The sequence below is a fragment of the Pinus tabuliformis genome, chromosome 9, assembly GCF_031772625.1.
Source record: "Pinus tabuliformis cultivar Carrire ecotype Pingquan chromosome 9, CPIR1, whole genome shotgun sequence".
Lineage (NCBI taxonomy): Eukaryota > Viridiplantae > Streptophyta > Pinopsida > Pinales > Pinaceae > Pinus > Pinus tabuliformis.
Window position 1 is genome coordinate 671,840,932 of NC_142307.1, and position 72,089 is coordinate 671,913,020.

The following is a 72,089-nucleotide window of genomic DNA, read 5'->3' on the forward strand; positions in this document are numbered from 1 at the left end:
GCCGGCCAGCCGTTCAGGAGGTGCGTCCGCCCAGTGCACACATTTCAAGGCAGAGAAAAGCACGTGGGGGTTTCTTTGCGTGGTATCTAGCCGACGGTTTTGTGTTTCTATGGTGTCGGCTCGTGGTATTGTTCCATGTTTTGGGGAGAAGCTTGCCTATATAAAGCAAAGGAGTTCATTTGGATTATGCATCATCTTGGTTGAATATCTTTTGGTGAGATCTAGTCTAGATCTATAAAGGCGAATCTTCTAATGGACTGTGATCTCTATGGCGCATGATCAGATCTGTGGATCTGAGTGTTTGGGTTGGTTATGAAGTCCTCATATCTTTTATATCTGAAAGGACGCAGGTTCAGTAAAGGGAAAGTGCGCCGGGACGCAGTACAGTAAAGGCTCAGGTGCGTCTCTGAGGCAAAGGACGCGGCGCGACTGTGTTATTGGGTGCGTCTCTGAACAAAAGACGCGGCGCGATAGTGTTTCTGGGTGCGCCGGTCGCAGCAAAGCATAGAGAAACAGTGCGTCGGCACGCAGAAAAGTGGAAGGTAGACTGCGTCCAGTCGCAGGTCACAGAAAGAAAATATGCGTCCCTGTCTTAAGATGATCTGTTGACTGTATATTTCTGTTCATAAGGTGTTCTGGGTTATTTCTGTAATTACTGATCTGATATCTGTAGTGGACTGTATCTGTTGTATACTTGTTGATCATTTGATTCTTCATGAAAAGAAGTAGGGGGTTGTAGCTCCCTTCCAGGAGAGACTGGAAAACGAGAGAGAGTTGTAGCTCTCTGCAGGTTGCAGCCTGCGTGCTGGTAAAGGACTGCACCAGTACAAAATCATTGTAAAAAGAATTTCTTGAAAGAAGATAGAGACATATTGCAGCAGGTGGTTTTCTCCCGCATTGGGTTTCCACCTTACATCTTGTGTTCTTTGGTGTGACTGTCTATTTTCTTTATTCATGCTCATTATTTTATGGTACTGATATGCAAGAATAATTCAAAAGATCAAATAAGGAAGATTTGGTAAATTGCTTGATAATACTGATTCACCCCCCCTCTCAGTATTATTTCCAACATATCACTAGTAGATGAAAAACTACCAGCAAGCTCGGAAAGTGCAATAGCTTCAGGATTATAACCTGTTTCTAGAGTTTGGTAATCAGGATGAACTACCAACGAAGACTCTCCTTCTTCAGGTGAACCTACTTTACTGTCACTAGGAGTTACGAGGACTTTCAAACCTTTGTAATGACCCGGGACGTCTTCAGGAGGTTGGTCTCGAAGTCTACGGGACTTCCTCAACAAATCGGCCACGGTTACAACCTCAGGAGACTGGCCCCGGAGTCTACGGGACTGTCTCGGTAATTCAGCCACAGTTAAAACTTTTAACTACTGCACATGCAAACAAAGTAAAATCTCAAAGCAAACCGCCTAAAGTCTCTAAAGAACCAAACAAATTCGAATCACACGCCTAAAGAATCTAGGGCATCAAACCATACACAAACAGTAACCTTCCGGACCGAAAACACTAGTTGGTGATGAAATCCAACATCACAAAATTCAGTACAGAAGTGGCGGGTGGAACAGTTACCCCGGCAACCTGCTTAATGAATAGACTGGCACAAGTTCCTCCACTTTAACCGTCTCGAGTGAAGTGAACCCCCCAGAAAATCCAAGTGAGTCTAGTCGACGTCTGCTCCAGGTACAGTGGGATCTTCCCTCCACCGTCACCTTGGGTAGAACCCTAAAGATAATGGTCACTAAGGTCACCAACAACAACAAATATACCTAGGGGAACAGTCTACGATCCGATAGCACGCAAGGGCAAAGTATCAAGCTCAATCCCCTTGCCGGCTCCTTGACAATAATCCAAGGTTTACCGACAAGTGACCCCAGGCTCCTCGACAATGGTCAATCCGAGGTTTATCATTTGTAGTACGTGCGTATCTGGCGTCGTTCCCAATGAAGGAGGATTGATCCCCTCACTGGTTCGGACACGATCTCGTGCTTCTCCTTTAAGAGGAGCTTTCCCAAAGCATAAATGTAACTATTGGATTTATCCTACCACAAGATAAGCTACTTGTTTGGTTTTGCTGTCTTGGAGAGTTAATTACTCTCCTACTCCAAGACACTAGCCTGATCTATATTGGTGTTTCAAAGCCCTAGTAAATAAAAAGTTACTAAGTTGATTTTACTTTAAGCGTTAATTTTTATGGCTTTTCTTTAGGACAAAAGGTAGTGGAGATGAAACTGATGGTGTGTAGACTCGACTCAAATCCACTAAAAAGATGCACCTAAGATGATTTAAACTACCTTTCCTTTTCAATGAATTCCCTAGCTAAGAGAGTTGGAGAATGCAAAATTGATATAAAGACAACTTTCTTGGCAATGAAAATCAAAGAAACAATCTCTTTATCTTTTCCAAAGCATACAACACATGACCACTAATTATTTCACGAAAACTTCCTTTCTCTTTTCAAAGACTTCAAATGCTACTAAAACAAACTTTCCTCAAAAGAGATTTTTGTATTTTTCCCTATTTTAACAAAGCATGTAAAACTACTTAACAAAAATCAACTTTAAAAAATCTATGAAAATCAAATCAATTTTACCTAAAAGCAAACTTAAGAGAAAGTTACCTAAAAGCAAATCTAATGAGGTAAAATCCTACAAAATATAATTCCAGGATGCTTTACTCAGTTACAATTCAACCAAGGACTAATTCATGCAGAATCATTAACCAGTCAAAAACAAAAATGAAAAGCTTTTGTTCTTTTTCTTAAGAATGAAATTCACAACGTTAACAAACAAGCTTTCTCGAAATTCCGCAAAGAGACAACACAAAGGTAGGTTTCTCACAAAAGTGGATTTTATGAAAGGTCCGACTCCTAAGAAGACTGAAAAGACCAGGGATATCCAAGGTTTTTACAACTTCTAAAGCCAAAGTCACTACAGGACCAATAAAAAAATCAAACCTAGGGCTAGAATCTCTATGAACTTCACTAAAACTCTTGATGTTAATGAAACAAGCTTAGATGAAGACTTCTGACAGATAACCAATGGATCTGGGCAGCAAAAACAAACTATAAACAAAATCTAATGGGTAAAAAGGAAAAAATGGAATTTTCTAAACTTTTGACAGGGGTACGCAGGCAGCCTGTTTGCACAGGTGCGGCCACGCTCTGTGTACAAAGAAGAAGTGCGTACAGGTACGCACTGTGCTTAACACAAAGGGTGCGTACTGCTCTCAAAACCAAGAAAAATAAAAACTAACTCAACCCTAAGCTATTCCACCCAAATTCATAGTCAATCAGTCAAAAACCAGAAAGAAATCGACTTTTCTCAAATCAAAGTATCAATCATAAGAGAAATCAATCAAATCCATGGATTCCCCAGCGGAGTCGCCATTTTGTCATGTGGAAAGAGTCAATTTTGCGGACAAAACCGACCTCCCTAGAAGCTAAGGCTTTCTAGTGACAAACAAAACAATCAAGCACTATCTTTCCCTAAATATGCGTTTAAAATACAAGTAACCAGGTGTTTAAAGCATACCTTTAGTCCAACGCTGTTTGTAGCAGCCAAGCCTCTCCGATCCAGATGAGTTCCTCCTTCTCCTTGAAGCCTGCATTCACTAACAAGAAAATGATTACATAGCACCTGAATAACTCATATAATAAAACATATTCATCATAAAGACCAAGGAGTATATGAAACAAATTATATATAACAACTTGTTGAGAAAAGTGAACTTAATTGTATTAATTGGAAACAAAAGAAACCATTACAACCAGTGCCTTAGTGTTGTGTAGGTCCCTCCCAGGGTCCAGCAAGAGTTCTCCTTTACTTTGATCAGCTCACCCACTTCCAAATGAAGCTAAGAAAGGATTGGAATCTCTCCTCTCAAGCTATAAAAGGGAGTCCTAATTTTAGCAGCATCTACCCTTAGGAATGTTCAGCTTTCAACCTCCCCTCCCTCTGGCCCAATGCCTGTATTTATAGTGCTTTGGAGGAAGTTAATTAGGTCCACCATAATTGGGATAAGCCCCTCTTTCAATGGGATAGCTCCCCTCTTGATGGGATAAGTTCCTCTTTCTTTGGGATGCATGAACCATCTGGAGGCACTCAATCCACGTCAAACCATCTTCTAGAATGCTCTAGATTCGACCACAAGTAACTTTTTTGAAGTAAAACTTGCGCCTTTTTACCTTTACAGGAGTATGCACCCACCCCTTTACAGACAGAGCATACAAGTACGCAGGTATTACAAACTTGAGGTGCGTACACACAGGTAAGGGTAAGAGAAACTGCGTAACCAGAGTTATATTGACTTTTAAGGACTTTCTCTCTTTCTTGGAGTTTGACATGAGGAGCAGAGGTATAAGACTTGCCAAGGAGGACAGTATGACAATTGATGGAGCCATACTGACTGCAAATAGTCATGGTGACAAATTTTAGTGTAACATACCTCAAGGGATAATTCCTTCTCCCATGAGAAGAGGATCCATCTCGCATCCATATTTCCAATATAAGGATCCCTTCTTTGCAAGCACAAACTAGTCACAGTTGATAGTTTTGGTAGAGTGTGAGTGTTATAGTTGCAAAGTGTTGATACTATTTTGGAGTAGACAAGCAAACTATTACTAGTTGTAGCTATCTAGTTATGTTGAGGGAGAAGTGTGTTTTGGTTTGGATTGAAGCCTAAAGGGAAGAGCCTTTAAACTATTATTGTTTGAAGACATCATGGAATGCTAGCAAAAGTGTGTGGGAACCTGGTCTTGTTAGAGGAATACTGCAGTGTCAAGATGAATGGGTGTAATCTCTCTTTGATATTAATATATGCAACTATCGATTGATTTCCTACATGTTTTGTAATATTACATATCCATGTCTTAATTATTCTTGACTTGTTAAGTAGGTTGAATTGCAATTTGTCTATTATTATGTTTGTGTGTTGTTGTTGTTCACTTGTTTCAGGAGCTTGAAGAAGGAAGCGAGAGATTACCGGAGCGAGCAAGTGAGGACATCATGAAGCATGATAAGTGACCAAGAGGTAGGCCCTATTGATTGATTCTAACCTAAGGAAATATTCCATAGAATGTATCTGTTGTGGCTAGACCCATTATCGAGCTAGAGGAATTCATTCGTGTCCACACTTATAATTTCACTTCACCACAGATAGTCATAGACAGAGGGCCCTAGTTCACATCTCATAATATCAAGGACTTGGTTTAAAAATATAAAATCCATCATAAGATGTCGGTTTATTCCAACTATGTCTGCCTTCACGTAGGTTGCTTATCCATCTGCTCTACCCTTCAGTACCTTCACTAAATGTTACAATTGGCTTCTGCACAACCCTAACAAGGGGCTGAATGCTTTCGCACTGCTAGGGCAGCGAACTGCGATATCTCCAAAACTAAGCTAAGCATCTTACTTATCTTATTAACAAATCTTAGTTAGCTTTGCGTAAACAGATGTTCTTACTAGCGTCTACTTAACCAATATAGTTATACACATTCGCGCATCATATAAGCATTAGAAGTGAAATTCATACCCACTATAACAAAGGCATAAATAGGAAATAAAGACGCAGAAGTTATAGAATACTTCTCTTTATTGATAATTCCATATGACTACAGACTCGACTAGCCCTGCGCACTAAGCTGCAAGGGTCTGTGCACTCAGCTGCGGACTTCTAGGCCTCTGCGCACTCAGCGGCAGAGCCTCTACCTACGCTACATCCCAAAACTTAAACTTCTACTTCAGAGCTATCTCTCATACATCTTTGATCATTGATTCCTTCGTGTCTCTAAACTACTTAGAGCTTTTCTCTATTTATACAATCCCATGGTCCGCGGACCATGGGTAGATCTTTTACAACCGACATTACATTATCAAAATAAGGGCGGACAACCCTATGACTCTTTAACATCTACATGCTCCGTGACCACAAAATGTGGAGTCTTTACATTTGGATTACAAAATTAGACCAAAATATGGGCTTTTAGCTCCAAAACTACCCTTGGGGGATCTCGCGCCCAACAAGCCCCCAACACAATCATCGTGACTCACCCTCGAGTCACTCTGCAGGTGTAGAGATCTTAGCACGAAGACCTCCTAGCTCTGTTTGGATCACCACAACTTCGACAACGCACTGAGCGGTCACATGCTGGACTTCTTCCACGCATTGTTTGGTGGTTGTTGTTGAACTGCTGCTCTAAATATTCTACTGATCTGCCTGCAGCTTCACGAGCTTTCCTTCAATGGAGGCTGTGATCACGTAAGCCTCATCTATCCATGGTTGTAGGTACGCTTTTAAGATTGCTTGTTTGTGCTGAGTGGCATCCACCTGTTCCTTGAGTGCCTTTGCCTCCTCCATCCGTGCAAGCTTCTGTGTAAGGGCAACCATCTGTGTAGTCCCTTTTACCTCGTGAAACCTCTGTTGGAGCTCGTGCGCCTCTGTCTCTAGGTGCTCTACGTTTGGGTCCTCTTGCAGGGTGGTTAGGACCTCGAATGGTTGTTCGAAAAACTGCATGTAGTCTGCCACTGCATTGTCAACCACCGCTATTGTTGTTGTGACAGTGGTGGTATGTTGTTCCCTGATCTCTGACGGAGTTGAAGGCTGAGCCTTCAACTATAGTTCTGCGATCTAGAGGTTCAGCTCTAGCTGAACCCTGGCCATCTCTGCTCGAGAGTCACGCAACCCTATGGCCAACTTACGAACATGCACCTCCACCAGTTCTTCTTCCTGAATGTCCAGCTCCGAGACCATCCAGTAGGGTTCCTCCACAACCTGAATTATCTACTTATTCTTCTTTACTGCTTCATTGCGCTGTAGGCCCAACTACTCAATGTTGATGCGCTGCTCACTCATTACCTGTAGAGCACGACTCTCCCCAGCTCGAAGTTCCAGCACGACTCTCCCCAGCTCGAAGTTCCATGATGACTCCATCCTGCAAGAGATAGAGCATCTCTCGAGGGGGCACAGCCATATTTAATCCTACCCCTTTGAGACTGCTGATCACTGGCCTGTCGGCCTCATTCTCTGTAGTGAGTGCTCCATCTCGTAGCACTATCGTGTTGGTCACCCATGTGCGTAACATGTCCTTGGCAGCTAAAGTGCCCATCGTGAGGCTGGTGGACACTATGCTAGCCTATGGAGTGCGAACCTACAACTCCTATAGTTCTGTTTGAAGAGCCCCCAATATGAGTTGCTACTATACTTCAAATTGTTGGAGGGCCTCTGTGGTGACATCCCTCACCGTTTCTCTGATGTCATGCAAATCCCCCTAAGTGAGGGTGATTGGGTCGAAGGATGTCTTGGATGCCTTGGGTAGACATCGTCTATGGGTCCGTTCCACCTTGTTTTGTCTCTGTCTCTGCTTCAGTCCTTGGCAAAGGTGACTTCTATCCCTCAGGCTCTTCTTCTCCTATTTTCTGCTCTTGTTCGGCCAATTTTGTAGTGTCATGCGCTGCATGGGCCTTAGTGCTATAGAAATATTTGGGCACATCAACCCCAAACTGATATGTCGATGATATTAGGGCTCATCAACCCCTAAAAGATTTGTTTTATACCCTAAAGAAGCTTAGTCATCTGAATGCCTCATTCCCCAAAAGTTCCATCTCAGAAATCATCCAGAAAGTGCCTAAACTAAACCATATCTAAAAGCACTGTGTTAGGGTGAGATGCATCTCACTTGCTACACTATCTAAGTGAGATGCATCGTAGTTTGGCCCTTTAGTAAGTGCGATGGGCGAGGTTGGACAAAATTCTGGGATAGTTTGTTAGTTGGTTGCTCATGGAATCTTCTAGAAACTTCTCCTGTGCCACTTGCCTCTCTAAATTCACCCAAGGACCAAGGGAACTAGGAAACCATCTCCAATTCCCCTCCCTTGTGGAATTAATTTCAACAAATGGAATGGAATTCATCATCCCCATTGATGACTCACCCTCTTGCAATCATCTATAAAAGGATCTCCCATCCAAGAGATCAGAAGGCTAAATTATTCTGAGTTGTAAGGAAGTGCTACTAGTTTTAGTATTGAGGTGCGAGCATTATGTCATTGTTGGTGTGTTCTTGTTGATTCATGAGGTGAAGAAGGCTTGAAGTTGGGAGGATGGCGCTAGATCAGACTTCTTATGGGTTGTAATTCTCCTTGATATTAATAAAGTTCTTCAAGATTTTTCCCAATTGATTTTGTTAACTGTAAATGCATTCATTTGTTTATCACATTTCTGATTCTATGATGTTTATGCTATGATGGATCATTATGCTTTGACAGGTCTTTGTTTATGTAGCTGTGCAGGTACTCTCCAAGTGTGTTAAGTACGGGGAGGAGTTACGGGATCGACCAAAGGAGAGAGAGATCAAGCAAGGATTAAAGTGAAAGTTATAGGTTTGTTGATCCAGACTTAAATAGGAACGCAACAAATTACTGAGATAACCAAATACACAAAGATGCAGCGGAAATAATACTTCATTTCATTAATGGAAAATACTGAAATATGCTTACAACCAGAAATGGAAATAAACTAGCTAGGGCGATGGTAGCTTATCTCTGAGAAGAGATGTGTGGCTACATGCCTCTGAACTATCTTACAATGAGGCTCAAAGGCCTATTTATTGTTGAGAAACAATGGAAAACCCTTCACATTCCAAAACCTAACCCTAGAAGATGAAACGCCAAATTGTGGGCCTTGTTTTTGGGTAAGTTGGTACATCAACTTCTCGGGGTCGCGAATTTGTCGTACTATCTCCGTTTGACGCGCATGATAGCCCGTTGGAAAGATCTCTCCGAGGACTACGACGAAAAAGACAATTTTTATTAGAAAAATTATTGGCGGTAGATTTCCCAAAAAACGTCGTTTAGGGCCTCAAAACGGCTCCGGAAGTTTAGGACCCAAAAAACTGCTAAAAATAGTAAATTGTGCTATAATTAAGGAAACTGAAAAAACTGAAAGAAGCACTAGAGGGGATCCAAGTGGAATTAGCGGGTGGCCACCAATATCCACCTGGATCATTCCTCCGCCCTTAGGAAGCAATGGTCCCCATTGCGTTGAGTTCCTCCATGAGATGAGGGAACTTCTGCTGCACTTGGTCCCTGGTGAGCCACTTGCCCTAGTGAAGGAGTTGTCCCGCTTTGACAACTCGATACAGTTGGATATTCTACTGGCGAGTGTGCTTGATTTGTGTGTCCATGATCCGATCAGTTGCAGCTTGTTCCATGCAAGCTGGATTTAACTCTGTGGGTGTGAGTTGTTCTGCAATGTCGGACGTGTCTAGTAATGGTGGAAAGTATGGTCGAAGGCGGTCGACATTGAACACCGGGTGCAGGCCAAGGAAAGGGGGAATGCTGAGCTCAAATGCATTGTCTCCCATAGCCTTGTTAATGGTGTAAGGGCCATATCAGAGTGGTCTGAGTTTCTGATAGACTCCGGTAAGGCGTTCCTTTTGTAAATGCAACCAGACTTTGTCACCCACCTGAAACTTGTGTGGCACCCGATGTTGATCATGTGTTTGCTTGTACTTAGCATTTGATTTCTCCAGAATTTCATGGACCTGCTGGCGAATATGTTGGATGTGCTCAATGAACCTATTTGCCTTATCTGTTTTGGACTAGACATGAGCAGAATCTACCCGAGTAGCTGCAAATGGCATGGCCACATCGATGGGACATAGTGGCTGGAATCCCAAGCCCACTTGAAAAGGGCTATGGCCAGTCGAGCTGTGGAGAGCCCGGTTGTAGCTGTGCTGAACATAGGGGAGGCTCTCGTCCCATGTGCGTGGATGCTTTGAGTTGTACATGCACAGAATGTGTATGATCATCCTGTTGACAACCTCTGTCTGGCCATCAGTTTGAGGATGGAAGGCTGTGGACTTAGTGAGTTTGGTGTCCAGCATCAACCAGAGACTGGACCAAAATGTACCGAGGAACCTGCTGTCCCGATCTGAGATGATAGACTGTGGGATCCCAAAGTGTACCCACACTCGTTCAAAGAAGAGTTTAGTAGTGGCTTCTGCTGTGATATTCTTCTTGCAGGCCGCCATAATGGCCATCTTTGAGAACCTGTCGACGACCACAAAAACACAGTAATTTCCATGCTTAGTGGAAGGAAGGCCTGACATGTAATCCAAGGAGATGGATTCCCAAGGCTGACTAGGGGTAGGTAGCGGGGTATAGAGGCCTTGCTTCTTGATGGTCAATTTAGCAATGGCGCAGGCAGTGCATGACCTGATGCACTTCCCGACATCCTGTCGAAGATTCGGCCAATAGAAATACTTCTGCAATACTGCCACCGCTTTTTCGACCCCAAAATGTCCAACAGCCCGACTGTAGTTTGCTTCCTAAATCATCTTGGAATGCTCACTTGAAGGAACACAAAGGTGACCCAGGTGGCATAACAGGCCATCCTGGAGGTGAAAATATGGAACATGCTGACCCTCCAAGAGGTTCTGGTATGTGTGGCCGAATTCCGGGTCGCTTTTGTAGAGTAGTGTCCAATCAGAAGTCTCGTGGCCACAAGAGTTGAGGATGGTGGTTAACGCCATGATCGGTGGTCGACTGAGGCAATCTGCAACATTATTGGTGCTGTCCTTCTTATACTTGGTATTCAAATGGAACTATTGCAGGTATGTGGACCACTTCTGATGGCGATCATTCTGCAATTTCCCTTGGGTCTGTATGAACTGCAGGGGTCAGTGGTCTGTGTGGATGACCGTTTCCTTCCCCAAAATGTAATGCTTCCATTGTCAACAGGCCTGCACAATGGAATACATCTCTTTATCATAAGTGGGATACTACCGGACTGTGTCTGAAAGTGTTTCCTTGTGATATGCCACTGGATGCTCGTGTTGAGTAAGGACTGCCCCAATAGCATAGTCAGAGGCATCTGTCTCGACCTCAAATGGTTGTTGTAAATCTGGTATAGCGAGCACTGGTGCTGTGCAGAGGCAATATTTTAACTCTATGAATGCCTTCTATTGAGATTCAGACCAAAAGAATTTTTCCTTCGCACCTCCCTTGGTGACTTGACTCAAAGGCCAAGTGATATGAGAAAACCCCAACACGAACCTGCGGTAGAAGTTGGCAAGACCTAGAAAGTTGCGGAGCTCTGTCAGAGTGGTCGAAGATGGCCAATCCCGAATGACTTTGATCTTGGCTAGATCCACATGCACCCCCTGTTCATCAATAATGTATCCTAGATACTGAACCTGGGTCATGCCAAAAGTTCATTTCTCCAAATTGGCACATAGCTTGTGTTGTTGCAGTGTTTGGAGAACCTGTCGGATGTGGTGGAGGTGTTCTTCCCAACTCTGGCTAAAGATCAAAATGTCATCCAAGTATACCACTACAAATGAGTTGGTGAATGGCCGCAAGATGTCATCCATTAGCCTCATGAAGGTTGCAGGAGCATTCGTCAACCCGAAAGGCATAACCAACCATTCGAAAAGGCCGTCTTTGGCTTTGAAGGCAGTCTTCCACACATCAGAGGGTTCGATTGGTACCTGGTGATATCCTGACTTCATATCAATCTTGCTGAAATATTTTGCCCCCTTTAGTTGGTCCAAGAGGTCATCAATCCGTGGGATCGAGTACCTATTACGGACAGTGATCTTGTTCAGCACCCAATAGTCAATACAAAGTCTCCAAGTCCCATCCTTCTTCTATACCAACACAATAGGGCTCCCGCAAGGCGATGAACTCGGACAGATGTGGCCTTTCTGCAGAAGCTCCTGAATCTGCCTCTTGATTTCATCGTTCTCCAGAACGAAGCGCCGATAAATTGGTCCATTGGGTAATGACGCACCTGGGGTTAGATCGATGGAGTGCTTGACCTGACAGTGCAGAGGAACCCCTACGGGGGAGGTGAAGATGTCCTCGTACTCCTCCACGACCTTGTCCATCTGTAGTTGTCATGTAGAGGGGCCCTGTCTGGAGGTTGTGGCCACCGTCTTCTTCTTTCCTTGAGGGCGTATCATCAGGAAGACAAATTTTCCAGTTTTGGAAATGAGCTTACTGCATTGTTTTGCAGTAATCAAAGAGATGGCAGTAGGCGGTGCTACCTCTCGTATCCTGTACGACTGATTTCCCAAAGTAATAATAACAGCACGAGGCCTTGATTCATACACAGCATGTCGCTTCCACAAGTATGGTTGTCCTAATAATACATCACAAACTTCAAGCGAAGCAATGTCACACAATACCTCATCTATGAAGGGATTGATGTTGTATGGAAGGCAACACTGTTGTCTCACGCGAAGATCCCGTCCTTGGTGTAGCCACCCGATGGTGTACGGTTGTGGATGTGTTGTGGTCGGTAAGCCCAACCACTTCATGACCTCTGCCAAAATGAGGTTCTTTTGGCTCTCGCTATCGACAATGAACTGTAGCAGGGAGCCCATTACCCACATTTGGGAGTGGAAGAGACGCTCCTCCTCCTCTGGATCTTCGGGTTCATTTTTCTGGATCTTGGCAGTAGCAACAGTGGTGTTGGGATCCGCATCAATGATCTGCTTCCCTTTGTCATTCCCCTTGTTGGGTTCTGACTCAGAGTCGGAACATGAATCTGATTCTGAAACCTTTAGTTCAACCACCAGTGACTGCTTGGCCCGACACTCACTTGTGTTGTGAGTGGAGCTCTTATGGAACTCACACCATTTTCCCGTGTCCTTTTTCGGCTTTGCGACACTATTCTTTGCTTGTAGCTTTGGCGGGTTGTCTTGGGCTGCCCCGCCTTGGCTTTGTCCCTTGTTCTGTGGTTTAGGGGCACCTTTCCCTTGCTTTGGATTTGTAGATCCAAAGTCTCGCCTCTTTTGTTTAAACTTCTGCTCGATCTTGACAACATATCGGTATGCTATACCGAGCGATGAGATGTTCAGGAATTCCATTTCTTCCTGGATGTACTTGTGCAGGCAGCCATGGTATTTGAGTACCAAATGCTGCTCTGAATCCTTGATACCCAACTTTGTACGAAGGGTATGGAAAAGATTGGTGAACTCTGGCACATCTTGATCCCTTCCCTGCCGCAGCGTGGTCCACTTTATGTATTCATCCTCATAGCTTCCAACAGGGTAGTATTGCTCCTTAATGGCATCCCGGAATGAATTCTAGGTGGGTGCGACCGAAAATAGCGAGCCTGTAGTTTCATCCTTCCGCTCGCAGTAGGTTTCCCACTAGTCCTTGACGTGGGGGGCTGCTTTGAGAAGAGCGAAAACAATCTTTTCCCGACTCGAAAATTCATGAACAGAAAAATAACCCTCTAGCAGATTTAACCATTTATCTATGGCATCTGCGTCTATCTGACCCTTGAATATGGGGATTTCAAAATTAACTTGTACCTTAAAGGGAGTGGTGTTTCCAGAGTAGCTGTTAGAAGCTGATGCGTCACTTTTGGGTAGCCGCTGAAGGATTTGGGCAAAGTTGTCCATCATCGTGTTCCATTGTCGCTCAAGGGCTTCTTTGAGCAAGATTTTGATAGGATCTACTGCTCCCTCATCTTTCTTCTCATCTGCCATGGGAGGCCGTCGAGATTTGCAAGGCTGCTCTTGCAAAGGTTCGACCAGCTCAAGCCCTAACTCCTTATATCCCGACCTCGTTGGGGACATGCAAAGAAAAACAGAGAAAAAAGTAGACCGCTCTGATACCACTGATCCAGACTTAAATAGGAATACAACAAATTACCGAGATAACCAAATACACAAAGATGCATTGGAAATAATACTTCATTTCATTAATGGAAAATACTGAAATATGCTTACAACCAGAAATGGAAATAAACCAGCTAGGGCGATGGTAGCTTATCTCTGAGAAGAGATGTGTGGCTACATGCCTCTGAACTGTCTTACAATGAGGCTCGAAGGCCTATTTATTGTTGAGAAACAATGGAAAACCCTTCACATTCCAAAACCTAACCCTAGAAGATGAAACGCCAAATTGTGGGCCCCGTTTTTGGGTAAGTTGGTACATCAACTTCCCGAGGTCGCGAATTGGTTGTACTATCTCCGTTTGACGAGCATGATAGCCCATTGGAAAGATCTCTCCGAGGAATACGACAGAAAATATGATTTTTATCAGAAAAATTTCTGGCGGTAGATTTCCCAAAAAACGTCGTTTAGGGCCTCAAAACGGCTCCGGAAGTTTAGGACCCAAAAAACTGCTAAAAATAGTAAACTGTGCTATAATTAAGGAAACTGAAAAAACTAAAAGAAGCACTAGAGGGGATCCAAGTGGAATTAGCGGGTGGCCACCAATATCCACCTAGATCATTGGTCTTTCATAATCTCTTTCTTATCTATCACTCATAGGAAAGATATTGAATTGCTTTGACTATTGTTTCTAGGTTAGCTACCAAACCTAGAGGGTTAGTCGCTCAACAAGACACTAATTTTCCTAGAAACACATAGCCTCTGCTTCCTCTATTTTGTGCTTCTCTTCTAGGTGTGTCATTCAAATATTTGTCTCTTCCTTCTTGCGTTATGTGGTGGAATTTTCCTGCAGACCAACATGTTGGTGCAACTATCTTTAGGCTGTCATAGACCCTGTGACAATTTGTTGCTTCGTGTAACCTGACATCATGCAGCTCCCAAATAATGTAGTTTATAGTCCCATGCCTCCTTTCAGCTGCCTAGAGCACTAAGACTGTGTTTTTGTTAGATAGTTAGATGGTCGAGCCACCTTTGTATGGCTTCAAATGACTGCCATTCACTTTTCTTAGGAAGGGATCTCCATTCAACTTAACCAGCTGGACCATGCCATCGTCGGTAATCTCCTTAATAACATATGGCCCCAGCCAATGCATTCTAAGTTTCCCTGGAAATTTATCAAACATACTATCATACAATAGCACCAACTCATTCACCTTAACGGTGCGCAGCTTAATTTGTCAGTCGTGCCATGCCTTTTCACGCTGCTTTTCGACCTGCTGGTGAAATCCAGCAAAAAATCATTCTTCTTCGAGCTCATCCAGTTGTGTGAGCCTCTCTTCCAGGGCTTCGTGATCCATCATACCTATGAGCGCTACTATGCATAGACTAGGCACGATGTATTCCATAGGCATTACGACTTCCACTCCATAGACAAGCCTAAAAGGTGTTTGTCCCGTCAACTTCTTGTATGTCGTCCGATAAGCCCATAATATTATAGGTATGCATAGGTCCCAATCATTTCACTGAGCATTTAATACCTTGGTTAGCACATTTTCAAGCACTTTGTTGAATGCTTCCACTATTCTGTTAGCCTGTGGGTGATAAGGTGTGCTTTTTTGGTGATACACCTGAAATTCCTCCATTAGTGCATTGATCGTCTCATTCAGAAAGTGCGTACCACAATCACTCATCAAGATCTTTGGATAGCCAAATCGCATCAATACATGTTCAAATAGGAACTTCACGGCAGTCTTGCCCGTGCAATCCTTCACCGACTGTGCTTCTACCCAACGAGTCAAGTACTCTGTCGCAGTGATAATGTACCTCGCACCTGTATTTCCTTGGGGTTGAATAGGTCCAACAAAATCTATTGCCCACTTTTCGAAGGGTTGCAACGTTACTTGTGGATTCAAAGGCATTTCATCCCTCTGTGATGGCCTACATGTCTGCCGACATACATCACATGCTTTGCAATATGCTTTTGAATCCTGATGAAGGGTTGGCCACCACAACCTAGCACGTAGAATCTTCTGCGCAATTTCTCTTCCTACATAATGTCTTCCCACAGTGCCCCCATGAGTGTCTATGAGGATGTTTCTTTGTTCAAACTTAGGTACATACCTTCGTAGTATTTCATCATTCCCCATCTTGTATATATGCCCTACAATGACAGAGAAGTCTTCTGCACGCACCACTAATTCCTTCTTTTACTAGAGAGAGTATCCTTCTGGCACAGTTCCAGTTGTTAGAAAGTGTATTATATCTTCAAAATGTCCATCCACAAAACACATAGCAAAGAGCTGCACGTCAGGTAATCCTTCCTCCAAACTAGTAGGTTCCTCCCCTATCTCAATGCGCGATAGGTGGTCGAGTCCTGCGTTCAATCGTCTAGGCTTCACAACAACTTCAAAATCATATTCCTCAAACAATAAGAGCCATCTGCAGATGCGCCCCCCCAACACAGGCTTATTAACCAGGTACTTTAGCGCAGAGTGGTTTGTATACATCTTGAAGTGTCCTCTTAGCAAGTAGTGTTGATACTTCTAGAGTGCATACAACATAGCTAGCCCTTCACGCTCAGTGGTGGAATAGTTCTTTTCCGCTTTGGATAATATGTGGCTTGCGAACGCGATAGGGTGATCTAAGCCTTCTCCTCCATCCTGTGTTAGGACTGCCCCCAGCGTTATACACGATGCATCGACATGTACATGAAACTCCTTATTCCAGTTTGGGAAGATGATAATTGGCACAGTAACCATCTTTTCTTTCAATATATCCAAGCTCTTCTTACAGTCATCGTTCCAACAAAATGTGACATCCTTCTTCAATAAATTTTCCATCGTCTTGGTGATTTGGGCATAACCTTTGATAAACTTTCTATAATATCTCATATGCCCCAGAGTAGTGCGCAGCTGTTTCACACTTCTCGGTGCTTCCAAGTTCAGAATCAACGGGATCTTCATAGGGTCTACCTATTGGAAATAATACTGAGAGGGGGGGTGAATCAGTATTATCAAGTTCTTTTAACAAATCTTCCTTATTTATACTTTGAATTATTTTTGCATATCAGTACCATAAAATAATGAGCATGAACAAGAAAAAACAGATAGTCACACCAAAGAACACCAGATGTAAGGTGAAAACCACCTGCTGCAATATGTCTCTATCTTCTTTCAAATTAGAAACTCCTTTTACAATGATTTTGTACTGGTGCAGTCCTTTACCAGTATGCAGGCTGCAACCTGTAGAGAGCTACAACTCTCTCTCGTTTTCCAGTCTCTCCTGGAAGGGAGCTACAACCCCCTACTTCTTTTCTTACAAGGACCACTTTTCATAAATTTTCAAACTGGATCCATAAGCATCAAATGATCATCAAGTACATGTAAATTACCCAGTCAACTGCAGTAACCAGATCAACAATAACAGAACTAACCCAGAACACCTTATCAACAGAAGATCTTAAGACAGATACGCAATTTTTCTTTCTGTGGCCTGCGTCACTACGCACTTCACCTTTTGCTTCCCTGCGTATACCCACAGAGAGCCTTCTGCTGCACCACATACCCACGCACAACTTCTTCAATCGCGCTGCGTACTGTTACTATAGGTACGCACCCAGAGACACTATCCCGCCACGTACTGTTACTGAAGCCATGCACTCAAAGATACTATCGCGCCGCGTACTTTTGCTGTGTGTACGCACCTGAACCTTTGTCGCGCTGCATACCCACGCAGTTCTCCTTCTTTTGCTCTGCGTACCCACACAGTACCCCTTCTTCTGCTCTACATACCCACGCAGCTCTCCTGTTTCTGCTCTGCGTACCCACGCACCTGTACCGTTAATCACCTGCGTACTTCTGATTAGGGCCGAATTGGCAGTCCACCAGTGTGGCACAGTTAGTCAGATGCCCAGATCTGATCATGCGCTCGAGAGATCACCCTTCACAGATTCGCTTTCAACTTCACTTACATATAGATCAAGCTTTTAAGACAATAACCCAATATTTCAGATCTTAAGATATTCAATTGCAAAAGATGCTTAGCCAAGTGATCTCCTTTGCTTTATATAGGCAAGCTCCTCCTAAAATCATGGATCAATACCATAGATAACCAATACAAGGGGCCCAAAAACATGGGGCTTAATAATAATAATAATATAAAACAATACCACGGGCCAAAACCATAGAATCAAGAGTGGCGGGCTAAATACCACGGGCCAAACATAGGAAACCCCATGTGAACGTGCTTCTCTGCCTTGAAGTAAGTGAAACTGGGGGTATGCACCTTCTAAACGGGTGACCTGCGTGTCTGGGCGGGGTCCCTTCACGGTGTACCTACGTGTACACATCTTCTGAACTGTTCTCCTGCGTACTTCTTAATTTTCAACATTTTGAGAGCCTGATCAGAGCATTGCCACTTGAGGGTGTTGCCATCAAGTACAACATCTGTAACATAGAGCCATATCAGAATCATAATGCCAACAATCTCCCCCTTTGGACTTGATGGCAACCTCAAAATCTTCAACTTCATTCTCCCCCTTTGACATCAAGGGCAAAGGGTTATGCTCCCCCTAAGAACATGCTCCCCCTGAATATGAACCAGATCTACAAAGAAGAACCATAATCCACCAGACACCATAAATGACCGTGAAAGAGATAGAGACATATTGCAGCTATATTCAGACCAGCTTCCATGATCTCCTTCTGTACATCCTCCATAATGCCAAAAATGCATTATATGCTCCCCCTGAACCTGTGCCGCAACCCAGCACATGTACGCATATACCCCAGATGAACCATGCGTACAACCATCAATCAGAAGAGTTTCAACAATAAGATGATGCATCAACAACCCTCAGCTTTTGCCTGAGGTATTCAAAAGTCTCCCTGGGCAATGGTTTGGTGAGAATATCAGCAACTTGTTCCTTAGAAGGAACATACTCCAACATGACCTTCTGTTCAAGCACTTGTTCCCAGAGAAAATGATACTTGATTGGTATGTGCTTGGTTTTTGAATGCATGACAGGATTCTTTGAGATGTTGATTGCACTTGTGTTATCACATAAGATGGGGATAGGTGGTGTACAAGTGATTTGAAAGTCCTGCAAAGTCTGCATCATCCAAAGGAGTTGAGTGCAACAAGATGCAGCAACAACATATTCCGCTTCGGCTGTAGACAAGGCAATCGAACTCTATTTCTTGCTGAACCAGGATACTAGTCTGGAACCCATAAAGAATGTACCACCACTTGTGCTTTTCCTGTCATCCACACTTCCGGCCCAATCTGCATCTGTATAAGCATGAAGTGTGAGATCTGTATCTCTAGGATACCATAAGCCATAATTTTTAGTCCCTTGAAGATATTTGAAAATTCTCTTCACTGCCTGAAGATGAGTCTCCTTCGGATTTTCCTGAAATCTTCCAACTATTCCAACTGCATGCATGATGTCTGGTCGGGTACCTGTCAGATAAAGTAAACTTCCAATCATAGATCTGTAGGTTGGTTGATGCACTGCTGCAGATTCATCATTTGCACTAAGGCTACATCCTGTGACCATGGGTGTACATACTGGTTTTGCATCTTCCATGCCATATTTCTTCAAAATCTGTTTGAGATACTTGGTTTGAGACAAAAAGATCCCTCCTTCTTTTTGTTGGATTTGCAAACCAAGAAAATATGTCAGTTATCCCAGCAAGGAAATTTTGAATTCTTTCTGCATCACCAAGGCAAAGCTTTGACTCATAGCTTCTTCATTGCTGCCAAAGATAATGTCATCTAAATACACAACAAGTATTAGCAATTTGTCATTTTCAACTTTTATATAAAGATTGCTATCTGCTGATCCTTTTGAAAAACCTTGTTGATGAAGATATTTGTCCAAACGATAGTACCAAGCCCTTGGAGCTTGTTTGAGACCATAGAGAGCCTTTTTCAATCTGCATACAAGATTTGGATCATTTCCAAGAATGAACCGATCTGGCTGCTCAATGTATACTTCTTCTTCCAAGTCTCCATTCAGAAAGGCTGATTTCACGTCCATTTGAAATACTTTGAAGTTTTGAAAGCTTGAGAGAGCAAGGAACATTCGGATGGCCTCAAGTATTGCAACAGGAGCAAAGGTTTCTTCAAAGTCTATTCCTTCTTGCTGCGCATACCCTTTACAAACCAGTCTGGCCTTGTTTCTAATTACTTCTCCATTTTCATTCAATTTATTTTTGAAGACCCATTTTGTTCTGATAACATTCTTATCCTTTGATCTAGGGACCAGCTCCCAAGTGTTGTTCTTTTAGATCTGCTCAAGTTCTTCATCCATTACTTTCACCCAACATTCATCTTTGCATGCCTCTTTCACATTTTGTGGTTCAGTAGAGGAGAGTAATGCCAAATAGCTTGAAGCTTCTGCAACTGTTCTTCTTGTTTGTACACCTGCTTCTTTCTGCGCCATAATTTGAGATTCTGGATGATTCTTCTGAACATATCTGGATGGAGTCTTTTCTTCTATTCTTGTCTGCTCCTCTGGTTCTTCTTGAGGTTCTTCTTCTTCATCATTCTGTCTTTGAGGGTAGCCTTCATCTTCTTCGATGTCTTCATGATGTACTTGCCTAGGAATGTATCCCTTCTCATCAACCACTACATCAATGCTGTCAACAATTCTGCCAAGTCTTTTATTGTAGCATTTGTATGCTTTGCTATGTGGAGAATAACCAAGAAGAATGCCTTCATCTGCTCTAGGTTCAAGTTTTCCAAGTTGCTCATCAGTATTCTTAATATAACATTTGCTCCCAAAGATTTTGAAGTGCTTTACCGAAGGAGTCTCACCACACCAGAGCTCATGAGGGGTTTGAGTGCTATTCACCCGGACATTTGTTTTGTTGAGAATAACAACCGCAGCATGTGCAGCTTCACCCCAGAAAGTTGCGGGAGTTCCCGATTCATCAAGCATAGCACGAGCCATTTGTTGGACTGTTCTGTTCATTCTTTCCACAACTCCATTTTGCTAAGGAGTTCTAGTTGTAGAGAATTCTCTTCTTATCCCATGTTCTTCACAGAAATCGAAAAATTCATTTGAGGTAAACTCCCCACCTCTGTCGGATCTGAGGCACTTAATTTTGTGTCCTGATTCATTTTCAACCAAGGCTTTGAAGGATTTGAATTTTTCGAGTGCTTCATCTTTGTGCTTCATAAGTCCTAACCAAAGAAACCTGGAGAAGTCGTCAATGAATAATATCAAGTATTCTTCTCCTCGAGGTGTCCTTTTCCTAAATGGACCACATGTATCTGTATGAACTAGCTCAAGAGGCATGCTAGCTGATCCTTCCTTCTCTGGAAAGTTAGTTCTGGTTTGCTTTCCAAACTGACATGATTTGCATATGGTGTTGTCTGGAATTTTGATATCTGGAAGATCGCGAACTGCCTGATATTTGCATGCTTTCCTTATTTGTGAAAAGCTTAGATGCCCCAACCTCCGATGCCATAACCAGTGTTCATCATCCTTGCTCAAATAGCATTGTTGTTGTCCTTCTTCAAATATGTATAGATTATTTGGAGTTCTTTTACCTTTGATAACTGTTTTACCTGTATCAAGATCACGAACAAGACATCCATTTGATCTGAATATCACCTCGGTTCTTTGATCACACATATGGCTGACACTTAGAAGATTATGTTTCAATCCATCAACATACAAAACATTTCCAGCTTTGACCTTTTATTTTAACTGAGCAGTGCCTTTTCCTTTTATAGTTGCAGGAGTATCATTTCCAAAAGAAACTTTCTTTCCTTTTTCTAGAGCAGAATATGATTCAAGTTTTTCTTTATCACCTGTCATATGCTTCGAACATCCACTGTCGATGTACCATAGATTTTCCTGTCCCTCTGCATAAAATGCTATCCCACATCTTTCTAGTTGTGGTTCCTTTATTCTCCATGTTTTGGTGCTTGAGGCTTGTTCCTTTGTCTGCTGAAACCTGCTCCTGCATTCAGAATCTTCATGACCAAAGTTATTGCAAATAGAACATTCAACTTCATTTTCAAGAACCGAAAAGTTGTTATAGGTCCTTTTTGTAATCCCGGTCATACTTCTTTGTTTCTGAGCTTCTCTAGTCATGATCGTTTTATATGCAACACATTGAGCTGCTTTGTGACCAAAGTTATGGCAAGAAAAGCATTGTCCATTGAAGAAACTTCTGCGGTTATCAAATCTACCGGCCAAATGCTTGTAATTTCTATTGTCATCCATTCTTGAACCAAATTGAGAAGATTTTACCTGTGGCTGGTTGTAGCTTTTGTTCACCCTTGAGACGGATTGCCCCTGATAGTCTCTGTTTGCAATTCGTCCCTGCTTTACCTGATGGTCTCCATTGTGCTTTTGCTCATTTCTTCTTGCTACATCAAGATAACTTTTTGAGGTGGATGCTTGAGAAGTTTCTCCATTATAGCCCAGACCTGTCTTGTTTAGTGGAGAACGCTGTACATTGATAATCTCATCCAAAGTTTCAAATCCTTTGACAAACTTTAGATTAATAGCTTTTGTTTTCTCAATCTCTTTTCTAAGACCAACAATTTCACCTTCTAATTTTTCAAGATGTTTTTCTTTTTCATCAATTTGAAATTGTAGAGTATCAATGATCATATAATTTTCTTCTATACATCTCTTGAGTCTAGTAATTTCTTCATAAAGGATATCCACATGTATAGCATCCATATAATCATCATCTTCAAATGCCATTAACAATTTATAGTCATTACCTCGTTCATCTTCATCACTATTTGATAGACCATCACTATCTTCATGAGTGTAGTAGCTTTTCTTATTTGCACTCTGTTTCTTGTTCCATCTAGCGGGTTCCTTTCCTTTATCCTTATAAGGACATTTTGCAGCATAATGACCTACTCTTCCACAAGCAAAGCATTTAAAAGGTAACTTACCTCTGAACCTTCCAGAACCCCTTTGAAGATTTCTCACAAAATTTGATTCTTCTTCTTCTTCTTCTGGCACGTGACTTGCTTCATAATAATCTCCTTTGCCTGAAGCCTTGAAAGCAGCTTCTCTTTTGTCTGAAGGACCTCCCTTTCTCATTTCATAAGAAGTTAGAATTCCGTGAAGCTGAGACATAGTAAGAATTCGTAGATTTTCCTTTTCTTCTATTGCAGACACTTTAGATTCAAACTTGGGGGACAATGATCTTAGAACTTTTTCAACCACAATAGCCTCTTTTATTTCTTCACCCAAATTTTTCATGCAATTAACAATCTCATCTACCCGAAGAAAATAGTTAGCCACACTTTCATCATTATACATCCTCAGATTCTCATACTGAATCCTGAGAGTTTGAAGTTTAGCACGCTTTACCTGTTCATCTCCTTCGTAGCTCAAGACAATCTTGTCCCATATTTCTTTTGTGGATTTATATTGCATAACCTTTATGAATTCTGTTTGAGATAAGCATCCCAGCAAAGTATTGACTGCTTTAGCATTTGTTACATATTTCTTCTTTTCGGCCGCATCTGTAGGAGTAGCTGAAGGAAAAGTGTAGCCTGTATCTATGATATCCCAAACTTCTGTACCAAGAGATTGAAAATAGGCAGTAACTCTTACCTTCCAATAATTGAAGTTTGTCCCATCAAAAATTGGTGGCCTGATTGATGCTTCCCTCTCGTAGTTGCTCATGATGAATGATCTTCCTTCAAGCGATCAAGCTTCTCTGAAGGACCTGCTCTGATACCAATTGTTGGAAATAATACTGAGAGGGGGGGTGAATCAGTATTATCAAGTTCTTTTAACAAATCTTCCTTATTTATACTTTGAATTATTTTTGCATATCAGTACCATAAAATAATGAGCATGAACAAGAAAAAACAGATAGTCACACCAAAGAACACCATATGTAAGGTGGAAACCCAATGTGGGTGAAAACCACCTGCTGCAATATGTCTCTATCTTCTTTCAAATTAGAAACTCCTTTTACAATGATTTTGTACTGGTGCAGTCCTTTACCAGTACGCAGGCTGCAACCTGCAGAGAGACCGGATCGAGGGACAAACGGAAGACACCAGTTAGTCCATCTATCTCTCTTCATTCTTAATTCATAAAGGAAGAATACTAAAATAGTTGTCTCTGTTTGTTGCTAAGGCACTGTCACACCTTAGGTGGATAGGATCGTCCTGCATAGGCATTTTTCCCCACAACAAATTGGCGACTCCGCTGGGGAGATTTGTTTAGTAATTTTATTTGTGTTTCTATCATTGTTTGTTTCATAGACTTGACAGCAACAATCGAACTGCATCTGCTATTCCCGGATGAAAAGTAGACAGTTGCTGCTTTGATCCAATCTCTGGACTTGTCTATGATCTGAACAATGGACTCAAAAATGATTTGATGATCCTTTGTGATAGATATTAGTACTCCCTCAAAGCATCCCTTTGATTACACCTTGCTTGTTGCTTTTACTTGGCCTGAAACAGTGAATTAAATAGCAATCTGTGACCCAGAACCTGTGGGAAACGAGAGTTTCTCCTTCAGCGCAGACCCAGTGAAGGGATTCTGCATTTCAACGCAGGTCCCGTGAAAGTTACCTGCGCTGAATGTCAAAACCCCTGTGTTGAGGTTGCGTTGAACCAGTTTGCTCTTGTGCAGTTAGGGTTCTCTACTCTGTTTTGCCTTGTTTTGATCTCTGATTTTTGCAGCCTGTAACCAGCATAGGTACCAGTCTGATAACTCCTTTTCTCTGCTTAGATTCCGCCTCCTTTTGTACAAAAAGACTGTGAGTGTTTTTATGTGTTTGTGGCGTCATTTACAGTCTTCCTTTGCATGAGTGAAATAATCATCCTATAGCCCTTGATTCAGATCTGTTGATTGTGATCTTAGGAGAGAGTTCATTGGCTGTTTGCAGTTGATTATACATTCATTCTTGCTATTGGTTTGAGTTTTTCTCTTTTAAAGTGTCGAAACAAAAGTTGATTTCAAAAATCGTTAAGTGTTGTAATCTCTTCTACCCTTTCTGATTTCGAAAAAGTAAACTTGTTTGTATTTGTCAGTTAAAAGCAAATTCAAAGTTGTGCAAAAAGCTTTCTTTTGTAGGCATCAACACTAAGAAAGCGGAAAACAAACACCTGCATTGTGCATTTGCATTTTGATAGTTTGCATGTTTGATTTAGGAAAAGTGCATTAGAGTGTGCTGATTTCTCTTTGAGAAAAGATGGTGTCTTTCTTTTCCCTTAGTAGCTAGGATTTTCAAAGTTGAAAAGATAAAAAGCTTGCTTATCATCTTTAGACTGCATTTAGGAATTTGTATCATACATCTCGTGGTGAACCTTGAAAGGCAAACTTTAAAAAGATCAACCTAAAATAAATTGAATGAACTTAACAACGCTTTGTAACATAATGCACAACATAGAGGTCTAGGCTAGAGACGTGTTTTGGCGTCGTAAAGCCTGGTGACTGTCGATCTCATGGATGGTGGGTGATTCCTCCTGAGGGACGACAGCGCCAGTACGGATTGTGCTCCCACGTACCGTCGCGTATATATTGGGAGACCCCTATAGGCATAAAACCTTTATCCTTAGGAAGCCGTGTCGGCCGCCCTACTGATCGCAATGCACTGAACACAGCATTCAGGAAGATCGACCGCCCGTACCCTAAAAAGTATTCTGCGGTTTTGTGAAAAGTTTGGCACACCCTCTACCTAGAACTCCAGAGCAGTTCCTTTTGGCCTTTTTCAGACTCTATAACGGAAAAAGTCCATCCGAGCATTTGTCACTTCGGGCTCGTTAAAACATCGAAGGAGACTAGAGTCATCTTTAGCTTTTTCTCGACTCTTTAAAAGTGAAAAAGCAAGTTGTGTCTAAGCGTCGTTAAAATTTTATTTTAAACGAAACAATCACCCTTTATTCCTGTGTTGATCTTTAGGTTGAAAAAATGGAGCACACCAACCAAGGAATTCCCCTTGGTGGAAATCCTAGTCCCTTATCCTCTTGGGGAGATGTTGGTGCGCCCCATATGGCCACATTGTCGCTTCCAGGATTGACAATTGGCCTGCCGGTCTGGCTCTTTTCAACCAATGTCGTTCAAACCACCACTATTCCTGAACAGTCGAGTCGATAGTTAGACCAGACCAAAGTTGCCCACCAGCCTTCTACTTCATCTAACTCTTCCTCTCCTCCTTCCTCTTCGCTTGACGGAACTGGTAAAACAAAAAACCAAGTTCCTAAGGAGAAGAAGGAAAAGAAGAATAAAGAGAAGAAGAAGAAGGAGCCAAAAACGACTGGGGGCAAACAAGTGTCGTCTGGAAAAAATCCACACACAGCACTGACAAGGCCTAAATCGCCATGTGTCATATGCAAGGGAGACCACTTCCACAGAGATTGTCCCTGCATCCCTCGGATACTAAGGGACTGGTCTCCCTGTTTGCACAGTTCGGTAGCATCGACCTCTGATAGCCATGTTGACTGCTTACTGTCAACTAGTGAAAGTGAAGCCACAGGACAGAGAGGGAAAGCTAGATTTCCCTGCAAGCTGTGTGAAGGCGACCACACCATCCACCGTTGTCCCTTCTTAGATGAGGCGAAACGAGTTTTGGAAGATCGCCTGATTTTACGAGCGCAACTTCCTCCTGGATATCGAAAACTCCTGCCAAGTCCTTCACTAGTTGAGAACCTGGCTGGCCCGCCCAGGTGGTCAGCCGAAGCACCTATCATTGAAGATGAACCGTCTGGATCCATGCCTGACGAAAGTCAAAAGGTTGAGACGGAAGTTGACTCGGTTTTGCCTTCAGAGGCTCTATCTTCGAATGATACCATCACAGAGGAGAATAAAGACGACACCGTCCAAATTCTCTTCATCAACACAGACTCCGACGAACAAGGGGGCAATTTGCCCATTCCTTTGTCGCAGGAAGGAAATTCGTCAGAGTCATACCCGTCCGTCTACTCGGTCCCACCACCAAGCAACCTAGTTGTCTCGTTCGATTGGAACCAACTAGGCAGACCCCGGTTGCCAGCCAGCATACCATTCAGGATTATCGTTCAAATATACAGAATGGTAATGGCTGGCACTATCATTGATGAGGGGGCATCTGTGAGTATCTTTTCCTCTATTGCTTGGAAAGCGCTTGGTTCGCCAGCGCTTTTGCCTAAAATGAGAAATCTATCAGGCTTTGATAAAGGAACCAGTCGACCTTTAGGGATTCTCCCCAATGTGCCCTTTACATTGAAAGGGAAGACCGTTCAAATGAACGTGATGGTCGTTCAAGGACCCTTGGATTATAACCTACTCCTTGGACGAGACTATATATATTGCATGGGAGCCGTCGTCTCCTCACTCTTTAGAGTAATGTGTTTTCCGCACGAAGGAAGAGTGGTCAAGCTCGTGGACCAACTTTCATTTCCCGGATCACGCATCGCAAATAGTCATATACCACCCCTAAATGGTCTATTCACGCAAGAAGTGTCTCAACCCACGGTCCGTCCTCCTGATGAGCACGAGTAATCCGGGAGGATATGATTGGAACCCAGGGGGCATGCGTCCTGGTCTGCTTCGGCAGGAAAACTTTAGGTATAGGGTAGGTTTCCGCAGGAGAATATGACTAGTCTGTACCCCGTCCGTCTAGGAAGAGGGTTATTCTAGAACAAGATTCTTTTTTCAAAGTTATGTGAGTTGGCGGGCTACGTCGCTCACCTTTGTCTATTTCGGTAGGCATTGCCGAGGAAGTGTTTTGTTTAAACTACTAACGAGACAATCTTTGGGTAACCTGAAAGAGGTAGGCCTCACTCGGTGAAACGAATGTTTTGACGGAAATGAAGTAGAGGTAACCTTGAAATCGTACACTATGCCTGGGGGCATGCAAACCTTTTGAAGTGCAAGCAAGGGACGACTATTTATTTTTTAAATTTTTAGGTCCTCCCTTTAAACCTGTAGGTCTAACCCTTTAAACTCGTAGGATTAGTCATCTCCGGACTTGCATAACGGAAGGATGCAGAGCAAAGCTTAGTGAGATGAAGCTCCATAAAAAATAGAATCTTGATGAGACACTCTTATCATATGACTGGGTAATCGAGCAGTTTTAGCACAAAGTTCATGCTCGTTAAAAAATAAACGCAAGATCCGAGCAGTTTTAGCACATAGTTCATGCTCGTTAAAAAATAAACATAAGACCGAGCAAATGTTTCCACCCGCGTTTAAGCTCGTTAAAAAATGAACTATCCCGGTAAATAACCACTGTGAATGTTATATCATCAGCCATTAAAGTCTTGGTCGTGTTTGCACCGTCACCTCCACTTTTCATTTGGCCAATCGTTCACCTCCATATGATTGTTTACCCATTTTGAGGAATAGCTGCGAAGAGTGATTTCACCTAGCCATCCTTGTGACACTGCCGTGATTGGAAAATTCCAACCTGTACCTGGAATCAGCTGCTAACCCTGTTTATCACTCGTTCCTCAAAAGACGAGTCTTCTTTAAGCTCTTTTCATCTGACTCATAAAATATGAAAAGATTGCCGAGTTTTGGCCTTCCAGCTCGTTAAAGCGACCGGAAGAGCTATCTCTCCTCTAGATTTTAATCTTTTTGGACCTGAGGGATTATTGCACAAAAAGATCGAGCGCTTGTTTTATTCGGCTCGTTAAAACTATCGAAAACTCATCCCTTCTGTATTGTCTTATACTTTTTCGGACTTAAGGGATTAGATGACGAAAAAGGACTTTTGGAGTTAACTTTATGTACCTTTTCAGACTCTCTAAAAATGAAAAGGACCGAGTTATCCTTGTCGTTAGACTCGTTAAAATCATTAAATAGCGACAAACTTGTCTTTAGACGAGAACGAGTTTCACTATCGCTAGGCTCGTTAAAACATAGCGATGGGCTTGCCCGAAGGGCAGGTTATAGAACAAGCATATGTTATCCTCCTCAAGCTTGACAAAAATAAAGAGGTACTGGTCAGCAATGACTGGGGAAAAATTGGGAGAAACTAAAGAAAACTTTGATGGTAGCAAGTCGCTCTTGAACATGACACTTTTCCTCCGTACCACAATCGGGTTGGGTTGTTTCATTCACCGGTCACATCCATGGTCTCGCCATACCATCCATCTTTGGGGTAATGCTACCAATCCATCGCATCAGTGTCGCCACATGTTCAAGAGAAGTCATTCAGAAAAGTCAACCGTGTCCCATCCACTGCCATACATTATCCTTCATCCTTTCATGACCGCCACCCTGAATCATATGTCACAGATCGTTTTCACCTCCATTAAAATCATTAGCTCCGTTCCGTGTCACTGATGTGGGATTCATTAAGGCCCTCCTTTGACGGATCGCTTCTTGTCGACATCAGCTCATTATCCAGGAAGTTGATCTAGGAACAACCCCTTCAGTACTTTGAAGCTTGCATGCCTCAATGGCAAGTTTCTCACTTCCGGCGACAGGTATACATCAATGACCTTCGACCGAAAGATTTTGCGTGGTTTTCGACGCCAAGTCCTTTATTCACACCATGTGAATTGTACTGCAGTACCTTGAGGGTCATTATCATTACTGGTGATTCCTCTCGCGCTTGTTAACGGTTTACATCATTGACCGGTAATCAAGCGATGTCTTTCCATGTTCGACTTTAGAACAATTCTCACATGGATCGACTTGTACTTAGAGTGAAGATCGAACGAGTTTGAAGACCCCGGATCTAGTTTCATCCATCCAGGCTGCGATATATATTCAGGAAAGATAAAGACATTGACATGTACATCATTGCAGCAGATAATCATCCTACTCAAAGGATGATAATTTCATCAAAATTATCAGTCTACCATCAGACGATTGTCTGTTCTATGTACAGAAAAATGGATTTATAAAGCTGAGCATGGGAATGCCCGCCTCAGCTCGATCATGAAAGCAGTATGAAAAATAATTTATTGTATTGTATCTTATTACGGGTCTCCTCCCAGCATTGGATGAACTTCGGATCCCCCTGATAAAGCATTTCACCCGATAAACAGCCTCATACTTTAGGGGGCAACTGTTATAGACATTTTTGTGCCTTACAGCATTGAGCATGGAATGTCCATAATTTAAGGGATCCAAATTCCCTAAACATGTTGTTCCTACCCCTAGAGGAACAAGGCTAACAAACCACAGCAATTCACAGAAGTTCTCCACCAAAAACTACTCAAAACAAGTCAAATCAGGATCATTTCAGTGGCTACACTAGCTGTTTGCGCTGAATGTCAAAGCCAACACTGGCTACCTACGTTGAATGTCAACTGGAACACTGGCTACCTACGCTGAATGAGAATGGACAAGTGAAAAGCTCATTTCTCAAGGTGTCAAAACCCAGGAAGCTTCCAAAATGACACTTGCCTCAGGGAATTCGACTGGTGATGAGTAAGAGGTTCCAAATCTCCAAGTGGAAGCAAGAACCTCCAAGTGGACTCAAGAACTGACAGAGGGAGAGGACACTAGTCAGATCTCAAGCTGACTCATCCTCTCTCCAAACATCTATATATGGATCTCTCCTCCATGAGATCTGGAGGCTGGAATTTTATTATTGCAAAGAATTGCTGTTGGTTTGAGATTGGAATCATTGGGTGTTTAATGCTTTGAAGGGGGTGAAGATAGGAATTCCATTTGCTGGGAAGGAGATGCTGGATTGGAGCCCTCTGGGTTGTATCTCTTCCTGAACCTTGTTATTCATCAATAAAGCTATCTTGGTTTCTCCTATATATTGGTGTATTTTTGATGTATGAATGCATTAGTATGTTTAGTTTACTTCTAATCCTGAACTAGTTATGAATATGAATCCATGTCTTTGTGTAGTGTTCTTCTCTTGTCGCAAGTAGTTGTTCTCTTGTCGCAAGTAGCTGTTCTCTTGTGATCTCGTATGAGCCCGTTGAAGCTGGGCGAGCAAGAAGGCAAGTAGCTGTGAACACCCAAAGAGAAGAGAGACTAGATCGAGGGACAAACGGAAGACACCGGTTAGTCCATCTATCTCTCTTCATTCTTAATTCATAAAGGAAGAATACTAAAATAGCTGTCTCTGTTTGTTGCTAAGGCACCGTCACACCATAGGTGGATAGGATCATCCTGCATAGGCATTTTTCCCCACAACACCGCGTACCCACGCACTGCTTCTTCAATCGTGCTGCGTACTGTTACTGTAGGTACGCACCCAGAGACACTATCACGCCGCATACTGTTACTGAAGCCACGCACTCAAAGATACTATCGCGCCGCGTACTTTTGCTGTGCGTATGCACCTGAACCTTTGTCGCGCTGCGTACCCACGCAGTTCTCCTTCTTCTGCTCTGCGTACCCACGCAGTACCCCTTCATCTGCTCTGCATACCCATGCAGCTCTCCTGTTTCTGCTCTGCGTACCCACGCACCTGTACCGTTAATCACCTGCGTACTTCTGATTAGGGCCGAATTGGCAGTCCACCAGTGTGGCATAGTTAGTCAGATGCCCAGATCTGATCATGCGCTCGAGAGATCACCCTTCACAGATTCGCTTTCAACTTCACTTACATATAGATCAAGCTTTTAAGACAATAACCCAATATTTCAGATCTTAAGATATTCAATTGCAAAAGATTCTTAGCCAAGTGATCTCCTTTGCTTTATATAGGCAAGCTCCTCCTAAAATCATGGATCAATACCATAGATAACCAATACAAGGGGCCCAAAAACATGGGGCTCAATAATAATAATAATATAAAACAATACCACGGGCCAAAACCATAGAATCAAGAGCGGCGGGCTAAATACCACGGGCCAAACATAGGAAACCCCACGTGAACACGCTTCTCTGCCTTGAAGTAAGTGAAACTGGGGGTACGCACCTTCTAAATGGGTGACCTGCATGTCTGGGCACGGTCCCTTCACGGTGTACCTACGTGTACGCATCTTCTGAACTGTTCTCCTGCGTACTTCTTAATTTTCAACATTTTGAGAGCCTGATAAGAGCATTGCCACTTGAGGGTGTTGCCATCAAGTACAACATCTGTAACATAGAGCCATATCAGAATCATAATGCCAACACTACCATCAGCCATTATCTGCAAACCACATGCCCCAATAGGTTCCCAAAAGGAATGTAGAATAGACACTTCTTGAGGTTGAACGTGAACTGGTATCTTCTGCATGTATCCAACATCCAGTGCAAGCTCGCTACATGGTGATTAACCAACCCAAATACAGTCCAGTCATCAAAATAGACCTCAAGGAACTTATGAATATATTCCTTGAATGCTGCAACAACCACGCGTGAAAAGATAGCAGGTGCATTCTTCAATCCAAACGGCATGAAAGTATATTGAAAGCAACCCCACTCAGTTGTGAAGGTTGTCTTGCTCCTATCCTCCAGTACGATTTTGATTTGGTGGTACCTAGAGAACCCATCAGTGAAAGAATACGCTTCCTAACCACCTACGTTGTCCAACACTTCATCCGTGAATGGAGTTGGGAAAGGATCATGCACACAAGCGTCATTCAGTTTTCTGAGATCCACGCATATCCTTATCTCATCCTTATACTTCTTCTCTTTCACCACCATTGGACTTACCCACTCGGATTCCTCCACAAGCTCAATGATGCCTACTGCTAGCATTTTGTCTAGCTCTAAGCGAACCTTCTCCTTGTATTTCAGGTTTAGGTGGTAAGGCCTCTACTTGACTGGCTCCATGTCGAGCTTTAATTTGATCTTCATCACTCCCAAATCTTTGATTATTCCTTTCAAATCCGTAAACTTGGTCAGGAATAAAACCTAATATTCACAGAGTAATTTAGCAACCTTATCCACCATCGCGTCATCCCAGTAGTCTCCAATATTTGCAAATTTGGGTTCTGCCTCCGTACCAATGTTCACCTATTTAGTTCTCACCGACGTGGTTATATCAGGGTTGTCAATCTGCAGTCCCTGAACCTCGCGATGGCCTTCTGTCTCTTGAATGTTAATCTTCTACGGATCCTCATCCTCCTCTTCAGCAATTACATTATAACATTCCAGCACATGACTCAATTGAGTATCCCATTCAAGCTGAGTCAGGTCTAAAGGATCCTGTGGTATCCTAAAGATGGCTGCTTTCACCTCTTGTATCACTTCATCAATGCTATCAAATCCATCCTCAAAACTGAATGTCATCATGAATCCTTCGTGCAGGATATCCCATTCACATGTCCCATGGTGAAGCTCTATTTCTATATACCAATTCATTGGGACAACATCCAGGGTGTGACAGAACAGGTGCACCCACTCAGGTTGTGGCTTTTCTCCATAAGCCTGCGTCCATTTGGCCAGATGCACGTGCAGATCATCCTGCCCATCATACTTGTCTGTCAGTCGCATCTTAGGTTTCCCAAATCGTGCTCTCATCATCCTCCTATATTTGCACCAATCATCAAAGCTTCTTTTGTGCGTACCCCACCATCTTGTGGGTGTAGTGCACAATACCCATTCCAAGGCCTGGAAGCATTTTTTTTTGGAACCTCCCTTTCAAATGCATCCAAGAAGGTATCTACCTCAGTTAGACCATCATAAATAGGCAGATTCCTTTCTTCTGATGACACACAGCACAGTGACCAGGTCATCATATTGCAATTCAACGTAGTCACTTCGTGTAACCGATTCTGCTAATGTTCTATTTCTTCATTGAAATCCGAAGTGCAGGAACTCTCGCACTCCCATGTAATCTAGCCATCTGCGGTGGGATTCACCTAGTCTTGGTTTCACGCTGTTATCTTGTAGATGCAGTCCAGATCATCATCACTCTCATAGTCATGGACTAGTTCCGTATAACGTGATCCCTCAACAGGATCCAGGGGTATTATTATGCGCAGTGAGTTCTTCTCAAAGATCATCTTTTGCTTCATCAGATTGATTACCCCATTCATATCAATAGCCCAGTTAATTCCCAAGAGCGCAGGGTAGGTATTGTTGTCATCAACAATCTCTATTACTTCAAAATCTGCCAGTGTGCTTGCTCCCTCAATATCCAAGGTTACTCCCTGCAATCATGTCATGGGTATGATTTTCTGCTTATTTGCCATCCTTAGCTGAATAGGAGACCATTATAACACAGTTCGCCCCATTCACTCCCACATCTGTTTCAGTAAAACATTTGCATCTGATCCCAAATCCAAAATGACTTGATCCATCTCATATTCTCCGATCTACGCGGTGAGTCTCATTTCACATCCCATCCTTGTCTTATGCTTTCCGATCTTGCGGACTATGCGCGGTTCACCTTGCACGGTCCCAGCACATCTGTTGATGAGTTCCTGTAACCCTCTCATAGCCTTACTGTCGCGTAGTAACTTCATACAGGTTTATAGGAAAGTTGTCAGCATAAAGGGGTCCATCTCCAGCTCTGGTTTATCCTTGCTTCCTGAAGTGGAGGCCTTAGCGAAGCTCTTCTTAGCTTCCATGAAGGTTTCCCAAGCACGCTCCAAATCAAACTCAGCCTCTTTCATCGGGGCTTTGTGAACCCAGGTACTATATTCTGGTTGTTTCCCCTTGTCATCTCCCATCGCGATTCCACTTCGAAGCACTATATTTACGTTCAGATCTTCCTCACATGACTCAGACCTCATCATCTACAGGTTCTGAGTCAGGGGAGGCGGTAGCACTCCTTTGTCACGTATCCTGGCTATCAACATAGGACAATCTTTCATTTCATGATCAAATAGCATTCAATACTTGCACGATGGTCACGTTGGATTAGTGCAATCGTGGGCACAGTGTCCTGGCCCTTCGCAATTGTATCAAATCAACTGTCCGCGACCTCTACTAGGTCCTCCTCCACCTTGGCTTGATTCACACCCCTAAAATCCTTTCTGTGCCACTTCTGCATTCTAGTCAAGGGGCCATGTTTCGGCCTGAACTCTATAGGCAGGTGTTCTATCCATCATCAATTCATAGCTCCTGCAAGTATGCTCATCATGTCCCATTGACCTACAAAAGCTGCAGAACAACTATTGTAGAGTTTTCGTATACTTCAATAGCAAGTGGAAATTATCCATGGCATGTTTTCCAGCTATTTGACAGATATTGTTACACAGAAATATCATCACCATGATTATTTGCAGTCAGTATGGGTCTATCATCACTTGTACTGTCCTCCTAAGCAAGTTTCAGACCTCAGCTCTTCAAGTCAAGCTTTGGAAATGAGAGAAAGACATTAAAAATCAATGTAACTTTGGTTCCGCACTTTCTCTCACTGTCACTTGCAGTCCCGCACCTTCTGTGTACAAAAACTGTGGACCTGCCCGCTCTGTCCCTAACGGTGTAGGTGCGGACCCCTGTGAAAGTCAAAAGGCGCAAGTTTTATCTTAAAAAACTCACTTTGGGTTAATTCTAGAGGTTTCTAGAAGGAATTTTGACGTGGATTGTTCACTCTGAGGTGGTTCATGCATCCCAAAAGAGAAGGAGCTAATCCCTTGATGAGAGAAGCTATCCCTTTGAAGGAGGACCTAGTAACCTCCCTCCATTGCACTATAAATACAGGCATTGGGCTGGTTTCTAGGGAGGTTAGAAGCTGAACATTTTTGAGGGTAAATGCTGGTGAAATCAAGACTTCCTAGTTGAGCTTAAGAGGAGAGATCACATGCCTTTTTGGCTTCATTGGGGAGTGAGTGAAACTTGTCAAAGTCGAGGAGACTTCTTGCTGGACCCTGGGAGGAGCTTGTACAGTGTCAAGGCAAAGGTTGTAAAGTTCTTCTTCTTTTGAATTAATACAATCAAACTCATTTTTCTCAACAAGTATCTCATGTTATTTGTTTCATGGACTCCTTGACTTTCATGTTAAATATGTTTTATGCAATTGGCTTTTCAGGTGCTATTTAATTTGTTTGCCTTGTTTGTGTTTGAAGATTCGCGACAAAGGAGCTCATTTGGATCGAAGGAGCGAGGGCATCCACAAGCTTGCGTTGGAACTAAGGTAGGCCCTAAAAACACTTGTTTGCCATTGTTAATCAAAGCATATTTAGAGAAAGATAGTGTCTGGTTGGTTTGCTTGTCATTAGGTCTTCTTTAGATTCTAGGAAGGTCTATCTTGTCCGCAAGATCGACTTATTCCGTGTGACAAAATGGCGACTCCGTGCTGGGGTGTACCAGAAACTAACTGTTGTCCAGTCTAACATTCAAACTTTTGTACCTTTGGTAGTTTCTCAGCCTGGGCCTAGTACACCTCGTTCTCTGCCTCAAACAACTGCTACCACTGCCGCAACATCCATTCAATCTACCCCACCTACTTCTGGAGTATCGACGACTTCGGTTTCTACTGTTCCTGTATCTACTCCTCAAAGATCTTTACCACCGTCTGGATCTACGATTCAAACTTCGGTTCAGATGCCTATAGGACAACCTGGTTTAAGTACGGTTGTCACAAGTCAACCACAATTTACTTATCAACCATACCAGGGACAGTACCAATTCGGTCCTGCTGTGTAGCAGCCAGTCTATCAGTATCAACTATACCCTGGGTACACTTATCAACAACCTCAACAACCCCAGTACGGTCCGGTTAATCCTGGTTTTCCGGGAGGATACAATATCCCAAATGCAATTCCTATTCCTAGTTATCCTAGATATCCTCCTCCTAGGGCTGGTCTTATGACCCAGAGTTTTAGGGATCCTAATCGGCAGTTACCGTTTATCACAACTTTGGACTTACCTGACTTGTCGCGCCTAACAAACGATCCCATTAATTATCTTCCGTTTTGGCCGCCAATGCTGAATAAGTTGCCCAATGACATTCCCAAGTTCGAAGGTAAATCAGGAGAGGACTCGTCGAACCATGTGATGACTTACCACCTCTGGTGTGCGTCTAACTCCATTACAGATGATTCAATCCATCTTAGACTTTTCCAGCGCACTCTAATTGGTCTCGCGGCCAAGTGGTACATTGAGTTACCGTGAGGCACTTTTTATAATTTTAGTCAGTTAGCTACCTCGTTTTTAACTCGTTTTCGGTTGCCAGTCCGATATGACAATGGCACAGAATTGTTAACTTCGCTAAAACAATCGACATCCACTTACATTTCAGATCATATTCATGAGTGGAGATGTCGACGGCGTTTAGTGAAGGTATTTATTCCGGATCAGATCTTGGCCGAGTGGTTTGTAAAATATTTATTGCCAAAGATCACTGAAGATGTAGCTAAAGCCAGAGTTGTTACTTAGGAGCAAGTGATTGCTCAAGCACAGTACCTTGACTTGGTCTATACTCAGTTAGGTACGTTACACGAAAAAATCCCCAATCTTCCCAAGCAAAATCAAATCACTGCAGCTCCTTTGGGATCTCATGCCGCCGATGGTATGATTGGCACGGTTAACACTAAAAGTAAGAAGAAGTCTTCCAAGAATTCTTCCCCTATCATAACCTTGCCTGATTCCCCAATAGGAGACTCTTCTGCAGAGATCTCTGCCGATATTCATGTTGTAGAGTCATCTATAGCCAAATCAAAATCGGTGAGAAGAAGAAAGGAAAGAAGAAGAATAAAATGGACAAAAGTTCAGAGAAACCTGAAAAGGCAGAATCCAATGATGAAAAGCACAAACCTCGTTATCCCTGTCTCATTTGTGACGATGAACATTTTACAAGAGACTGCCCTCATCGTGCAGAGGTTGCGAAGATTGTCAAGGGTTCCCAAACTCCTGCTATTTTGAAGGATCCTTTTCCGGCTCAAGACAGTAAGATGATAGGTTCATCCTCGAATGCCAATGAAGAACCCATATTGATGATGTCCCATGTTAGGATTGTGACTTGATCGCAAGATTATGGTAGTAAAAGTCCTGTTGATGGTAAAGAAGCAGGATCTTCTCATTCTAATCCATCAACCTCAGCTCCCAGTTTCGATCCACTACAGATCGAGAAACCTAATCCAGACTTGGTAATTAAACCGCCCGCCAAGGGTATACTTCGAAAGTCAGCTTTCAATCCACATGCGAGAGCGGCTCATAATTATAACATTGTTGAGGATTTAATTGTTTCACCCTTAGAAATGTCGGCTTTGGAAGTGTTGCAATCATGTCCAGCACAACGTAAATTACTTTTGTCGGCTATAGGAGCTGTTGATGTTCAGGACTCGAACCTAATGATTTTCGATCTAGAAAATAGTACACTGCGTTTGCCTCATCAAATGGCTTTCCAGATTCCAGTGATAGTCAAAAACAGGCCTATTCATCGGATTGTAATTTATGAGGGAGCCTCAACGTGTATTATGTCGTACAGTGTTGGAGATCGCATGGTTCTCCTTCGCTAAATCAATCCCCGATGATTCTAAAGGCCTTTGATGGCCGTGGGTTTCATCCTTTTGGCATTCTCCAGGATTTGCCTATAGGGGTTGAAGGAAAAACCGTTAGTCTAGATGTGGATGTGGTTGATGCCCCTCTAGATTACAACCTTCTCTTGGGTCGAAGTTGGTCTTACGCTATGACAGCGGTCGTTTCATCGGTCTTTCAAGTAATAAAGTTTCCATACAATGAAAAGATCGTAACAATAAACCAGTTGGCTTACTTTTCATCCGACCCAGCCTCTTCGGAGAGTATTCTATGTCGGTAAAACGACTATCCCATATAAGGATGTTTGAGTAGGGCTAGCTAAAGATGCTGGTTTACTGGGAACTTTTCCTTTTCCTCCGATCAACGCATCATCTTCGTTTGCAACCATTCATATGATTACATCAGACACCATTGTTTATGATGATCCTTGGATTGTTCCTTCTGAATCTGAGATAGACTCATTTGGTAATGCCATGCCTTTGAGTCCATATGAAATTGCCTATGAGGCTGTGCAGTCGTTTGCCGACCCATGTTCAACCAAAAATGACTTAATGAATGTGGTCCATGAGGAATCACTTTTCAAATCAACCTCGGATTTAACCACGTTTTCTGAACTTGTTCACTCTGATGAGCAAATTCGTGAAATCCTATGTGTAGATGATTTACCATGGGAAGATCTCCATCACAGATCTTCATTTTTACCTGAGGATAATCGTTTTGAAAATGATTTCTCATCAATTTTTACAACTGAATATGTCAAGGAACCTCAGAATCCAATGAAACATCCCGATTCAGACTTAAATTTGGGAAACATCTCTCGAACTATTCCTATTGACATTTCGGTTAAACCCAGAATTGTTGAGAACATTCATATAGGTGCCTCGTGTACAGAAGACGAAATTCAACTATATAAGGCCCTATTTCAAGAATTCTGCGACGTGTTTGCCTGGTCCTATGAGGAAATGCCAGGAATTGATCCCATGATTGTTGTTCATGAGATCAAGTCTTACTCGGATGCTAAACCCGTCTGGCAACGTTTGCGTCAGATTCACCCAAGAAAAGCTGCTGCAATCAAAGCAGAAGTTGAAAAATTATTGAAAGCAGGTTTCATTTATCCGATCCCGCTAACGGATTGGGTATCGAATATTGTTCCGGTTAACAAAAAGTAGGGAACAATAAGAATATGAATCGATTATAGGGACATTAATCGAGCTTGTCCAAAGGACAATTACCCAACTCCCTATATCGATCAAATTATTGATGATTGTGCCGGCAGCGAAATATTCTCCTTTATGGATGGTTTTTCCAGATACAATCAAATCAATATTCTGCCTGCTAATCAACCAAAAATGGCTTTCATTTGTCCATGGGGGACATTTTCTTATTGCAAGTTACCTTTTGGACTTAAGAATGCCGGAGCAACTTTTCAAAGGGTGATGTCTTATGCGTTTCATGACATCAAGCACATTGTGAAACCCTATCTCGATGACTTGCCTGCTCATTCATTACATCGAGCTGATCACCTCGCCCATTTACGAGAAATCTTTATGAGGTGTAGGCATTATCGTATTCAGTTGAACCCACACAAATGTGTCTTCTGTATAGAAACGGGTCGATTGCTGGGGTTTGTAGTTTCGAAAGCCGGCATTTGCGTTGATCCCTCGAAGGTCGAAGCTATCATCAAATTGCCTCCTCCTTCGAGTCTTCGCCAACTCCAAAGTTTGCAAGGGAAAGCAAACTTTTTACGACGATTCATTCCTAACTACGCCGAGGTTACAAAGGGTTTCACCCGGTTGTTGAAGCAAAATACACCATTCTATTGGGATGAGATAGCTCAGAAATCTTTTGATGCACTCAAACACGCGTCGACCCATGCACCGTTGTTGCATCCTCCCAACTACAACCAGGATTACTTCTTGTATCTCGCCACCTCTCATTCCACCATTGGAATGGTCTTAGTTCAGGAAGATGAATTCGGAACTGAACATTTGATATATTACCTTAGTCGAACTTTAAATCCAACTGAGCTAAAATATTCACATGTGGAGAAATTGGCATTGGTAGTTGTTCAAGCTGTCCAACATTTTCGTCACTACATTTTATTACGTAAAACTACCGTAATTTCAGATTGCAACCCTATGATCTACATTTTGACCAAGCAATTGCTAGGGGGAAATTACTCTAAATGGATCGTTATCCTGCAGGAGTTCGACTTGGAATTTGAGAAATCTAAGTCTAAGAAATCTTTAGTTTTTTCGGAATTAATGTGTGACTTCCCGCATGCTGACACAGAAACTGTGGCGGAGGAGCCCATTGCGGATGAATCCTTGTTTCTAATCAGCACTTTAGATCCATGGTATGGGGATATCATCGTTTATCTCCAGACCCAATCCTTTTGGCCAGAAATTTCAAGGTCAGAATGTCGAAAACTTCGATTCCAATCCCAACAATTCAGGATTATTGGAGATACTCTTTATCGCCGTGGGGCGGATTCCGTTCTTCGACGTTGCTTAACTCACGAGGAAGCTGAAAGGGTTCTAAATGATTGTCACTCTGGAGCGTGTGGCGGTCATATGTCTGGGTTTGCCACAGCCCAAAATATATTGCGCGCTGGCTACTTCTGGCCGTCTTTATTTAAAGATTGTATTACGGCGGTCCGAAAATGCCACAACTGCCAAATTTTTTATCGTAAGATGCGCGGTCCACCTGCTCCTCTCCATCCTATAATTGTCGTTGGTCCTTTTGCCAAATGGGGTATCGATTTTATTACATGTAACCCTCACTCGGCTGGTGGGCATGCGTATATCATCCTTGCGGTAGATTATTTTACTAAGTGGGCTGAGGCGATGCCTACATTTGAGGCAGATGGCAAGACAACTGCAATTTTCATGTTCAACCATATAATTTCTAGGTTTGGTGTCCTGCAAGCAATAATCACTTATCATGGGCATCATTTTCGAAACGTTATGATGACCGAACTTACAGGCCAGCTTTGTTTATGTCACGATAGTTCAACCCCTTATTATCCACAAGCAAATGGTCTGGTTGAATCCATCAACAAAGTTTTAGTTATCATGATCCGACGAATCATTGGGATTCATCGGTCGAATTGGCACAACATGCTATTTTCAGCGCTTTGGGCGTACCGAACTTCAGTAAAAACATCAACAAGGTTCACTCCTTTCCAACTAGTCTATGGTTTGGAAGCTGTGTTACCCATTGAATGCGAAATCCCATCACTGCAAATGGCCATCGAGTTACTTCCAGCCACTTCCGAAGAGGAAAAGCGTTTGTTATACTTGGCTCAATTAGATGAGAATCAACGTGATGCTGCATTGGCGATCGAGACTCACGCAAAACGAATGAAAGCTCAGTATGATCGAAATGTGACCCCTCGAAATTTTTCGGAAGGAGATCTAGTCTTAGTTTATGATCAAGCTAATGATAAATTAGGCGCTGGAAAATTCGTTCCTATGTGGCATGGTCCCTATGTTGTCAAGCGAAAGCTAGCCAAAGGGGCCTATGAATTGGTAGACTTTGATGGGGACTCTTTAGGTAAACCCAGAAATGGCCTTTACTTGAAGAGGTATTATGCTTAAAAGAATCGGTATGGAGATTTTTAGTTAGGATATTTTTTCTTTCTAGCTGGTGTGTTTTAGTTTAAACAGTGTGCTTAGCTTAGAGAATGTTTTTTCGTTATTATTCCTGCTTATCTTGGTTTTACTCTTGATATTGGAGATGTTGATGCCTCTCCAAACATACATTGGTTTTGCTGATGGTGCTTGTCGTAATACACGGAACATCTCTTCCGAAGCTTGGGTTATCTATTTGCCCTTTGACGAGTTAGTATCTATGCATGGGGTAAGCCTCGGTCAAACAACCAACAACATTGCCGAGTATAGTGCAGTGACTGAGTTATTATTTGAATCTATTTCATTTGGGATTCGGAGTTTGATAGTGAGGTTAGATTCTGAACTCATTGTATTACAGCTTAATAGAGTATATGCCATTAGAAATCCATTGTTATTAAGATTATTTTTGAGAGTGCATCTCTTGGAACGTGAATTTGATTATATTGAATATCAGCATATTCCAAGATCTTTAAATACATTAGCAGATGCAATTTCTTCTCGAATGTTAAATAGACATTTGCAATAATCATACATGTAAATTTAAAACCATTCCATAACATGATTTACAAGATAAGCTGGTAATAGTGATATATATATAGGAGTGTGTCAAAAAATAAATCGTCCTCGATCATAGGTTGAAAAACACCTTATGATTGGCAAAAATGATAAGTACAAAAAACAAAAATGTCACATGTGCCCACAATAGGCAATCATCCTATCACTGGTGATGATCTCTATAAGAAACCACTGCACAAGCCACCTCACAAAGGAACCTCCCAAAAGGTCCCGGGACCCCAATCACATAGCGCTGAAGTCGACGAGGAATGTCATCTATAGTGGTCTCAGGAATATCTCCTGTCAAGCGCTCGAGATGACCCTCCAACTCGGCCAAAACCTCTGTTGATTCGTCCTGTGGGGCTGGTGCGGGTGCAACTGGTTGCTTCCTCTCGTAAGGTCGGAGAGCAGCTGGTCGCTGTGGACTCACATCTACATTTGAAATGTTTTACTACCAGTTTTGAGACGATGGAAAAATAACAAAAAATTAAAATAGAAAAATGTTGAAAAGGATTTTACCTGACTCATCCCATTGCTCTCCTGGTGGAAGAACCATGTCTGGGTCACCACGAAAATCTATCCCAGTGTAAGGGAAGTCCTGAATAGAAAAGACCTGGTTTTCCAACCATTGGAAATACTCAGGTTTGAATCGAGCAACCTCTGTCCTCTCGTTCGGGTGACGGGCCATAACTGCGACCCATCGTATCAGTTTGGGCTCTCGAGGAAGCCCAGCTCCAACAGTAAGGTGCTGCAAGATCAACATAGGAACCCTCTCCAGGCCCAAACTCACGACCAAAGCCCCATAACCAAAGGTCTTTAGTCATCCATTCTTGGCCCTGGTCAGTTGGCCTTTCACATTGGCCAACACGGCATCGCACCAGTTGAAGATGGTGCCTCGAAAGCAATCAACTGCCATACGCTTCTGGGATCCGGTGGAAATATGTAATGCGGCAGCTCCACAAAGTCTGGTGACAGTGAACGCAATCACCATGAGCTCAGGATGGGATATGGTCTTTATGTCTATCCCTTGGTCTCTAGCCTGGCTGTTGCAATACTCTAGCCTGAGGCTATCGACAGACTGGCCACCTTCCCTAGCCAAAAACAGAGTCAAGTCTTCGCCTCTCTTAGGAAAACCAGTCAAGAAATATATGTCTGCCAACTCGATTTCGAGCTGGTGGCTGCCAATAAAGAAGCACTAGTCCTGTACGCTCCATCTGTCAACCATCCACTGTAAGAAATCCACCTGAGCCCTCATGCCAGGAATGGCCCAGAATTTGTACAAGCCGCATGCCCTCAAAGCATCAAGTGAAGGCTGATGATTCCATGTGGCAGCATCCACGTCCTCATGCTCTCATTCACGCCAATCTAGCATGATGTACTCTCTGCATCAAGTATAAAGATAAATTAAATTGCTAGAAATTATTTTGATTGGTCGATTTTTGAGAATTTTTGGGTTAAAAACCCTTGCGACGGGGACCGCACCCTCCGGGTTAGACACAGTGTGTGGGACCGCACTTTGTGTACATGGAAGGTGCAGACCCCGAGCTTTTTCCCAATGGAGAAAAGGTCGGGGTCCGCAGGCCAGCAGTGGTAAACCTGCGGGCCCCCGTGCGCGGGTTTTATGCCTAAAAACCCTCCCAAAAATGAAATAAATGACTAAAACAAAAAATGAAACGGTTAAAAATGAAGAGTGGGATGATGTGGATTACCTGGAGAAGACGGTGTTCGATTCCAACAGTTGGATTTTCCGCAATCTACGGGAAGTTTTCTGAGCAAAAAAACTATTTTCTCACACAAACTCAAACGGTAAAAATGAATTGACAAAGGCCCTTTTTATAAGTTTTTGAGTAAATAAATTGCAAATTTGTTTATGTTTCACTTTGAAAAGGTATTTTTGCGACATTTTTATCTATTTCAAACAGGTATGCGTAATGTTTGTGTTTTTGTGCAGGATAACGGATTATTCAGGCGAAATCTATCATTTTCGACGAAAAAACATTTTGGAGTCACCTTTAAAGCTCTTTTCTGACTCCTGTAACATGAAAAGATTGCTGAGTGTTTCTTTTTAACTCGTTAAAATAGAATTAAAATACAGTCCACTTACAGCTCTTTTCCGACCGTAAAAACATGAAAAGATTGCCAGATTTTTGTCGTTTCAAATTCGATATTGGTTATAAAACGACGTGTCGTTGATCGCTTTTTTACTTTTTCGGGTCAAAGGCACTAATGACGAAAAGTACTCCTTAGTTGTAAAAGATCAAGCGGTTCTCTCAAGTATTATTTTATACTTTTTGGGGCTTGGGAGACACAAATTTACAAAAAAGGTCAACCCTGGAGTTTTCTTAAGTTTTTCAGACTCTCTAAAAATGAAAAACGCCGAGTTTCTCCTATACTGGACTCGTTAAAATTTCACAGTAAAGGACCTGTTCAATTACAAACAGGAACAAACCACTCCTTCTTAGGGTTCGAATTTAAACTAAGTTGGACTCATCCGAAGGATGAGCTTATAATCAAGCAAATGTTATCCTCCTTAAGCTTGTCAAAAATAAAGAGGTACTTGCCAGAAATGGTGGGGGAAAAGAGAGAAAAATGAAACTGTTTGTCATACTTTGTAACCACTCTTGAACATGACACTTTTATTCACCTGGGTTGGGAAATCCTTTGCCTAATAGATGATCAAACCACATTGAAAGTCTTCAGCCGGTTTCTAGGTATTAACTTTGGGTCAATCATCACTAAGCCATCTGTCGTGTCGTTATGTGTTCAAGAGGTCACTGCCAATAAGCCATTCATCTGCAAAATATCTATCATCCATCTTGACCATCCTTGAGTCAGTCCTTGCAACTAAATTTATTCAACTTGATCTATGATTTAGTGTTGTGGGCTTGCCTGCAACGGATCGCTTTCTATCGACTTCAGCTCATTATCTAGATAGATGATCTAGAAATCGTCAGTACCTTGAGATCTACATGCCTCAATGGTAGGTTTCTCACCTTTCACGACTGGTTGCATTATTGACCTTCGATCAAAGGACTCCGTGACATGTTCGACATCAACACATTTATTTGCATCTCATGGATTGTACTGGTTACTTTGAGAACCATTGACATCACTGGTGGTTTCTCTCACACTTGTTAACAGTTTACATCATTGACTGGTAATCAAGTGGTTTCTACCATGTTCGACATCAATACATTCATTTGCATGGATAGAATCGTACTGTTTCGGGAAGTAGAAATGAAGACCCTGGATCTAGTTTCCACAATCCAGGCTACAAGGAATTTTGTATTCATTATATAATGGATTATTCATAAACAGATGACTGCATCCATACTGTGTCCACATGAGTCTATACTTGTGATGTTTTACAAGATCATTCCTATATCGGAGCAGTAGTTAGTTTTCTAAGTCAGTTTTGATATGAGTATGGGAATGCCTACCTCAGCGATGATATGATCTCATATATATATCTTGCATTGAATGTTTTTACAAGTTCCAACCGGGCTCTCCACAAGATGATCCTCAAAATGATAAAGTACTTCACTCTTCTCAAATGATAAATGAAATCATCATCTACTACAGACTTCGCACTTTAGGAGCAATCTGTTACACAAAAATATCGTCACCATGATTATTTGCAGTCAGTATGGGTCTATCATCACTTGTACTATCCTCCTAAGCAAGTCTCAGACCTCAGCTCTTCAAGTCAAGCTTTGGAAATGAGAGAAAGACATTAAAAATCAATGTAACTCTAGTTCCGCACTTTCTCTCACTGTCACCTGCGGTCCCGCACCTTCTGTGTACAAAAACTGCGGACCTGCCCGCTCTGTCCCTAACGGTGTAGGTGCGGACCCCTGTGAAAGTCAAAAGGCGCAAGTTTTATCTTAAAAAACTCACTTTGGGTTAATTCTAGAGGTTTCTAGAAGGAATTTTGACGTGGATTGTTCGCTCTGAGGTGGTTCATGCATCCCAAAAGAGAAGGAGCTAATCCCTTGATGAGAGGAGCTATCCCTTTGAAGGAGGGCTTTATCCCTTTGAAGGAGGACCTAGTAACCTCCCTCCATTGCACTATAAATACAGGCATTGGGCTGGTTGCTAGGGAGGTTAGAAGCTGAACATTTTTGAGGGTAAATGCTGGTGAAATCAAGACTTCCTAGTTGAGCTTAAGAGGAGAGATCACATACCTTTTTGGCTTCATTGGGGAGTGAGTGAAATTTGTCAAAGTCGAGGAGACTTCTTGCTGGACCCTGGGAGGAGCTTGTACAGCGTCAAGGCAAAGGTTGTAAAGTTCTTCTTCTTTTGAATTAATACAATCAAACTCATTTTTCTCAACAAGTATCTCATGTTATTTGTTTCATGGACTCCTTGACTTTCATGTTAGTTATGTTTTATGCAATTGGCTTTTCAGGTGCTGTTTAATTTGTTTGCCTTGTTTGTGTTTGCAGATTCGCGACAAAGGAGCTCATTTGGATCGAAGGAGCGAGGGCATCCACAAGCTTGCGTTGGACCTAAGGTAGGCCCTAAAAACACTTGTTTGCCATTGTTAATCAAAGCATATTTAGAGAAAGATAGTGTCTGGTTGGTTTGCTTGTCATTAGGTCTTCTTTAGATTCTAGGAAGGTCTATCTTGTCCGCAAGATCGACTTATTCCGTGTGACTTATAGCGCACAACAAAGTAGGTGCAGCGCTAGGTCCAGCTTGAGCTTCCGGCCTTAAAGGCATTGGTCCTCCTCCTACAAGGTAATTTGTAAATACTATGAAATGGTCTTTGTCATGACCCTGACTCTTGCATTTCACGCACCATACTTCTTCACATACCTCTGACTGAACCGTCCTATCCTGCTTCAAGCTTTGCATCTCAAGGCATAGATTCTTCAGTTGTGCGTGGATCTACTGAACTCCTAGATTAGGATCTTGCATCAGGGTCTCATGCAGTCTCATGGCAATCCCCAAGGCCTCTGCCTGAGTTGTTATCTTCTACTGTGACAACACACTTCTTAGGTGTGGTAGTAGTGAAGCCACAAACGACTCACAATGTTGTCCATCCGTCAAATTCATGTTGGCTTCGCGGATCGTACATTTCAGCCTCTGATCTAGTTCCCTAGGCGTCTCGCCTCGTAGCATCGTGATCTCTTTGAATCCCACAATTGACTGCACTTTAGATTTAGGCTGCTAAATTCCCTATTCAGTGTTGCTTGGATGTTCGCTACTCTAGCATTCGGGTTATTGATGGAGTACTTAATACACCAAGTTAGCACACAATCTTGCAAAGCACTAACCAGTGTCACCTTCTTTATGTTATCATTTGTAAAACCTTGAGCTTCCCATACAGCCCTCACAACGAACCGGAATTGGTCTGGGTCCTCATTTCCCAAACCTTTGAACAAAGGCAACTTCCCTGTGTTTGCCATACTGAATCGCGGTGGTAGTGGAGGTGGTATGGGTGAAGTTGGAGGTGATGGTGGTGAAGATGGAGGTAGTGTGGGTGAAGGTGGTATTCACGGAAATCCTTGTCTTATCAAAGTAGTAGCACTTCGCAGAGAGACCTTCGTGATCCCTTCTTTGTCCTTTCATGGAGGTGAAATCAAGGGGCTATGCTCTGGACCGTTATTTCCTTCATTTCTGTAAACCTTTCCACTTCACGTAGCCCTAAACATCAAGGTAACTCCATAACCCATTTTTCGCACAACAACATTTTAATCCAAGTATTCAGTCATTTTACGTACTTACCTCATGGTCCTTTGAAAAAGCGTCACTCAGCCTCACTATACCTGACTGAGGTGTCGACCGCAAACTCAGTAACAAATCCTCCTATGATGCGATCAAGCCAATGATCGACGACATGCGTGATCTTATCCTCTGATGCTTCCAACCTTCGCACTAGTTCTTGGGTCCACACAATAGGACTGTCAAGTTTCCACCTTCCTTGGATATCTGCTAGCTTCGTCATCCACTCGTATAGCTCAGTAGGGAAGGACTTGAAAAATATTTCATGGATCTACATATACAGATATCGGTCCAACCACTATTCTTTTTATAGTAACAGGTTTCTATTTTCTTGTGTCGCGAACTCATGAATCCTTCTCTCCAACCAGCCTTCGATTTCTTTCTTAGTTGGATTCTAGTGATGCGACATCACACATATCTATGTAGATTCTGATCTTGGCAACGGAACCATTTGTTGGCTTGTGGGGGCTTAATCGAGGTTTAGCGTTATTTAGCCAAACAAATCCCTACAATACTGGCCCTTTTGGCATCAGCCCTCGGAGCGCGGATTGAAGTCTCACCCGAAGCAGTATGGGGGGATGTTGGAACCAAGTTTCCGCACCCTTGAGATGGTTGTGATGTCAATTTATTCCAACTATGTTTTCCTTCGCGCAAGATTCTTATCCCTCTGCTCTACCCTTCAGTACCTTTGTGAAATGTTACAATCGGCTTCCTCGCAGCCCTAACCAGGGGCTAATATGCTTTCACGCTTCTAGGGTAGCGAACTGCGATATCTCCAAAACTAAGCTAAGTATCTTACTTATGTTATTAATAGATCTTAGTTAGCTTCGCAAAAACAGATGTTCTTACTTGCATCTACTTAACCAGTACAGTTATACACATTTGCACATCATATAAGCATTATAAGTGAAATTCATACCCACTATAACATATGCATAAACAAGAAATAAAGACACAAAAATTATAGAATACTTCTCTTTATTTATAATTCCAGATGATTACAGACTTGATTCGCCTTATGCACTCAACTACAAGGGTCCACGCACTCAGCTGCAGACTTCTAGGCCTCTACACACTAAGCTGCAGAGCCTCTACCTATGCTACAACCCAAAACTTAGTCTTCTACTTCAGAGCTATCTCTCATACATCTTCGATCATTGATTCTTTCATGTCTCTAAACTACTTAGAACTTCGTTCTATTTATACAATCCCATGGTCCACGGACCATGGGTAGATCTTTTACAAATGACATTACATTATCAAAATAAAGGCGGACAATCCTATGACTCTTTAACATCTACGCGCTTCGCGACCACAAAATGCGGAGTCTTTACATTTGGATTACAAAATTGGACCAAAATATGGGCTTTTAGCCCCAAAACTGCGCTTGGGGGATCCCGTGACCAACAATTGTTACACACTTTGTAACAACATCTATTATTTCAAAGCATACCTTACGATAAGTGTTGTTACATGATCATTTCTTCTTTATTTTTTGGTAGAAATCAAAATAATAGATATATTAGTCATCTTGGTTGTTACACATGTAACAACCAACAACTGTTAAAAAATAAATGAGATATTTTATTTGAAATAAATAACAAGCATCACTATGATCCTCGTCATCAGAATTAAAATCATGCATCTCACTATCGGAGCTTGGTTCACGCGTTGTGCCACCCATGACTTCTACCCACATCACCCAGGTACGTCATCAAAAGATAATATTGAATTTGTTTTATTTGGTAATTATGGAAACTTAACATGATTTTTGATGGCTGAGGTCACCTGTCACATTTAAGCCGGGTGGGAACGAATCATATTGCGACATGGTTGTCGCATGGTTTGTGATTATTCAAAAAAATCCTGCAATTAAGGCATGATGAACTGGTAGTTATTGTTACTTAATGTCGATCATACCAAAAAGGGTAAGTGTACCTTCGACGAGACCTCCCATGACTCACCATTAATAAGGCAAATTTACCATGCAGTACGAATCATGAGTGCAAAATCCCAATTCGAAATCCTCACCTATGCCACCTTACCACCCAACCATTTACCCCTGTTGGAAATGTTGAATCCCCATTCAGAGTTCTCAGAGAAGTGAAAGATAACAGTGCAAGTTGAAACTGCTAAGTTGTGTGTCAATGACCCCGGAGCGTCTAGAGGAAGGGAGAAGGAGGTCAAATAGCACTGAATTTGCATAAGCAATGGATGGAGCAGCGATACGGCATGAGCCAAGGTCCATAGAAGCATTGGAGGATTGCCCTGAAGCATGCCAGATTTTCAAGAACGCAGGCTAGTTCGAATTCTTCCGGAGGTTGGAGGGATCAAACGGCGATGTTGCCATGGAATTTGAAAATAATTTGGAGAGAAACCAAATAGAAGTCAAAGGGTTGAAGCTGGAGGTTAGAGAAGAGGTGATTACTAGAGTGATAGGATTACCAGTGGAAGGGAAGAGGTGGATCAACAGGAAGGTCAATGACCCCTCCCTAAAAGGGGATTTCCTCCAAGAAGAAGAGTCGTTGGTAAAGAAACGAAGGGGAATTGATAGATTGTCACTCCCCCAGCCATGGGTTGATGTTGTCCTCTACCTCATCAAGTACATTACTTGTGAGGGAAGGGCAACAATTGTGTTTAATTACCACTTTCCATTGTTGAACCACCTCCGGCATCAGCAGCTGATCAATCTTCCTTACTTCTTGCTGGGAAACATTAGGCACATGGCTGCAGCTATGAAAACAACTGCGCATCCAAAAATGTGTGTCACCAACCATGGCCTTATCAAACTCATTATGTTGGATGCCTTGAGCCACCAAGGTAGGAAATGGGAATACTTTATGAGGAAGAAGCCCAGGACCACCCGCAGGAGGCAAACCGAGACATCTGAGGAAGCTCCAACGATGACAAAGGAGAAACCCCAACCCTCGACAGTAAGGGTTGGTAAGAGGCCAGTTGACACACCAATTGGTGATAGGTGGCCAAAATAGAGGATAAGGGTTAGTGAGCACCCAAAGTCACCATCCATGCTAAGGAAGAACAAAGAAGTAGCAGAGCAGAAGGACGAGGAGCAAGCTCAGCCAGAGAAACCTTCTTCACCTGGTAAGAGCGAAACCCAATCCTTGCTATCAAAAATTGTAATTTTGTAAAAATAAAATAGAGAACTAAGGGAATGGCTAGCAGAGGAAAAGGCAGAGCTAAGAACCCCAAGGCTAGATACTTTGGCTGAGGCCGTGGACAGGGCTAGAAAGGGATATGTTTCGGGCACTGTGTGCGTAGCCTGTGCTGAGAAGCTAGTGGCAGTAGGATTTAAGGTGTGTAGCAGACACCACCTCGAGGGAGACCCAAACTAAAATCTGGGAAGCTGATACACAAGAAACCATTGAGGATGTTGCTATTACACAAGAACCAGCAACCGATATGGCACAATCCACAGAAAGTCATTGGGTAATGGATACATAGGAGCCCTTGGCTAACACTGATGTTTCACTAGAAACAATAGTGGAGGAGAAAGTTAGCCAAGGGAAGGAAGGAGAAGCTAACATCCATGAGCCGTGAGTTGACACTGATGTTACATAAGAACCAACAGTGGAGACAGAATCCTACCTAGGGAAAAACAATATACAGAAGTCTGTGGATAACACTATTGTTACACAAGAAATAGCAATGGAAATGGAAGTTGACTAGGAATATAAGGAAACTGTGACAAAATCCATTGACGAAGTTGTTGTTACACAAGAACCAGCAGCTGAAGTGGAACAGTTTCACCCTCAGGAGGTTGTTACACCTTCAATTGATAGTGCATGTGGGAGAACACTGGATCCTAATGAAGGATGGTGTTCTGAGAAGATGTTATTGTTACCAGAGCTGCAAAAATGGAAGCAGCAAGTGCTCTCTCTACAAGAGGGGGTGATCTCACTCCAAGCTCACAAGAAGATGATGGATTCCCTTAGAGAGAAATGGCTAAAAGAAGAATGGGAAAGAGAGTGGGAAGCACGGAGGCATAAGGAAGCTATAAAGAAGAAGGATGAACAACTGCATCAGCTGAATCAACAAGTCTTGGACTTGATGAATGATAAGGTTAAGCTCCATGACCTTGCCCTAAACTTGCTAGCATGCAAGCAACCATCCCTATCATATCCAGTGTTCCTCTAGGAACGTTATTATTTATTTCAATTAAAAGTTGTTTTTGAGAATAGGTCCTATTTGGGTTCTTCAACCCGTACTTTTTTGGAGATTTTTTTCTCATGTGACTTTGATGACCAGAGCTTTCTGTGTGAGCTATTTCTACATAATATCATGTGTGAATATGTTAGCACAAAGATGGTAGCGAGTGTCTTCTCCTACATGGGAGATTTGCAGTTGCAGGCCTTCCTTTCATTTATGAGGAATCAAATTGAGTGGCATCTGGCCATGAAATCAATAGAAGCTAACAAGGAGAGAACAACATTGTGGGTCAGAGCCAAACCATGGATGGTTTACAAACTCAGGCATGAGTTTAAGTTGTTCCTGAGCACTCCAGAAATCAGAGAACAGTCAGCCACCTATAGGAAAAGGATCATGAGGATCTGCCTCAACCTGTATGCAAATATGAAAAGCCGAGCGCTAGCAAGATGTCTCAAGCACACTAAGGCATGTAGCGTTGAGTTACAAGAAGGGGATCCTTTTGAGTACAGGAACTTTTTGGTTTCTTTTACATGGGTGCCTAAGTATGCTTGGATTGTGTAGACACTGGTGGCATTTTGGATTGGCCTTAGATTCAAATTTCCTTTGATTTTTTTGCCAGTAGAAGAGTATCAGCGAACTACCACCTATGTGACTATGAAGAGGAATCTTGGCCATGACAATTGATGGCCATTCAAGGGTTCAGAGCTCTAGGCGAAGACACTACTGGTGCCTACAATTTCACAGACTTGCATTGGGGGTACAGTAGGAGGAGTTGAGATTCTGCATGGGGACATGCAGTTGCTTCAGTTGGGGGGAGATGTTGGGTGTGATTTTTTACCTATTTTCTGCACATTCTTTCCCCAATTTTGACCCTTCTATCCTCCAGGCCTATGACTTTACTTGACCAATTCCCCTATTTTCTCACCTTTATAACCTATTCTACTATTATGTTACTTTGCCATATTTTACTGAGTAATGCGATGATTTATTCCTTTTTGTGGCTAACTAGGAGAGTATTGAAGAAGTATTTTGGGAATCTCTTCTTCTTTTCAGGTGATGGCTCGCAAGAACAAAGCCACGAAGTAGATAGTCAGCATGGATTAACTACAGAGAATGGTAGAACAGTTCGTTGTTACACATTGGATGTTGTTACAGGTTGTTGTTACATATTGGATGTTGTTACACTACACGCTGATACAAGAATCCACTGTGACGCCAAAAGTGTTGTCGCCAATGATGCCATGACATCCCAAACCATTATTCACTCAATGTTGTTGCGCCAAAGCTGGAAAATGTGGGTAATATTCCACATAACAACTGTCAGCAGTAGGAATTGTTTATTTTGGAAGCAACAAGGCCGAAGTGGTTGCAATCCTAACTATTGTATATTTTTATTTAGAAATAGGTTGTAACTACCTTTATTTTTATCAGCATGAGAATCGTGAGATTCTCATGACTGGTCTGTTTCTAATTTCGGGATGTAATAACTATAAAGGAACTCGATTTTTCATGTACAAGGATACGGCATATAGAAAAGTACTCTTACTCTGCTTCTGTAATTCTGAGTTTATTTTTAATATTAATTAGCACAGTGATGTTGTTACTGCTCTTCAATTGATTCGTTAATTACTTTTGTGTTACTCTTGCACCCTGTTGAGGAGGAAGGTCCCTCCTCTTTGGTAGGGATTGCAGTGATAGAGGTAGTGAACATTCTAGTTTAGCTAATTGATTTATGGTTTCTCCATGTTGTTGTACAAATCATGGATTACATTCATTGTTGTCTCTATTTATATTATTTTGTTACACTGAGTTAATCAACAAGATGGTAGTAACCAGCTGGAATAGATATTAGTTCCTGTGTGGTTCACCTTTACTTTGATAGTTGTGAAGTGTGATTAATTATGTAGATTGTTTTTAAGTCTACATGAATGGTTTGATTCAGAAATTTGGTTTAGCGACACCTTTTACTATTTTCTACATTTTCCTATTCTTGGTTGTGGTGTATTAGCACAGACAGTGAAAACTCCATTGAAACAACAAGACCTACCCTGGGTTGACAATTAAATGTTGCAGTCTCGGTCAATTAGGATTGATTAAAACAGCACTACAGCTGGAGTCTCTTTAGTAATCGAGAATGATAGAGAATCTACGGTACTACTATCAAACTTGAAATTTTGAAGTCCAGAGAGCACTATGGTACCCTGTGTTTCCTCCAGTAGTGTGAATTCAATCTTAGAGCAGGTCGTAATCTTCTTTGTATATATCTTGAATTCTTTGGCTAAGAATTATGTGAATAAAGGAGAGTTGTCCTCTCTCAGTCTCTTTTCGGTCTTTTCTCTGGGTATAGGAGTCTCTGAGGCAGTTTTGAAAAGAACCTGCTCTTTGGCCTCCTACAATGTGTTCTCTACCCAATTCTATTGGTTCACATACTTCTCTATTTCTGGTATTTGGGTATGCACATAGGGAGTTGCCTTTTGTTCCACTCTTAGCTTAGAAATTACCCCAAAGGTGTCATAAGTCCATGTTAATCTAAGAGGGAGATTCTTGTGTTTTAGCAGGAGATCTGCTTCCTATCCTACTGCTCTGTTGTTACATATAAAAGGTCCTATCTGTGTCTTAATTCTAAATTGAGACTTCTTCTTAGCTACCACAAAATGGATGTTGTCTGAGTGGATTATTTTCCTGATGTACTCCAAGGAAAATATCCTCATTGGAAGGTACTTGGGAAGCTTATATGGTGGTGGCTCTGAGCCATAAACTCTGATCTCTATAAATCATTGGTATAGGTACCAATCTCTTGTCTTCACCTATTCATTGAGATGAAACACTTTCTAAATATCCTCACCGATTCTTGGAATCTGTTGGCCACCTAGAAAAAAAGTTGTTGGATACACAAATTGATCAATAAACTCTGTAAAAATGAATTCCTGTGATTTTTTTCTAATGATGGAGGTCCAAAAAACTTGTTGATTGAGCTTCTGCACTGCAAAGGGAAACCTATATGTCTGGAAGAAAATGAACATGTACATAAGAATGGGAGAATATTTGAACATTCTTTTAGTTAAAAACTGAAGAAATTGTTCATGAATTACATCTGCAAGGAAGTGACCATAGTCAAAGGTGACTCATAGTCCTTCTTCTATAGAAAGGGTGGATAGAAAACTTAAAATAGGCTCAACTACCCATTCATCTGAAAAGTATCCAAGTAGTAGGACAAGACAGAGATAATCTATCTAGTTCTTTGGGGAGAAATAGAAGAGGGATAAGGGGGATTCTTCTTGGGGAGTTGAGAATCTTCTGGCAAGAAGACCTCAAAAATTGTGCCTCTCTGTGGAAAGGTGAGTTTTTGATAGATTTCTTTAAGAGCTTCAAGGGAAAAGGAGTCAAGGAGTCACTGTAGGGGACCTACAACATTTGGTTTATACTTTCAAAGGTGATGGTGAAAAGGATTTCACCATTAGGGGAGATGATAGCCCTCTTACTTGAGAGATAAGAGGCCTGACACTTGAGGAAGAATTCAGGGAAATAGTAGGATTGGGGGAAAACGAATAGGGGTAGTCTAGAATTCCAGAGGTTAATCTCGTCAGACTGATCAAGGTAAGTATCACGAAACCAACAACGTAATTCGAAAATGTCAAATTCACACTGTGTCTCGGAAATTTTGTAATATCTCTCAACAAGGGGGATGTGGTCTAAATCCACAGGGGGAGTGAGCCTGGGGTTTACCATGGTCGAAATTCCATCATTGTAGCAGAATGAGAATGCAGAGGATGACAGATAGAATTGAAGGGAAGAACTATTAATTTCATGGGAAAAAGCTTGGAGGAATTCCTTAATGATCCATTGTTGATAGGTAAGAAAGCAGAGAGTGGGAGAAGTGTAACAACATAAAAATGAGAAAAGGACGTGATCACAGGATCAAACGAAGCTTTATAGTTCATAACTAGAGTAGTACCATTGGATAAATGGTTTTCTGAGAGTAGCATTTACTCAGCAACGGGACAAAGGCAACAGGAGGGAGTTGCAATGGAAATGGTGTAACAGTTGTTGACGTGGCGGCTCACGATAGGTGGATGGAAGTGCAGGGGCATTTGCGGGAAGTGATAGGTGGAAGGGATACATGGTGGTAGTGGAGTGGCAGTTGAGTAGGGACGTGGCAGGTGAACATTGGTGGAAATGTGGTTAAGGCGGGAATGGAGGAAATCGCTTTCGAAGGGGAGTCAGAGATGTTTGTGGTATTAGAGGGGGGGGTCTGAAATCCTGAGGGTAAGACACATAACGGCGAGGAAAACAACTTTTCAGACCGCCCCCCTCATCGTTAAAGAGAAACCCAGTGGGGGCATCCAAGAAGGCTTTAGAGCCATTGGATTAAAGCGGGGTCACGATCGGGGGAGGTAAGGTGTGTGGAGTTTAACATCGGTGGTCCCACATCACATCTCGGACATATATTTTTACAATAAAGTCAAACTTTGGACAAACAACCATAATAACCATTTACATAATAAATCCAAATATTCCTAAACTAATGTAACTTAATGTTGGGCGCGGGATCCCCCAAGGCCAGTTTTGGGGCTTAGAGCCCAGATTTTGGTCCAAGTTTGTAATTCCAATGTAAAGACTCTGCATTTTGTGGGCGCGAAGCACGTAGTTGTAAAAGAGGACCATGGGATTATATAATAGAGCGAAGCTCTAAGTAGTTAAGGCATCAATGAAATCTATCACAAAATGTCTAAGGAATGATGATGTATGCGAGATAGATCTGAAGTGTAAAGTCTAGTTTTGGGTCATAGCGTAGGAAGAGGCTCTACAGCTGAGTGCATAGAGGCCTAGTAGTCTGCAGCTGAGTGCGCGGACCCCTGCAGCTGAGTGCGCAGGGCGAGTTGAGTCTGTAATCAATTGGAAGTATTAATAAAGAGAAGTTTCTATCAATTCTGCGACTTTATTTCCCGTTTTATGCATCTGTTATATTGGGTATGAATTTCACTTCTAATGCTTATATGATGCGCGAATGTGTATAACTGTATTGGTTAAGTGAATGCAAGTTATAATATCTATTTACGTGAAGATAATTAAGATCTGTTAATAAGATAAGTAAGATACTTGGCGTAGTTTGGTAAACATCACAGTTCACTGCCCTAGCAGCACGAAAGCATCTCAACTCCTGATTAAAGTTGCACAAAATCCAATTGTAACACTTCGTGAAGTTACTAAAGGGTGCAACAAAGTGCGAAGTGACCTGTGTGAAGGAAAGTTCTAGTTGGAATAAATCGACATCAAATCCATCTCAAGGGTGCAGAAACTTGGTTCCAGCATACCCCATACTGCTTCGAGTGAGACTTCAGTACACGCTCCGCGGGCTGATGCCGAAAGGGCCAGTAGTGTAGGGATCTGTTTGGCTAAATAACTTTGAACCTGGGTCAAGTCCCCATAAGCAAACACTTAAACCAATGAGGGTTCATTTAAAAGTGCAAACCCTGATTTATTTTGTTATTTTTTAAAGGACTAAGAATATCTATTTAAACAACTAAAATAATCTAACAACTGCAGTAATCCAGATTACATTGTTGGATTAATTTATTCACCTATTCTATCTATCTAATCTCATCCAAGATTACACTTTTTGGCTAAGTTATTCATTCTAATCTAATTGACATAAATTGGAATTTTCTTGAACATGATTAAGCTATATGTTTCAAACAAAAAGGTATTGTGGCATTTTAAACAAGTTGCACACATTTTCATGAATTTATTCACTACAAACCTATTGAACTAGCAACGACACTTCAACTGGCATCACTTTCACATTTATTCTTGTTTTTGTGGGGTTCTTTTGTCATTTCTTTTTCTTTTTTCTATTTCTTCTATTTTTACCCTCTTTTTCATTTTTTATTTTCATTTATATACATTTTTTTGGAAATCATTTGTAGTATTAAATATTATTTACAATTTTAAATACTTAAAGAAATCATTCAATCATCATTTGATCCTATAAATTATAGGACCCTAACTTCAAGTCTTAAGGGATTTTAGGTGCTTACCTCTTGGTCCCTTGAAAACCATGCGCTCTACTTCATGATAACTGGTGGATGTATTGATTATGAACTCAGTAATGAATCCTCCCAGAATACTATCGATCCAGTGGTCAATAGCCCGCGTGATTTTGTTTTGTGAAGCCTCCAAGCGCTTCACTAGTTCTGGGGTCCACACAATAGGGCCGTCAAGTTTCCACATACCTTGACTGTCCACCAGTTTGGACAACCACTCATGAAATTCACACAGAAAAGAGCAGAAGAATATCTCATGTTCATTTATGAATAGGTATTTATTCAGCCACTCTTCCTTTGACAAACACAAATTCCTGTTTTCTTGAGCTAAAAATGCATTTAGTTTCTGATATATCCACTTTTCAATATCTTTCTTAGTAGGGAACCACTTATCACACATTCCTTAGATAGATATTGGTCCCGACAATGAAACCATTTTTTGGGTTGATGGGCCCTGACCTAGGTTCAAAGTTATTTGTGCTAACCAACAAAACCCTAAAATGTTGGCCCTTTCGGCAACAACCCGCGTAGCGCAGGCTGAAGTCTCATCCAAAGCAGTATTGGGGGATGACAAAACCAGGTTTTTGCGTCCAGAGGTCTATGTGATGGGTTCCTGTGTCTTTTGGGGCTTAGTTTTGTCTTCACGAACCCTAACCTTTCCTAAACAGATAATTGCAGTAATTCACATAAACATAATGTATACCTTCAGAAAGTTCGTCAAACATTCATAACATCTATAAATTATATTGATCTATTACTTTCACACATTAGATAAGAATTCATTCATATAACTTCAAATAAAGAGTGCAAATACAAAAACTGCAGAAGTAAATATAGATACACAATTTATGGATCAAAACTATCTTTATTAGATTTATTCTTTCAAGTGCAAACTCTTCTTCCCTGTGCCCTCAGCTGTAGGTGCCCATGCACTCAGCCTGTGAACTTACTAATGTCTCCGCGCACCCAGATGCATGAGCCTCCCCCTTCCCCTAAGTATAGGAAACAAACTTTCCTGCCTTAGCTTACTTGCCCATACAATGATCTTCTATCAATGAGTTACCTCCTAGACTCGCTATGACTCCTCTATATATAGCCTTCTCTTTTACAATACCAGGGTCCGCGGACCATGGGCGGGTCTCAAAACTCCCTATATTCTACCCACCTAAGGGACTAAAGCCCCTTTGAATCTTATTACCTTTGTGCTCTGCTTCCTCAAAACGTGGAGACTTTACAATTGTAAAAAAAGTAAATACCAAAAATTGAGCCCAGGGTACCCTATCCCAACAATAACTGAAGCAAGGAATGAATGGAAGAATGACAAAGAGGTGTGGACACTCATTCAAAATTTGCAGCAAGATCCTAGTACATATGATACATTTATCTAGAAAAATGATTCATTACGGTACAAAGGTCTCTTATATTTATGCAAGAATTCTCTACTCAAACAAAAGATTCATTTGGAATTGCACACCTCCCCATTAGGAGGGCACTTAGAATTTTTTTAAACTTACCACATGGTCGAGGAGGAATTTTTTTGGGATGGCCTTAAATCTAATATTCAGAAGTTTATGGAAGAATGTTAAGTTTCCCAACAAAACAAAGTTGAGACAAATAAGACCCTAAGCCTGTTACAACCTTTAGCAATTCCAAGTTAGCATTGGGAGGAGCTCTCAATGGATTTTATCATTGCTTTACCCAAGTCCAAAGGAAAGAGTGTCATCATGGTGGTAGTTGATAAAATTACAAAGTATGCACACATTTATGCATTATATCATCCTTTTAAAGCTAGTACAGTTTCTACTGCATTTATGTAAACAATTCAAAAGCTACATGGAAACCCAAAGATTATTGTAAGTGACAAAGATCCCATTTTGTCTAGAAATTTTTGGATGAAATTATTTTCTTGTCTTGGTACTCAATTAGTGTTGACGGTGCTAGAAATTCATCAATCAAGGGGGTCTCCCTGTGAATTCCCAACTAGAACTCACAATGTTTGGAATAGGATACACATCCGAAGTATCGATCCGATTGCCTATATTCTTATAGATTTTCCTTTGCTTTAGCTGTCAGAAAGAGAGAAGCATGTATGAGCTTTTGTGAAAGGAAAGTGTGCATGGTAAATGTTCAGTTGCAGGTGTATCAAGGTTCTTCTACAACAAAGGGAGGAAAGGTGAGCCTCTAAGAGAGAGGTAATAGTGCCTCCCTAGTAGAGGCGCACACAAGAAAAAAGAGAATCACCTAAAATCAAGACAATTGTTACAACCATTAAAACATATTTTAAGTTAGATAAGCACTAAAATAACCGAAAATAGTTCAACCACTTTAGTATAGGTGAATGCAAACATGATTCATAGTAATTCATAGAACAATATTACAAATATTCCCAATCCATGCATGAAAACATGTTGGCCATCAGGATTCAAGTATTAAGTAAAATTCCCAAGATACTTGAATACAACGAACATCACTAAGCCAAATAGTGGAGTTTTGGAGCCATGACTTGCTCTCCAAAAGTATTGAATTTGTCTCTCTTATGCCTTATGGCAGAATCCAAGGTGAAAAGTCCTTTGCTTGTACAATGAGGACCAATGGGCTGATCCTTCACCTCCCTTGTGACACTTTGACTACCCTCATTATTTTTTATTTCCTCATGACTTTTTGAATTTTACATGACTCTTCATATTATGCATATGTCCTTTGGACTTCCACTTTATAATATATTTTCAAATAAGAATTTACATAATCCACAAAATAGTGTGGCATATGATCACTGATGACATGACATGAAATCAAATTGATGACATGGACTTCATGATGAAATCTTCTTGTTGTATGTGTTCTTGAGATTGATCTCTTTTCCACCTCCATGTGGCTTAAAAATGAAAAGTCTCCAGTGTTATCAGGTCTTGAGCTACAGTTGCAGACTGATATCCCTTTGCCTTCTCCTAATAGAGAAACTAGCATATTCAACTACAAACATGTATTCTAGCATGTTCTCCTCCTCCATCTCCTTCTTCATCATCCTATCATAGTATGATAGAGTACCTTTATATGTAATTTACTCATGAAAAGATGACATCACTATGATAAACCCCTAGTCTAAGATATTGCATGATGATCCACTGACTGAGAAAGAATTGGGTGACAGGTAGAGAGAGAGGTTCAGTGACAAGACAATTACACATCTCAGGTAGTCAAGGGTCAGGTTTGAGCCTTGAGACTGTGCAATGTGCAGTTCAAGCTAGACTGGGCATGATGATTGCGTATTTGGGGAGCTCAACGAGCCAGGTTGAGGGCTTGATGGCTTAAGTTTCCTACTGCGTAATATTGGAAGGAAAGGGAGGATAGGTGATTGCACAATTTAGGAGCTCAAGGGTAGGGCTTAAGTACTGAGACTGTGCAATGCACAGTTCAGGTCTGGCTGGAGGGAAAGATTGTATAGTTTTGAAGCTAAGGGGTCGGGCTTAAGCACTGAGACAGCGCAGTGCACATTTCTGGGAGGTAGGAACTTTACATTACACAGTTCCAAGACGAAGGGTTGTTGCTTGAGGGCTAATAATATACAATGCATAATTCGGAAGGGTTGGATGAGGCGAAGTTGCCTGGTCAGGAATTTTTCCAGAATTGACTAAGAGTGGGAATTGTGAAGCTGATGTGAACAGTAATGAGACTTGATTGTGATCACACACTTAGAACACTTGAAAACACAACATAGATAATCCAGAACACATGAAAAACATACTTCCCTTAGTGCAACAACTTTGTGACAACTCCTACCAGGTGCGACATAAAAGATACACTTTGCGACGAAAGTGGCGACACTTGTGAGACAATGCTTGAAACATTAGAAATGAATGAAAAACATGTCTGCATGATAAGAAAAACTCATTTTCACTTTCACCTTGAAACAAGACAAAAATCCACTTTATGTGATATGTGGCCATTCCCATGCTAAAAGATGACACTTGCGATATGACAAAAAAGGTGTGAACTACACTTGTGATATGCAAATGATGATGAAAACAACACATGCTAGGATGAAAATAAATTGAAAAAATACACTAATTAAAATGAACGCAAGAAGAAATGGTAGTCACAAGAATTAAACTACACTTGCAAAGATGAAAGTGCATAAAATACGACAGTTGGAGAAACTCACCATAATAGAAGTACAATCACAGAAAAAATGAGGGATTGTCAATGTCAGTGTGCATTGACTACCAACATGGGTTGAATATTGCACAGGAACTATCTTAATGGATTGTGCCATGCATGTTCAATATTGCATGAAGGAATGCTTTCATGAATGCATTACGGACTGAGCATGTGTGTGCAGGTGACTTTGACACTTACGATCCAGAAGTAAGCTCAAAGACTTAAAAAAACATTGATCGAACAAGAAGTGAATATGGAATGACCAATCACAAGATCCACAGTAGACTCCAAAATTCAAGTATTGGAAAAATTTTGGAGGGTTTTTATTGCAGCGACAACACTTGGTCACACACTGGTAGAACACCATCTTCTTTGCCTTGGTTATTTTTTTTGTGTAGGGTATACTTCTTCAAGGAGTATTGATTCATCATTCAAATTACCATTTCTTCTCTGCTTACCTCATGCATAAACATAGTCCCCTTCATTCCTTTACTCAGTTAAAAATAAACATAAGGTCAACATACACACAATGTTTTGAATCAGAAAAGGGTAATGAAGTTCGCGAGCTTTATATTTTCAAAGTGTAGGTTTTCATCTCTGGTGTTGCTCCGCTACTAGTAGGCTTGGGTAGTACCTAATGGAGTCACTTCAAGGACCCAAACATTTCTCCACTGCCATCAGGCCTGGAAACTACCCCGATGGAATTGCTTGCTTCATCTCTCTACGTAGGAAGTCTTTCTCTTCTTTCGCCATTATTTATTTATTTGTATATAGGGCTATGCATAAAACTTATTTATTTAATGGGAAGAAGAGGGATCTTGACTTATGTAGAGCAGAAGATGTTGTACCAATAGAGAAGCATATATAATAACTCTAATATTGGTTTTCCCATTTATATTTTCCCCTTGTCCTCCTCTACTTGATTAGATCAGCCTGAAAACACCGAAACATAAAGACCCAAGTGTAGGCGTGAGGTTTCCAGAATAGACATTGAGATCGTGGTTCGACACAAAGCTCTCTTTATGAAAGGATCGTATTTTCCATCGAAACATCATCTACCAAAAGGTATAACCAAGACAAGGAAGAAGGATAGAGAATTAGCCAAATTTTTCAATGTCACAAAGTCCTTTTCTATTTTTCCACATTGTCTTCTAAGCCCAAATAGGACACCCTTCATGCAAAGTCTCATTAAAGAAAACACAACAAGGAAAGAAAACTACGAGGACAAAAACAAAAGGGGGCTAAGCAAAAAGATAATGCGAAACCAAAATGAGAAAATGCAAGACAAAATATAGAAAATGAATGCAGGATGAACATGTAGGTAAAATAATATGCAACTAGACCTACTCCTAACCTAACTAGCTAGAAGGTCGGGGTCATGTTTAATGAAATTTCCAATGTAGCCATTGTAGTTGTTCCCAACCTGCAATCACAGACATTAAAATTGAGATAAAAGAATGTGCAATAGAAAAGATAAGAGCTTGAATATTCTATACAACAAATTGAAGGTCTTTCCTATCAACAAAAAGATATGTTTTAACCACTAATTCTAACCATTTCGTACTCTTACCTTTTTTCTAAAAACCATAAGAAGACAAACCTCAGGGTCTTCTTACAAATGTATCTTCATATACACTATACTCCTTAGAAATCATGAGAAAAAGCCGAAACTTGTTATTTACGACAAAGCTTTCTAGGTAAGATTGCTCCAACCATTCAACAATTGAATCATGAAACTTGAAAAAACCCACTTGAGAATCCTAAAATCTTTGAAAATATGAACTTGCAATTAAAAAAGTAGGATCGAGATGAGAATATTGTAAGGGAAAATGAATTTGATCATATTCAAAAGGCTTGTCAAGATAGTGAGGACCTGACATAATCATCATCAAAGGTTGAAGTTCCTCGACTGCTTGACAAGTATCTAAATGGTGAGAAAAACCGTAAAAATTAATCGATGCGAAACAACTTTTATCAAATATATTGGTGGGAAAATGATAAAACAAATGATAGTTAATATAATGATCAGATGGACCATTTGTGGCAAGAGATTCTCAGTTAGAAGATAACAAAGATAGTTTAGTTGAACATCTTTATGAATGTCTTGAACAAATAAATCATCTTCCTTGCATGATAAATGTAGCAAATGATTTCCTTGTGACTGATCACATGTTGTACTGGCATGGTAATCATTAAAATAAATGAAAATAAGTTTCATTACAAGAAACACATGAGACTAATCAAGATATAGTGAACGAAGAAGAGTTTTATTCACACAATAACTCATGCATTCATTAGTACTCAGGAGGATTTAATGTGTGATGAAGAGCAAGATTTGCAATACAAAATTCACAAGAAAAACCAGGAGCTAACTATTTTGAAATGAATTTGATAGGCATTATTGTTTTGGCCAAAGATGATTTTTTGAAATGATTAAATTCACAGTTTTATGATATTATGAGAAGATACACATTCCAAACTCGAGTTTGATATAAGATCTTTGCATGAAGATGAACCAACTAAGGATGATTCATGAATTCAATCAGAAATAAAATCTTGAAAGCTCAAAAGACTACATCTAAAATACCAAACATCTTTTAAGAAATTTTCATTCAGTAAAACCATGCAAAGAGAAGGATTTCGTGAGAGAAATTAGATCTGAATTAGTCTGGGGACCTTACCAGAGTCATGAGTTCATGTCATAACCATCAATGGAAGTTGAAGTGCCTCAACTCCCTGACAAGTCCCGAGACTTTAAAGGATTGTAAAATCACATTTTGAAGATTGAACCAAATCATGCATGGTGTGAGGATAGTTATTACCATTGATTTCAATGAGACTACTTCTAACCAAATGGAAGCCATCTCTATCATTGATTTGATGAGATTTTACAACAATAACCAGATTACTCAAGTTGAAAGATTCTTTTGATTACAAATTCAAATATGAATGAATCAAGGAAATTTCCTAGAGAAACCTAATTTGAAGAATTGTCTTTATGAAAAACAAGATATGATGAGGGATGGGAAGTATCTCCATGATTTAATTTTTTTCTCTTTCATCATGGATATCCTCACCACCTTGTGGCAATTGAGAAGTTAACTCATCAGATTAAGAACTTGAAGAACATGGAGTGTCTCCATCTCAAAAATGGATGCATTGCAAACAGTAGGGCACAAAGTATAGTGAGATGAAGAGGAGGTTTTAGTAAGAACATCTCCTTTGACTGAATCCGATTCTAAATCTAAATCTTCTAATTTAAAATATTCTTAAGGAACTAGAAGATTAGTTGGTGCACTTGGGCATTCATCATCATATATATCAACAAAGTCATCCTCATTGTAATTATTGTTTACCAAGACTTGAGATTGATTTTGTAAATTGATTGTATTTGATTGACTACCAAGATTACCAGATTCCATATCAGCCAAGAATAAGGAAAATCCATCTTCACATGAAGGATTTTGAAAAAGAGAATAAATATTGAAATAATATTCACCTTCCTACTCCTCTACCTGTGTAATGAAAATACCTTGAACTTGATTGCAATTTGGACTAGCAACTTGACAATCAAGAGAGTGTGAAAAACTAGTTGGTGGAGCAGGTTGATCAAGCATATCACGGGACAAAGAGTCATGGCATGTGGATGATAGAGGATAACAAAAATACAAATAAAATTCAAGAATAGAGTTATGAGTGTTATTGCCATCTTGAGGAATGAAAAAATTGGTTTTCACCATAGGCTTCATGAGCCATTCCGGGATTTCTTCTATTGAATTTGAATCATGAAAAGTAGAAAGAGGATGAGAACATGGATTAGGAATTTGATGTGTGGATTTAAAAACATTATTATCATTGCACGGAGGCACCCTCCCAAGAACAAGAAAAGGAGGAGGACAAGGAACAAAAGGAGTAGTAAATTCCTCCTCTAAAATTAGAGGTGTCTCATGATTTACAAGAGTTGGGGAAGTAGAAATATCAAGGGGTTTAGGTTCATCGTGCAAAGAGATATGAACAAAATGTTGGAACTTTTGTTTCAAGAAATCCAAATCTATATATTCTTCATAAAATTCACAACAAAATTGAAGGAATAGATTAGAGAAATCCTCAACTGATTCATTAAGCTTCATTCTTAGTTGATTAATTCTTTTAAGAACATTCGGGTAACCATACCTATCAAAGGCTTGATAAATCTCATGGAGGAAATGATGAAAAGAATGGATGGAATCATATGGTAATTTATGACACCACCAATTAACACAACCTTCAAGGGTGAGGAATAAACTCACACATTCAAAATCTTCATCATCAATTTCGTAATATTCACAAAATTTATGAAAATCAGTAATGTGATCAGTTATGGACGTTCCATCCTCAGCATCAAACTTCAATTGGGATAAGTGATAAAGAGGCTTATTGGGGATTGAAATTTTACCAAGGGATAGGTTAGAAAAACAGCCCAAGAGTATGGTTTTAGGATGACCCATTTAAGATAAGAGATTCCAAACAGATTCAACAACAATAGCTTTTCATATGGCCCTCCTTCAAGCACCATTTGTTGATGATGCTAGAAATCTATCAACAAAGGGGGTCTCCCGAATGTGAAGTCCCAACTAGACCTCACACCATTTGGAATAGGAGTCCCATCCGTAGTATAAGCCCGGTTGGCATATATCCTTATAGATTTTGCATAGCTTTAGTTGTCAGCAAGAGAGAGAAGCGTGCATGGGCCTTTTTTAAAATCAAGTAAGTGTGCCTGGTGAATGTTAAAGTGTGGGTGTATCAAGGTCCTTCTACTATAGAAGGAGGAAAGGTGAGCCTATAAGAGAGAGGTAATAGTACCTCCCTGGTAGAGGCACACACAAGCAAAAAGAGCATCGCCTAACATCAAGCAAAATAGTCCACATAGATGTGACAATTGTTACAACCATTACAACACATTTTCAATTAGATAAGCACTAAGATAAACAAAATAGTTCAAACTACTTTAGTACAAGTGAAAGAAAACATGAATCATAAACATTCATAGAAGAATCTCACGAATATTTTGTTGGGTTATTGGGGCCTAACCCAGGTTCGGAAGTGTTTTAACCAAACAAATCTCGCACTATTGGCCCTTTCGGCAACAATCCGCAGAGCACAGACTGAAGTCCCACCCAAGGTAGTATGGAAGGGTGCTAGAAATAGGTTTCCACACCCTAGGGATGTCTTGATGGGGACTGGAAGGGCTGCAAACCGATCTACGCCCTCGCGCCACTCTGCACTGCTGTCAGGCTTCCGCGTATATCCGCAACGAGGTGCTTCTTAATTCTTATTATTAATGTGTTTATTATAGATCAGGTCTAAGTCTTAAGGTCTTTAAGTAAGCATTTAACAGTTATAACCAGTGTGCTCACCCATAAATCTTAGAGATTCGCATAAACTCAAAACATAAGCATCAACATATAGATCTACGATAAAACACACAATAATTCAGAAACACTTATCTTTATTTATCTCTTGTTAGTTACAACCAGATCCGCCCTGCGCACACAGCTACAGGGGTCCGCGCACACAGCTTCGGACTCTACCAGGCCTCTGCACATAGCTGCAGAGCCTACTCTACTACTATCACCCACGACTCGGACTTACAGACTTAGAGTGACTTCACAAACCCATATACTTCTGATCTTCACAAGAATTACCAAAAAAACTGACTTCTAACCTTAGAGCCCTGCTCTTTTTATACATTCACATGGTCCGCAGACCATGGGCAGGCCGACTCACTTTTTATTTTCTTACATTATTCTTGGGCGGACAACCCTTTGACTTGACTCATTATAATTCGCACTTCGCACACTTCGTGGAACCTTTACCATACTTTTACCCAAAATTGTGGGCTTTAAGCCACAAAACCATTACGCGAGGGATCTGCTGCCCAACAAGCCCCCAACACAATCATTGTGACTCATCCCGAGTCACTCATCTAGTGCAGCAATCTTCGTGCGGAGGCCATCTGACAACTTCCACGCTTCTCTTACACTCATAACAAATTCTTCTGCCATCTGTTGTACCCATTGTACGTGAGCCACCGATACATCAGTATCAGTTTCAGTTGCTCGTGTGGGTTCATATAACACCTCCATGTGTGATAAATTTCCCTCGATGTTGGCGGAGACCATGAATGCCTCATCAAGCCAAGGCTGGATGTGTTCTTTAAGTACTGCTTCCTTCTGTTGAGCAGCATCAACTTGTGCCTTGAGAACCTGGGCCTCCCTCATCTTGGCCAATCGCTATGTAATAACAACCATCTGCGCGGTTCCCCTAACATTCTCATAGGCCTGTTGCAACTCCCATGCTTCTGTCTCCAACTACTGTAAGGTTGGGTCTTCCTGTAGTGAAGTGACCGTGATAAGTGACTGATCCAACAAGCCGGTGCACTCTTGCATGGCACGTGATATTGCTTCCTACTTGGATTGAATGGTGCCTTTCCACTGCTCTATGACCTCCGATGGTGTAGATGGCTACAATTTCAATTTCAGTTCTGTGATTTGTTGTTTCTTCCTTTACGTCATGGAACCCACTTGCCAACTTGTGGATCCGTATACCTATAGGTAAATCTACCGCAATCTCGAGCTCAGGGGCATGACAACATGCTTCCTCCACAATTTTCTCCAACTACCGATTTTGCACTACTGCTTCATCACGTTGGAGGCTCAATTACTCGATGATAATTCATTGCTCGCTGAGTATCTGTACCACACATCATTCCCTAGTGCGGAGCTCCGTTGTTGCGCCATCCTGTAGCTGGTATAAGTTTTCTCGTGGGAGGGCAGCCAAATTTAATCCAAGTCCCATAAGTTGGCCTACCACAACTCGGTCCGCTGTGTTGTCTGTTGTTAATGCTCCTTCCGGTAGCGCGACCGTATTAGCCATTTTGGCTTGTAGCAACTACTCAGCTGCTAACATACCCATAGCTCCATGGGTAGCTACCACTCCCAGCTGTGGGGCCCGTGCTTGAATTTCCTGCAGTTGTGTCCTGAGTGCCCCCAACACAATCTGCTGCTCTGTCATGTCCTCATCGAGCACCTCCCTGATGACTTCGCGAACTGTATCCCGAATGTCACATAGTTCACCCTCAATCAATGTGATAGGTTCCTCATCCAACTTGGACGCCTTGATATTTTTCCGTGACCTTGCTCGTTCTGTCGTGCGTGGTTGTTTTAAGGGCAAACAAGTGGTGTTTGGCTCCACACCTTCTGTCACATTATCTACTTCTAGCTCTGTGGTCATGTTCGGGCCACTTTCGTCCTCTGTTGTGGCAGCCCCCCTGATGTCGCTTGTTTGTGGTATTTTGCGCTGCTTCTCGGGACGCCCGTACTTCTTCAGCGAGCTGTTCATTCCACTTTTGTTGTGCTAAGAAATTGGCAGCAACCTTCTATTTTTGGATTGCAGTCTCATCGTGCCCTACCGCATCTGGTCCATGCCACTCTGATGGCCAGGTATTGAGCACCGCGAAAACAACATCGTCAATGGCAATGAAGGGAAGCGTGGTCCATGTCTTCTCTGGGTCCTTGCGCGCCCGGATATATACATGGTGCATATCCGCCTTAAAATCGGCCACATTCTTCACACTATCATATACCTTGGCAGATAGACGAGGTTGCTGGTTGATCCACTGTCGTATGTTTGCGTCCATCAATATCCAAAAAATATTGACTTCTTGGATTCTTGCGGCATCCTTCGTCACCCATAGCGATGTGTATTTTGTGGCCTCTTACCAATCTTGGTCCAGGGAAGGAAACTGACTATCCTAGGGTAATTCACATATAACCAATAGGATGGATAAGAGAAACCATGCATAGTGGAAGGTCTTACCCTACTCCTGGGCCTCCCTGCAATTGTTTAGGAATTTTTCGCAGAGGAACTGCGCCCAATTGAACCCTTGCCCTTCTGCGCATTGCTCAACTAGCACGACGACCATTGCTGGGACCTCACTACCTCGACATTTCCTTATCACCTTTCCTGCCAGCAACTGGGTAGCAATGCAAACCCCTTTGTCCTGAATATTAGTAATAGCATACCCTCTCTGCTTTTTCTCCAATTTGTATTTCATTTTCATGGCTTTCGTCATCATCAAATCACCACTCATGCCAACTATTTCCGCGGGGTCCCTTCCTTCACAAGGAAGCTGAGAGATCCTATGAATGAGCTCCAGCATGATGGGGATGGGTTTGTCTAGCCATAAGTACCCATTGTCCACCATGCAAAGAAGTTGCCTGATGACCAATATTGTAATGGGGGCCCGATGAAAATGTGGAATTGATAGGAGGCAAAGTAGCCCAACCTCCTCCACCTTTTGCAGCCATTTCTGTGGTTGTAGTGTCATAACGGCCCCCTCTGTGCTTTGTTCCATCAGTTCACTAGTTTCCAAATGGGGAAACTTCTTAGTATCCACAAGGTCCCAGTCTTCAAATTTCATAGTGGGGATGCGACCAGTCGTCGTTCCTTCAAATAAAACCCCTTTAGGGAGAGACGAGGTTATAATTTTTCTTTGAACGACATCCAAATCTTTAGGTACCTTGACCCTCCCTTTCGGTGGAGGGACATACTTAGGTCATTTTGCTAGAGCCCATACTAGCTGGATGTCTTCTTCCATTTCTTCTTCTGGTTCTATTTCTTCGACAAAGGTCGGAGGGTCCTCTTCCTCATCATCGCTTTCGATAGTAACCATTTTTCCTTTCTCTTCCATCGACAATTTGCTGAATCGCATGTTTTGCAGAGACATCTGGATTGGTGCTGCTACTTGTGGGTCCTTCTTGGTCTGTAGCGTCCGGGGTGATTTAGGGATCTCGGTTATACTCCCTCCCTGTGGCATAGGGTTCTGTGTAACGTCCTTGGTAATTGACATCATCCTAATAGGGACTCCTACATATCCTTCGGTAATGCTTGATACCACATACTTTCTCTCAGTAGTGCTTCATTCATCATGCTCCTGTCTGCTGGATCACGGGACAACTTACCATGCAAAGTGCCAAGGGTTGTTTGGTGACAGGCCATCTGTGCTTTACATGCTTCTTCAAATTTAAATTCGACTGTTCCCCCCTTTCATGGTTCATTAATGCGATTTTGGCGATAGATCCGTTCAACCCCGTGTCTTAATTGCCCGTCGCCTACTCCTCGGTGTCTTAAGTGGGGCATCTTGTCATGAACAGTATCTGTAATGGTCACCTTCCATCCTCCCCACACAGCAGTGTAGTCATTTGTACGCAGACGCATTTTGTGCTTCATACTAGTTTTGCTCACCGTGTCCGATCCGCACAATCTGCCTACAGACTTCTTTATAGTTTCGTGCCCTCTTCCAACTGCGTGGAGCGCTGAGACTGGGTCCCCTACGGATAGTCAAGTGGTCACACCCCTAGTGCGAAACTTCAATTTTCCTGCTAGCCCGGGCTGCGGGCACCTTTCGAGTACCTTTGTATACGGTAGCCCATCACATTCTGTTGTATATGGTACATGCCCGCGTTGGTGTGGTTGCAACCATGATAGCAGGGTTGCAGCTCCTTCTAGTACCGTAGTAGGATTGGCTAGGTCTGGTGTTGGGTCCCTATAATACTAGTGATTACCCCATTAATACTGTAGTTTCATCCCTTATTAATATTGTTGTGCCCCTATTATCCCCATATTGTTATTACTATGCCCCATAGAATCCCTCTATTGTTATTTTTGTGGCTTTATATTATTATTGTTAGGTCAACTGGGTTATATTGTGACTCCTTAGACTCTTATATATAAAAAGGAGGTTTTCTCATTTGAATCATCCAAGAATTGTTCATTTATGTAATGTAAAGGAGGTTTCCCCCTCGAAGAGGCTGAATTCTAATGCATTGATCTATCTTTTCTATCTTTTCTTGAGCTGGTTTC